General features: G+C 37.8%; 2 protein-coding genes across 5 annotated transcripts; both read left to right on the top strand.

The window, feature by feature from the left end:
- Positions 1 to 7,589: 7,589 nt before the first annotated feature.
- On the top strand, positions 7,590 to 49,713 carry NR2C1 (nuclear receptor subfamily 2 group C member 1). 3 transcript variants are annotated; one of them, XM_083366386.1, is made up of 17 exons: positions 7,590 to 9,025; positions 15,822 to 15,919; positions 23,848 to 23,903; positions 25,718 to 25,793; positions 26,364 to 26,471; positions 27,434 to 27,661; positions 28,230 to 28,311; positions 28,811 to 28,990; positions 32,439 to 32,586; positions 32,675 to 32,765; positions 37,534 to 37,718; positions 39,620 to 39,785; positions 41,146 to 41,267; positions 42,782 to 42,921; positions 43,730 to 43,867; positions 44,874 to 44,979; positions 47,541 to 49,713. In XM_083366386.1, the coding sequence occupies exons 4-17, from the start codon at positions 25,740 to 25,742 to the stop codon at positions 47,713 to 47,715; spliced, it is 1,923 nt and encodes a 640-aa protein (XP_083222512.1). In that variant the 5' UTR covers positions 7,590 to 9,025; positions 15,822 to 15,919; positions 23,848 to 23,903; positions 25,718 to 25,739; the 3' UTR covers positions 47,716 to 49,713. The 3 variants fall into 3 exon arrangements, with proteins under 3 accessions (XP_083222512.1, XP_083222511.1, XP_083222513.1); XM_083366385.1 differs by lacking the exon at positions 15,822 to 15,919; XM_083366387.1 differs by lacking the exons at positions 15,822 to 15,919; positions 47,541 to 49,713 and having other exon boundaries at positions 44,863 to 44,951.
- A 504-nt stretch (positions 49,714 to 50,217) lies between these two features.
- NDUFA12 (NADH:ubiquinone oxidoreductase subunit A12) lies at positions 50,218 to 56,465 on the top strand. Of its 2 annotated transcripts, XM_083365750.1 has the most exons (5): positions 50,268 to 50,475; positions 50,619 to 50,651; positions 51,536 to 51,618; positions 52,962 to 53,049; positions 56,217 to 56,465. In XM_083365750.1, exons 1-5 carry the CDS (start codon positions 50,462 to 50,464, stop codon positions 56,395 to 56,397), a joined length of 399 nt encoding a protein of 132 aa, XP_083221876.1. In that variant the 5' UTR covers positions 50,268 to 50,461; the 3' UTR covers positions 56,398 to 56,465. The 2 variants fall into 2 exon arrangements, with proteins under 2 accessions (XP_083221875.1, XP_083221876.1); XM_083365749.1 differs by lacking the exon at positions 50,619 to 50,651 and having other exon boundaries at positions 50,218 to 50,361.
- Positions 56,466 to 61,677: the final 5,212 nt, after the last annotated feature.

Here is a 61,677-nt window from a genome sequence, read left to right as displayed (position 1 = left end):
GAAGCTAGCAATCAAAACTAGCCACCAGCTTTCCTGGCCACCAAAAACACTGTAATTTCCAAGGATTGAAAAGAACCCTTGAGCTATGCACAATGGGAGTGCTATGTTGTCTAACACTGGCTACCACTTTATTGCCAGATTTGGCAATAATATAACCATCATCTGGACTGAGCTTCAGATTTTTAGCCATTATCCACTTCATCACAACCTCAAGACATCTGTCATGCACCAGCTTTCCTGATGACAATTTTACATTTCTGAATCACTATTTTCAACAGGCCACCACTTTGTGTTCCGGAAGAACAGAACCTTCTTGAGCCTCGTAATTCAAATGTAATGGGGACAAATAAACAGTGGCGTAGCGTGGGGGGTGCAGGGGGGGCCGGCCGCACCAGGCGCAACATCTGGGGGGGCGCCCATTAAGCTCGCCGGAGGGTGACGATTCTGCTTCACCAAGGGTCGGAGGAGCGAGCGAGTGGGCGGAGCATAGAAAGCAACCGCATTCGCTGCGCCCAGCCAGAGCGGGATCCCGTCCTCTCGCGGCTGCGGATCGCCTCCTTTCTCGGGTGGGGGTGGGGAGGCTTGGCGCCGTCTTGCCTCCCTCTCTTTCTCCCGCCGCGGCTCTCCTCCGCTTGACTCTCAACCTGCAAGCCTGCCCCCCCGACCCAGCTCCCGCCCCGTCTCCTCCTTTCCCGGAGGTAAAGGTAACAACTGCAGCCGCCGCACCTGAGGCTGCTTGCTGCTCCTCCTCCTCCTCCTTCTCCTCCTCCTGCCATATTGACTCTCTGTGGCCACTCGGTTCCCCCTGCAGGAGGCGATCAGGACGCCCCCCCCGACACACGTCGCCAGCAGCGAGAGTTTCCAGCCAGTCCGGCGAATCTTTGGGGCGAGGTGCTAAAGAGAAGGAGGCGGCTTGGCTTGGATAAGCAGCGTCTGGGCAGAAAATAGGTCGGGCGCTGCAGCAAGTATGAACTCTTGGGGTTCAGCCTAAGCAGGCAAAGCTGCAGGGTGGGTTGGTTGGCTTTTCCGGCTTTGGAATAACCTTGGGAAGCTGAGGCATTGTAAGTTGGAAGTCATTGTTTGTTGCCTAACATGTTGGGTCACCCCACACCACATGCTAAGCCATAAACCGTGGTTGGTATCCAGGGTTTAGGACAAGATGGAGAAAACTAGCCAATTGTGGGATCATAAATCTTGATGAAGCCCATCATCGCTCCATGTGATGTATGCACTCAATCTACAAACGTAGTCCAAGCCTATTCACATCTGTTGTAAGGTCATTCTCTCGTGGGGTTTATCTTGACATCCACTAAGAGTGGAACAAACATGCCCCATTAACCATTTTCAACGCCATGTCCTCTCTTTGTCTCATCCTAAATCACAGCTGAGGCACCTTAAAGTTGCCTTGTTTCAGTTTTAAACGAGCTCCATGGTTCTCCGCGGAGCTCCGGGAGATGAAGCGTCGGAAACGGGGCCTAGAGAGCTGCTGGAGGTCCAGCCGATCTGAACCCGACCGATTGCGGTTAAGAACCTACATTAGGTCTTATCTCGCTGCAATGAGGGAGGCGAGGTGTAATTACTTCTCCACCCTCATCGCGTCCGCAGATAATCGCCCGGCCGCCTTGTTTAGGGTGACTCGCTCCCTTCTTAATCAGGAGGTGAGGGAGGATCCCTTGCAGGGTCGTGCCGAGGAGTTTAGTCAACATCTGTCGGATAAAATCGCTCGGATTCGGACCGGTTTGGACTCCAGCTGGGCAGAGTCTGGCGATCAGGACACGGGCGGTCTTGTCAATGTTATCTGGGAGGAGTTTGATTCTGTGACCCCTGATGAAGTGGACAGGATTATGGGGAAGCTGAGTTCCACCACATGTTTATTGGATCCGTGCCCTTCTTGGCTGGTTTATGCAGCTAGGGAGAGGACACGAGGCTGGCTCCAGGCGGTTATATCTGCTTCTTTGAGCGAGGGTTATTTCCCCACCATCTTGAAGGAGGCGGTGGTGAGACCTCTCCTCAAGAAGCCTGCCTTGGACCCAGCTGTATTGAACAACTTTCGTCCAGTCTCCAACCTTCGCTTTCTTGCGAAGGTTGTCGAGAGTGTGGTGGCGCATCAGCTCCCTCTGGTCCTGGATGAAGCGGATTATCTGGACCCTTACCAATCGGGTTTCAGGCCCGGGCACAGCACGGAGACGGCATTGGTCGCTCTGGTGAATGATCTCTGGAGGGCTCGGGATAGGGGATATTCCTCTGTCCTAGTCCTATTAGACCTCTTGGCGGCTTTCGATACCATCGACCATGGTATCCTGCTGCGGCGTCTCAGGGGACTGGGAGTGGGAGGCACGGTTTTTCAGTGGTTCTCCTATCTCCTGGGACGCTCGCAGTCGGTGTTGGCAGGGGGGCAGAGGTCGACCCCTAGGACTCTCGCTTGTGGAGTTCCTCAGGGGTCGGTCCTCTCGCCTCTCCTGTTCAACATCTATATGAAGCCGCTGGGTGAGATCATTCGTGGTTTTGGAGTTGGGTATCATCAATATGCTGATGATACCCAACTTTTCATTTCGACCCCAAACCACCCCAGTGATGCCCTCGCTGTGATGTCCCATTGCCTGGAGGCGGTTCGGGTCTGGATGGGGAGGAACAGACTTCAACTCAACCCTGACAAGACTGAGTGGCTGTACATTCCGGCTTCCCGGGACACCTGGGATGTTCCATCTCTTTCTATGGGGGGTGAGCTTTTACCCCCTGTGGATAGGGCTCGCAACTTGGGAGTCCTCCTAGATTCACGACTCACTTTGGAGGATCATATAGTGGCCGTGACTAGGGGGGCTTTTGCCCAGGTTCGCCTGGTGCGCCAGTTGCGGCCCTATCTGGACCGGGAGGCCTTATGTACGGTCACTCATGCGCTCGTGACCTCTCGCCTAGACTACTGTAATGCTCTCTACATGGGCCTTCCCTTGAAGACTACTCGGAGGCTCCAACTGGTACAGAATGCGGCCGCGAGAGTTGTCTTGGGAGTTTCCCGGTACTCCCATGTTACACCTTTGCTCCGTGAGCTGCATTGGTTACCAGTTGTCTTCCGGGTAAGGTTCAAGGTTTTGGTTATGATCTTTAAGTCCCTACATGGCATGGGTCCGCGATACCTCGAGGACCACCTGCTGCCGGCGTCGACTCCCCTCCGCCCTGTGCGCGCCCACAGAGAGGGCCTCCTCAGGGTGCCACCTGTCAAGGAATGTCGACTGGTGGCCCCCAGGGGGAGGGCCTTCTCTGTGGGTGCTCCGGCATTATGGAACCAACTGCCGGTTGAGCTCCGGATGGCATCAGACCTCCAATCCTTCCGTCGCGGGTTGAAGACCCATTTATTTGAACTAGCGGGTCTGGCCTGATGGGGGTACATGGGTTTTTTATAGGCTTGTTTTATTATTCTTGTTTTAACTTGGCCATTGATTTAATTGTCTTTTAATTTTTGTATTGTCATTTATATTTATGCCCTGTGAACCGCCCTGAGTCCCTTTGGGAGAAGGGCGGTATAGAAATCTCAATAAATTAAATTAATTAAATTTTCCCTCTTCTCCAGAGACCCTTTTTTGCCTTGAACCTAACTCAAGGGTAGGCAACCTTGGCTCTTTTATGACTCATGGACTTCAACTCCCAGAATTCCTGAGCTAGTGGAAGAGACTCGAGTGCTAAAATCCACGGGTTAGGGGGCGCAAATTACTTGCCTTGCCCCGGGTGCTGACAACCCACGCTACGCCACTGCAAATAAATCTCCAGTTGCAACTTTCTAGCAAATACTCAACCCATTCCAGCAATATCCCAAGATCAGTTCGTTAGTATTATTAAAAGTGGCATACAGATACAAGAATCTGAGCACAGTGGTATGGATTTTCTGTGCTATGTACTGTTGAAACCACAGTATAAAAGATCTAAATAATCTTTCAATCATACTTGTAGTTGAATGGCTGAAATCTTTCCCAAGACATTATTTTTGCGTGCTTATTGTTTAGAATCTATGGGTTTAGTTTTTTCAAGGCAATCAATGTCCTCAATAAAGCGGCACTGACCACTAACTGGATTTACCTTTTAGATTCTATCTGAAAACTACTGAGAAGCTATACCTGATCCATAATATGGCTGTACAGGCAATAATGGCGATATGTGCCTGTGTAATAACTCTGCTATATGAATTGTACCAGTTGTCAATGAGTTTCCAGATAACAAAGTGCTGAGTATGACCTGTAGAGCCTGTGTTTACAAAGGCCTGGGTATTTGAGACTTTGAGACTTTCTGTTCATTCAATAAGATGTCACACAACCGGAATGCTTCAGATTTCAATTTTAAAACATTGCCAGTTGATAAGATGTACGCTGCGTGTCTCCTCTTAAAGCACCTGACTTCTGGAATAGTATATCCCAAAGTTCAATAGGCATGTAAACTTGGTTCTTCAACCAGCTGCTGGGTGAGAACTATGCAGTTTTGGGAAATTTTTATTTGTTATTTTCTTAGTTTATTGCCCCTTTCATTTGTATATTGTATTGGCGATATGATTGTACACCCTCCACCATCACCCTATCAAGGTGCTTATAATTTTTATGACCCTATAGTCACTTAGGGGTAGAGTTGGGACAACTGAGTGGAGCTGGCTGGATGTCCTTCCTGACACCTATGTGGAGTGTGCAGCAGATATTTTTTCTTTGTGCCCTAAGAAAGAAACATCTGCTGCTACCTAGGATTGAACTCTTAAACTTCTAAGTGTGAAGCAAGTATCTTCACCACTAGGTCACCATGCCACTCAAATGTGATTTATAAATAAAAATACATAAAAATATAGATCTGAATAGGCATCATGAAATGAGTCCCATATCAATATCTTATTGAATTCTAGGTCACAATAACTGAAGCTGACCTCTTAAATTCTGATCAGATGGCAATCTCTTAAGCTCAGTAAAATTGGCAAAAACTGTGGCATGTCATTTGCAGCAGGTGTATCCTCCAACATATTGCAACCTTTTACAAGGGATACTGAGTCAGATTAGCCTTGAACAGTCCAGCCACCATCTGAATTTTTTTACAGAGCATTTCACTAAGAGGATATTGAGAAGTAAGTTCTCTGTGCAATCATTTGGAGTGGTACTTTGCCAGGTAGAGAGAGACATGAGATCTGAGTCCTTGCTAGGTCAGAGTGATGTAAAACCAGATAGCCTTTTTCCTCAGTGATGAGGACTGTTCATGTTCCAAATTAAACTGCACTGATTAACACTCAAACTGGAGAGGAGGAGATCTCTATGCTCCCCCAAGACCATTGGGAAACCAGCAGAGAGTAGGAGAGTCACTAATCATCTTCTGACTTCTCGATCTCTTCACCTTTCCTTCCTACTGATGACACTGATCTTTATTTCCCTTTACCCAAGCAAATATGGTCCTTAAAACCAACAACCTAACAAAACAAAATAAATCGACTTCCGCTGGCGGCGCGGCGCCGAAGACAGCCTCCCCTGGCTGCCCGCGGCTCAGCTGTTTGTTTTTTCGCCCGAAACAGCGCCGATCAGCTGTTCGGGCGAAATTGAAGCCCCCTCCTCGGGAGAAGAGGAGGGGGTGAGGCCCCAGGTAGGGGTAGAGTTCTCCGAGGCCGCCTGAGCTTTGAGCTTGGGCGGCTGAAGGATCGAACTCCCCCGAAGCCTGGGTTGCTCCCAGCTGGCCGTCGTCTCTGCTCCGAACTTCCTGGAGCAGAGCCAGGCGTCTGCGAACCATCCGTGCCTGAAGAAAGGACTATGATTTAAAGGAGCAGGCAGAGCGGTACAAGAGGAAAAGGTGGAGAGATGAAGAGGATTATTTTATTTTACTCTCAAGCTTGATGGACTATGCTTAAAACTTAAAGTGAAAGTGCGTCACAATTGTAAGTAAAAGATGGCGGCTAAACCTCCCCCTAGAACTTTTCGGAGTGCTGGAAATTCTCCGGTGCAACAACAATCATTACTGCAGGCGTTGCATTCTCCTGATGTATTGACATCGAAGGATCTTGAAAAACATACCCAGTTAATTTTGGAGTCAATGGGTGTTAAATTTGCACAGATGGAGGAGAAATTGGAGAAATTGGAGCAGAGAATGGAAGAAAGGATGGAGCAGAAACTTAGAGAGATGAAGGTAGACATTTTGTCCTCAGTGCATAAAGTAGCTAAATGTGTGGAGGTGCTGGATGATCAAGTGGAAGACTTGACTCAAAAGAATGCTATATTAGAAGCAAAAGTATTGGAAATTGAAGATTTAAAAGACAAAATGGATAGCGAACAGAGTTTGGCTCAATTTTACCAGATGCAGTTTGCTGTTAGAATTAGAGGCCTAAAAGAGAATATTAAGGAAGATTTAAAGCAGCTGGTTTCTGAGGCTTTTGAGGGGGTATTGAACCATCCAGCATCTGAAATAAAACAAGGCATGGACAAAGTGTTTCGTGTGAATTCGTGGATTGCTAAGCAGAGAAAGTTGCCTAGAGATGTGGTGGTTTATTTTGTAAAAAGGGAAATTAGAGATGAAGTTATACAAGCTGCCTATGATACTAAAGTTGTGATTGCTGGTCAAGAAGTTTTGGTTCTAAAAGAAATTCCTCCAAAGATTTTAAAGAGAAGGAAGGACTTTATATTTCTTGTGCAAGAGCTCAAGCAAAGAGATATAAGGTTCAGATGGGAGATCCCAGCTGGGTTGAGCTTCATGTATGATGGCAAAAGGTACTGTTTGGGTACTGTGAAGCAAGCGCATGATTTTTACAACAATGTTTTAAAAGCAACCCCATCAACACTTCTGGAAGCTGCAGAGGGATCTGGAGAAGGAGAACATCAAGAGGATGAAGATGGACAGATAGACGAGAAGGGTACAGGAGGAGATCAAGCTGCAACTCTTTTGGATGATCCTAGAGAACAGAGGGTGACGCGTGCTGCCTTAAAACGCTCAAAAAAGATTAAAAAATAAGACCAGTAGAAATCTATGGAACTTCCACAATATACTTATAGTCAAGTGGTAGTTGTGTTTTTAAGAGTTTTGGGATGATATGTATGGTAACAGAATGTTCAATTTGGAATTAATGGACAATTTACTACAGAGGAAGAGGAAGAAAGTTTTGTGGGTTAATGTGGGTTAATTTGTGTAAGAACTATCTATTATAGCCTATTTTGGCTAGAGAGGTTAATAGGGATAGGTGCTTGTGATGTGTAAGTGAGAATATGTCTAGGTAATAGTGAATTGTGGAAGAACATAGATGGGAATGATGCTAGTTTTCTTTTATTTTAGTTCTTTATACATATTTAGTATTGTTAAGGATTGGTTTACTCTATATAAGCTAGAGAGTGATGGATTTTAGAGTTTATAATTGTTAGTATATGATTGTTTATGATTGCTTTTTAGATATATACCTTGTATTTTGCTCTGGGAAGTGGGGGGGGAGGGGGGGAGGAGGGGAAGTAGAGGGGTGGGAGGCAGGGGAGGGAGGAGGGAGAGGGGGAGGGGGGGAGATAGGGGGGAGGTAGGGAGGGGAGGAGGGAGGGGGAAGGGGGGTTTTTCAAAGGAAAATTGTATTTTAAAACTTTTCAATAAAAAAAAAAAACAAAACAAAATAAATCATATTCTTAACCTTCCAATTAAAGGAAAAAAGGTGGGTTCAAGCCTTTTCACAAGGGGTAAGCAAAAAGAAACAGCCCCCTTTAGTGATAACGCGGTGCCAATAGTAAGCTCTGATAGTTTCTAACTTTGACAGCAAACAGATTTTGAGGAAGTATCTGGAAAATTTGCCTGCAGTTTTTTCTATTCTGGTATCTCAAGTTTAAACAAGTAAAAACGGGTCGCTCATAAAGGACAAAAACGACTTTCTAAACTAAAGACTGCTAAATAACGTGTCAGATAAAGATGCTTTCCAATCTTGACTCCCAAGGACTTCTACGGATCCAAGTGTACAGTTTCTTGGCAACGCAGGAAAGTGCTTCCTCGATTTCCCAGTAAAGCCTACAGTAATGGTGGCCTCCCATCCGATCAAATCCTTCTTAAGTGTCCAAGCCTAGACTAAATCCTCCAGGGGCTTCCAAGTGATAAAAAGTCTTCCTAATATGACCTGGCTCTTCGAGCTCTCTGGCCCAGGCTGAGGATTAATCTTATTTTAATTGGGGTTTTATTTATACAGGGACAAATATAATTTTTTTTAAATTTGTTTTTAACTTTTGTATCTTGGTTTTTAATTACCCTGTAAACTGCCCTGAGTCCTTCGGGAAAGGGCGGTATATAAATGTAATAAAATAAAATAAAATAAAATAAAATAAAATAAAATAATAAAATAAAATAAAATAATAAAATAAAATAATAAAATAAAATAATAAAATAAAATAAAAAAAATAAAATAAAATAAATAAATAAAATAAAATAATAAAATAAAATAAAATAATAAAATAAAATAATAAAATAAAATAAAATAAATAAATAAATGTGTCTCTGAAAATTGCACGTAATACTGAATAGACATTCCAACAGCTCTCTCCACTCGCCTGCTTCATAAACCTGATCGACAGGAAAAACCGCGAGAAAATGCTTAGCTGGTTCTCACACAGTTTCTCCGCCCCCCTCCCTTCATTGTTACGGCTAACCCAGGGGTAGGCAACCTCGGCTCTTTTAGGACTCATGGACTTCAACTCCCAGAATTCCTGAGCCAGCTATGCTGGCTCAGGAATTCTGGGAGTTGAAGTCCATGAGTCCTAAAAGAGCCGAGGTTGCCTACCCCTGGGCTAACCAAAGGCAAAACGCTTCCTTCCTTCCTTCCCTTTCCTCGCCGGCACGGTGACGTTCGTTCTTCCCTCGCGATGGGCTTCCTTTGCGCATGCGCAGCCGTTCTGCGGGCGGCGGAGGCTACTGCGGAAGGGGGAGGGGAAGCAGAGCGTTACGCCACGCCACACGACGGGACAGGACCGAACGTAGGCGGCGGGGTCACGAACTCTGACCTCCCAGGTCCGGAGCCGCCACCGACAAATAAAGCCTAAAGAGCTGCAGCTGCGCCTGACAGGTAAGAGGAGGAGAGGGCGGGCATAGAGAAGCGAAGCGCCGCCGGTGGTATCCCAGGCCAGAGAGGCCTTCCCTTCCTTCGGAGGTTTGGCTGGCCAGGCGGCTTCGTCGTGTTTCCTAATTGCGGCCTCTTCCGTGCCCTGTCGTGGCAGGATGCCGTTATGCTTGTGCTGGGCGGTAGAAGTAGTAGTAGTAGTAGTAGTAGTTCCTCCTGGTGCCGCCGCCGCCGCCCCTCTGACCTTTCACCCACAGGAAAGGCTTGTATCTCCCCTCCCCGGATCCTAGCCGCGCCCCGGGACCTTTTTCTTGTGGACCTTCTGGGAATTTGAACGCGATGGAGTTAGCCCGGTCGTCACTTAGGCTGCCGCTTAGCTTTGTGGAAAGGCTTCGGAACGTTGCGGTCTTGCCCCGCAGCAGCCATTTTGTGTCCGCGGGTGACAGCGGGCTGGTTCCTCCCTCCGACTGGTTGATGGACGGGGCCTCCTGCTGGGCTAAATACTTGAGGCCTGTTCACTCCAAACTGCAGAGGAAGTGGGTTGACTAGGCCAGGGGTAGGCAACCTTGGCTCTTTTATGACTCGTGGACTTCAACTCCCAGAATTCCTGAGCCAGCTGTGCTGGCTCAGGAATTCTGGGAGTTGAAGTCCACGAGTCATAAAAGAGCCAAGGTTGCCTACCCCTGGACTAGGCTAATTCCTTCCTGTATCATTGAACGTTGGTAGATACAACAGCAACAACTCCCACCAACAACGTGCCTTCAGTGACAACTTTAGATGTTACCGAAAGGGATTCCTTTCATGATTTTTTCCCCTGATCACGTTGATTTTACACGTAGTTATGTAGCTCTCTGTGAGCGCATTCAAATGCAAGAATTACTCTCGGTCTGTAGGTGTGGTAAACTCTGTTCTTAATTTTAAAAGATGAAGCTTAATTTTCTACTTCTTTTGTCCCATAATTTTGAATAATAGCAGGGCTTTTTTTCTCATAGAACGCTCAGAACGGAGTTCCGGCACCTTTTTTGGATGGAACCTTGTAGGGTAGGCAAGGCAAGTTGTATGACGTGTGAGTTCCGGCACCTTTTTCTTTTACAAAAAAAAAGCACTGAATAATAGTGTGAAAGATTACTTTCTGATTCGTTCCTCCTATGTGTCTATTTTTATGCACAGTGTGGGTCGTAATTATAGCAAAACGCTTTCAGTATGATTTAATTCTCAGGCAGATGAGAATTTACTGTGGGCTAATCTTTGGTAAGGATTTTAAGCTGTCATCAGTAACTGATCTAACAATGTTACCTGTTTCTGCTCTAGAAAATATTGCACTGTAATTATTTTACATTTCTTTTTAGCGTGGTATATACAGTCCACTTTTTCTTAAGCTTCAGACCAGAGACACTGCAGATGTTACATTATATCATGCCCTCTAATGACTCTACATATCCCTCCCTGCAATAGCATTGACCACTGGGACTGAATATTTCCTAAAGCTAATGAATGGTATAGCTCTCTGGCCCAGGCTGAGAATTTTTTAATTTTTAATTTTAACTGGGTTTTTATTTTTTCTCAGGGTTTTATTTACGTAATCTTTTTTAATTTGTTTTCACTTTTGTATTGATTTTCTTTTAAATATCCTGTAAACCGCCCTGAGTCCTTCGGGAAAGGGCGGTATATAAATCTAAATAATAAATAAATAAATAAATAAATAAATAAATAAATAATAAACAAACAAACAAACTTGTAGAAGGATCATATTGATAATTTAAAAATAATTACTAGTTGCAAAGCAATACCTGTCGTGCTGGTCAGCTGTTTGGAGCTAGCACAGTGCCAGCAGAACTGGAGTTGATAGGCCTGGAGATGTTGGAGGCAATCGAGAATATATTTTTGGAGGCAGTTATAGTAGTAATGGGGCATTTATTTTGTTTTTTAAAATGTTGCTGAACTGCTGTTTTGCTGACTTCATTTTGAGGAATAATCTTATAAATGCAATTGCCCACAAATTCAATTCCTGATAAACCCAATGGAAAAGATCTGTAATTAGATATACTTGATGAGTCCCAACCCTGATGAAACCAGACACATACTGCCTCCTGGTGCTCAGAATACTTTTCATTAATGACATCTAAAAGTATCTGGCTTTGAAGTCTGGGATGTAGCATTTTGATTCAATAAAAGGGATAGAAGTAGGGTTTTCTTCGAAAATAATTAAAAGTGTTCCCTTGCCCATTCCCTTACTTATTCTTAACATGCATTTATTAGATTGCATTGGTTGACTGGAACTATTTCTCTTCCTTGCCCTGTATAAAACTCTTTGTTTCTGCTTCTATTTGCTTATTCTCTATGTTCTTTTAATTGTATTAAAGCAGCCATTGAGTTTTCTTGAAAATTGTGGTCTAGAAAATTGTTCGCATATTTCAACTGATATAGTAATTAGAATTAGAATATTTTCACTATGTAATGTGCCTACAATTGTATATCGTACAGATTACTCAGAGATACCCTTTCTGTTCTGTTCTTTTTGAAATTGGCTTTGTGGTGTTAGGTAATAATTGCCATGTATTTAAAAACTATTATTAGAAATCAGAAACAATACGTACTGCTCTTTTCTATTTTCCCAGAATTTGGTTTCAATATTTGAAAAATAATGTAATTCTTAAAATGTACAAGATATAAGTACATTTGGTAATTCTGTATGTAAGCAAGTATTACTATATAAAACCTTCCAATCCAGTTTGATAGTTTTGTTACTTTAAATCCATTATGGGGAAGTGTGCAAAATGATGCACAAATATCTCTCAATCTAAAATCTACTTATTGAACATATGGTTAGACTAAAATTGTAGCCATTTTTCCATTTTTTATGAGTAATCTTATGTTCAAAATATCCTTATGTATAGATTTAGCATTACATACTTTTAGTGTGAATATTATAGTTCTGGTATAAATTTTAAAATTCAATTTTGTTAGTTTCAAAAATGATAGTGAAGTAATTGATTTCTGGGATTTCTGAAACTTCTACTACTTAGCTCAGACATGTCAAACACAAGGCCCGGGGGCCAGATCCGGCCCGCGAAGTGGTTTCATGCGGCCCGCGAAGCCATCCTGGAAACAGTGAGGGAATGGCCCCCACTGCCTTGGCCCTGGCCCAGAGACCCTCCTTCTGCCAGAGACCCTCAGATCTGTCCCACTCCTGCCCAGGCCCCCATAGGCACCCTTGATGCGAACGATGTAGAGCTGGCCACGCCCACCCAGTAGGCCATACGCACTCTAGCCACGCCCACCCAGTAGGCCACACCCAACCAGGCCACACCCACCCGGCCCCCTGAGGGCAACTGCAATGCTGATGCGGCCCTCAATGAAATTGAGTTTGACACCCCTGACTTAGCTGAACTTGCAGTAATATTGTCTCTAAATTTAAAAAGTGAATAGTTATCTCAAAAAGGAAATTCTGTTGGATTGGATCAATTATACTGTTGCAAAGAACTTACTGAAGCATTGAAGATTAATAGATTGGGTTTTTAAAAAAAATATATATAGGTGTTAATTTTTGCTGTTCTTATTATCAAAAAAAGTGAGGGTGGGTCAAATACCCATAGAAAACTTTAGGCTTCAAGCAGCTATCAATTAGCCCTTTCAACTGAACATTGCAGAAAGTAAAGTTGTGATTATTTTATTCTGCTATAGGCTTTTTCCAAATAATTGTCATGATCTTAATTATTTCAGATTAATTAAAAGTATCACTTATATTTTTCTTGATTGTTTAGAGGATCTATAAAATTAGAATGCATAAGCATCTAGTGACTTAATCATCTTCACAGTTCTTTGTTTCAGAACAGACTGTAGTTATAAACAAATTAATCTGGAAACCTAGATGACAATACTGTAATATATGCTGCTGTAATTTGTTATTTACTGTACAGCAGTACATAAATTGTTGCAAGATATACATAACTTAAAATCTTAAAAAAATATTTTTATTGTAATGAAGTAAATGTGAAGTTGCTATTTAAAATAATTCATCCAGTTTGTGGTCTTTCTAGGTAGCATTTGCAACAGGTTAGAGCAGTGGCCCCCAACCTTTTGGGCACCAGTGACCAGTTCCATGGAGAAAGGTTTTTCTACAGACCAGAGGGTGCGTGGTTTTGTTTGCTGCCTAAATCTCACAAATGGGGCTTCACTTATTTGAGTGGACCAGTTTCTGGCATGCCGTGGACCGGGGGTTGAAGACCCCTGGGTTAGAGTCTATCTTCTGCAGTTACATCTGAGTCATGGATAAGTAACTTACAGTCTATAATTTTAACGGTAGGTTTATTTTAACAGTGGGAGACAGAATAACACAAAAAAAATCAGAAATCCAAAAAAACGCATTTCAAAAAAGTTATAAATTGATTTGCATTTTAATGAATGAAATAAGTATTTGATCCCCTATCAGTAAGATTTTTGGCTCCCAGGTGTCTTTTAACAGATAACGAGCTGAGATTAGGAGCACTCTCTTAAAGGAAGTGCTCCTAATTTCAGTTTGTTATCTGTATAAAAGACACCTGTCCACAGAAACAATCAGATTCCAAACTCTCCACCATGGCCAGGACCAAAGAGCTGTCCAAGGAGGTCAGAGACAAGTGGGAATGGGCTACAAGACTATCGCCAAGCAGCTTGGTGAGAAGGTGACAACGGTGCGATTATTTGCAAATGGAAGACACACAAAATAACTGTTAAACTCCCTCGGTCTGGGGCTCCATGCAAGATCTCACCTTGTGGAGTTTCAATGATCATAGGAACGGTGAGGAATCAGCCCGGAACTACACAGGAGGATCTTTTCAATGATCTCAAGGCAGCTGGGACCATAGTCATCAAGAAAACAATTGGTAACACATTATGCCATGAAGGACTAAAATCCTGCAGCGCCCGCAAGGTCCCACTGCTCAAAAAAGCACATATAAAGGCCCATCTGAAGTTTGCCAGTGAACAACCAAATGATTCAGGAGAACTGGGTGAAAGTGTGGTCAGATGAGACCAAAATCAAGCTCTTTGGCATCAATTCAACTCACCATGTTTGGAGGAGGAGAAATGCTGCCTATGACCCCAAGAATACCCCCCATACCATCAAACATGGAGATGGAAACATGCTTTGAGGGTATTTTTCTGCTAAGGGGACAGGACAACTTCACCGCATCAAAGGGACAATGAACGGGGCCATGTACCATTAAATCTTGGGTGAGAACCTCCTTCCCTCAGTCGGCATTGAAAATAGATTGTGGATGGGTATTCCAGCATGTCAATGACCCAGAACACACGGCCAAGGCAACAAAGGAGTGGCTCAAGAAGAAGCACATTAAAATCCTGAGTGGCCTAGCCAGTCTCCAGACCTTAATCCCATGGAAAATCTGTGGAGGGAGCTGAAGGTTCGAGCTGCCAAACGTCAGCCTTGAAACCTTAATGACTTGGAGAGGATCTGCAAAGATCCTGAGATGTGTGCAAACCTGGTAGCCAACTACAAGAAACATCTGACCTCTGTAATTGCCAACAAGGGTTTTGCCACCCAGTACTAAGTCGTGCTTTGCGGAAGGTGTCAAATACTTATTTCACTCATTAAAATGCAAATCAATTTATAACTTTTTTGAAATGCATTTTTCTGGATTTTTTTGTTGTTATTCTTTCTGTCATTGTTAAAACAAACCTACCATTAAAAGTATAGACCGATCATTTCTTTGTTAGTGGTCAAACATACAAAATCAGCAGGGGATCAAATATTTTTCCCCTCATTGTATGGTTCACCATATGTTGTATAATTCCAAATCCTGTCGGGCATAGGCTGTAAGAATAGCCAAAAAAAATCACAACTGTACTTAAATACTTCTTGGTAAGTATAGATTCCCTTTTTTCCTGATATAAATTAATTAATTAATTAATTAATTAACTTATTTATTTTTGGGACTTATATGCCGCCCTATCTCCCAAAGGACTCAGGGTGGCTAACAACAATAAAACACAATAATACAAATGTTAAAAAAGATTAAACTAACAAGCCCCAATGATAAAATGATAAAATATTAAAAATATTCTATTTAAAAATCCCTATTGTCAGTCCAGGTCAGCCTGATGGAAGAGAAATGTTAATTACTCTGATACTTTCTGTATATTTACCTGGAAATAAACAATCCAGACTTACAAGTGCTTACAAGTAATTTTTAGATGTGATTTGTACACTTGCCAAAAATAGAAACATAAGAAGCTATAACAGGATTAAGGTGTCTGTGATGCTTAGGGTGTTATGGAATAATTGTTAGCAACTTTAGTCCGCATAGCTAATGGTGAAAAAATAATTACAACAAAAATTCATTATCTGAAGATTTTTTAATACAATATGACTAGGCTATTTTTTGTAATGACAATGGTTACCCGTTTCCCATAATAAAATGAAGATACTGTCATGCCAGATTGGTAATGTGTAAAGGTCTGCCTTTTAAGACCACCAAGAAGCTGCAATTAATGCTGGCTACTGTGGGCCTGGTTTTCTATACATCAGCAAGTACAATTCAGAGTATTGGTTTTCACCTTAAAATCCTATGTGATTTGGCTTCTAGCTTTTTTTAAGATTGCCTTCTGTGTGTGAAACTGATATATGCATTCCAACACATCTCTCAATAGTGTTTCATTACCAACATCTCACTGTCAGATCAGTGCTCATACTAATGATCCTCTGAAAAATAGTAAAAATAATTTTTTTGGAAAGCATTTGGAGGATGATGAGTGTTAGCTACCTATACTATTATAATATATTATTACTGTATTGTTACATTAGTTTTTGGACCATGAGAAAACTATTAAAGGAGGAAAATCAACTTGTTTGAGCTGTGGAGTTGGAGAAGGCTCCTGTGTATTGCTTGGACAACAAAGATGGCAAGTACAAGAGTGTATACAACCAGACATTTTACCGGAAGGCAAAAATCATAAAATTCTGCCTTACTGATTTTGGCCATGTCATGTGATTAAACTAACTGGAAAAGGCAGATATACTCAGAATGGATGGTGATAAAAGAAACTGAGGCTGCCAAAAATCATGTTGGCTAAGCCAACCCCAGCCAGAGCATAAAACCACTGAAAAAAACCATACAAGATAAGAAAATATGGAGAGAGGTCTATACAATCATTGAGAATCTGACACAGCTGAACAGATAGCATCATCATCATCTTAGTTTTAATATTTATTTCCAGTATTTATATTCTCCCTCGGTCCTAAAAGATTCTGGGCATATAACAGCATGATAAAACATAACACAAAAATCCAAGCATAATGGAAATGAATAACAAGGTACTGTAAAACACTAAGGTCTAAAAGCATGCTCAAGAAGATGGTTTTAGTTGGGATCTGGTTTTCTCCTTGGTAGTTCCTTGATTAATGTATTTGATTGCCTGCTTCATTGTTAGCCTGCTTTCTATTTGAATTTTTATTGATTGATTGATTGATTGGATTTGTATGCCGCCCTATCCCAAAGGACTCAGGGTGTCTAACAACGATAACACAAAATACAAACATTAAAAGGTATTAAATCAAATTATCCCATAAATAGTCCAATTAAAAACACAATAAAACAAAATTAAGAAAACCTCCCTTCCATCAGTCCAGGTCGGCCTGTTGAAAAAGCCATGTTTTAAGGTCGCGACAAAAGGAACAGAGATCCGGGGCCATCCGGAGCTCCAAGGGGAGTTGATTCCAAAGGGCAGGTGCCCCCACAGAGAAGGCCCTCCCCCTGGGGGTCACCAGTCAACATTGTCTGGCCAACGGCACCCTGAGGAGGCCCTCCCTGTGTGAGCGCACAGGGCGATGGGCAGTCGTTCCTGGCAGCAGACGGTCCTGCAAATATCCCAGACCTAAGCCATGTAGGGCTATATAGGTAAGAACCAGCACCTTAAATCTCACCCGACGGACAACCGGTAACCAATGCAGCTCACTCAGGAGGAGTGTAATATGGGAGTATCGGGACGCTCCCATCACAACCCGCGCAGCCACATTCTGCACCAGTTGAAGCCTTCGGGTGGTCTTCAAAAGCAGCCCCATGTAGAGAGCATTGCAGTAGTCTATACAGGAGGTAACGAGCGCATGAGTGACCGTACGTAGGGCATCTCAGTCCAGATAGGGGCGCAACTGGCGCACCAGACGAACCTGGGCAAATGCCCCCCTGGCCACGACTCCTATATGATCTTCTAAACTGAGTCGTGCATCCAGGAGGACGCCTAAGTTGTGCGCCCTTTCAATGGGGGGTAACTCCTCTCCCCCCATAACCAAAGATGGAATATTCTGGATTACCCGAGATGCCGGTACATATAGCCACTCGGTCTTCTGCTTTTTCCCAAATAACTTTATTGAAGAGTATAAGTAGGAGAAAATGTACACAAACTACAAAATATAAAAAAGAAAAATGTGAAGAAAAACAAGTAACTTATTTACTTACATATCAAATTTTTATGGCCATCCATCTCACAATTGTGACTTTTCATTCCAATTCCCCTCTTCATCCCAACAAGTGCAAACAATTTAAATTTATCACCTTACTTAAGAAGTTCCAAGAAGGTTCTACATCCATTTGTGCTACTCAGGAGACCTTGAGGACACAGACAAACCTCCAAGGGGCCTCAACGGCTCCCCAAAAGAATGCAAATGACCAGCTGTCTGCAAGGAATATAAGTCCTTCCATTCCCCACCATCCAGTCAGAGCTGAAGCAGCTTTTTGGATGAGAAGCAAAACGTCTTCAAAGAAAAACAAAGTCCAGTTGCCTCTTGAAAATGCACCTTTGGGACAACCATGACCTGGATGACTGAGAATCTCTATAGACACCTCTCTTAAGATACAGGGTGTATTCTCTTCACCTCTTATCTGTGTTTCTTCCTTATCAGCAAAAGCCCACTGAGGGATGCCAGATATAACTAATTATCTTTCTTAACCTTGATTAAATAAGCCAATTTGTATTCATTCCCTATAATTTTAGCATTCTTAATTCTTAACTCCTTGCAATAGTGTCCCAGAACTTAATTTCTTGTCATCTTTTTTGTCCTTTCCCAAAAAAATATTCAAAACTTTTGTAGGTGTTTTTTGTGCATCCAGTAAGAGGACATTTTTTTTTGTCACTTTGCAAAAAATCGTTCAAAACTTTAACAGATCATCTCTTTTCTGGGTTATTGCTTGGATGAAGCATCATCCTGTTTCATTTGTAAGTCAACTAAATTCTTTTCTGTATACTGTTTGCTTGCTACATTTATATCTACACTCAAGATTAATTTCAAATTTATCCAGAGTAATTTGTCTGAAAATTTCAAGACCATTTTTCATAATTTTTTATTAGAAAACTGTTAAAATATTTTTCCATTCTTTATTCAATTGTCTTCTTTCTTATCCTCCAGCTACCTCTAGTGTCCATTATCTTGTTTGACCTAAGAAAACGCAAGAAGTCCCACTTTCCCATGGGGTTATTCTAATAATTTAAAATTACAGTTCCATCTGAATCCTAAATCTGTTGCTAATTTTCTACAATCAATAGTCTGAGCATTCTTTTTGCTTTTGTTTTATCCAAAAACTTACATTTTAAAAAGTTTAAAATTGAATTTAAAAATTATTTCTAAGGAAAAGGCAATTCACCAGCTAAATAATGTATAACTTGCTCTTTCTTCCAAAAGGTCTCAAACATCCCAGGTTATGTGATAACCACTTGTAACTTTTCCACTCAACTTCCAGTTATCTTTAGTGAAGCATCTGCATTTCCTGCCTCGGATGAGGAGAGCAATCTTTCTCCTTCTGTCCTGGACTCTTTTTATAGAGGCACAATTAAAAGCATTTTAACAAATTGCATCAGTGTTTGGTTTGGTGGTAGCAGAGCCTCAGATAGAAGGTGCATACGGAGAGTGATAAGGACAGCTGAGAAGATTATAGGAAGCTCGCTTCCCGTTATTCAGGATACTGCCTATAAGTGCTATGTGCTTACAGGTCGAAGCATTGTTAGAGACCCCACACACCCACTTCACAGTCTATTTCTGTTGCTCCTTTCTGGGAGGAGGTTTTGAAGTATTTCTAGCAGGACTACTAGATTCTGCAACAGCTTTGTTCCTTATGCCATAGAAATACTTCAAAACCTCCTCCCAGAGGGGAGCAACAGAAATAGACTGTGAAGTGGGTGTGTGGGGTTTCTAACAATGCATTTCTATTGCATTATATATCCGAATCAGACTGTGTTGTTTCTCTGTGTCATAGATGTGTGTGTATGTGGGTATATGCATAGTTTTTTGCATGTTTATGTGGAGTATATTGGAGGTGGTTACCCTTTGAGAGCTGAATGCAACAAAATTTCATTTTAATGTATGCTAATTAAAGTGACAGTAAAGTTATTCTATTCAAACAAAATCAATGGGGGAAGCTGGACTCGCTTATTGACTGCATGATGCAGTTTACAAGTGCAGTAATTCACCTGCCAACCATACAAAAAGGTCATAAAATTGGCTGCGACTCAATAACCACCTTGCTCAGCAATGGCAATTTTGATTCCAATTTTGTTTATAAATTGAGGATTATCTGTACAAAATTAGCATGTTGTGCAAATTTAGTATGTATTTATGAAATCGCATAAGTCCAAAGCCTATATAGAAATGCAAGCCCAGGATATGGGGTTAATGAATAACCTTATGTAAATGATATAGGTAGTCCTCGACTTACGACACGAGTCCAAAATTTCTGTTGCTAAGCAAGAAAGTTAAGTGAGTTTTGCCTCTTTTTATGACCATTCTTGCCACATTTGTTAAGTGAATCTTGAGTTCCTCATTGGCTTTGCTTGTTAGAAGGTTGCAAAAAGTGATCACATGACACTGGGACACTGCAACTGTCATAAATATGAGTCAGTTGCCAAGTGTTTCAATTTTGATTATGTGACCAGAGGATGCTGCAATGGTTGTAACTGTGAAAAGCAGTCATACAGTAAGTCACCTTTTTCAATGCCATTATAATTTTGAACATTCACTAAATAAACTGTTGTAAGTTGATGACTACCTGTATATGCAGAGACATAACATTCTCAAGAAAGTTAGAATAATATTGTCAAGATCATAGTTTTCTGAGTTGTAAAATATGTCTTTGAAAACATCATTCACAAAGGCTTGAATGAAGAAAAATTGATACTTTTGAATTTTGGTACTCAAGAAATTCACTGACAGCTTTATAGAGTGTAAGAGTAAAGCAGTCAATACTACATGGAGAAAAAATAGTCTGAAAATGCTAATGAAAAAATTAAGCTTAAATATTTTGCACATATAGTTTGCAAGTAAGGATCACCCAAGAAGATCATCTTGCTTGGAAAAATCAAAGGCAATTGAAGACCAACAGACAATATGGTAGTAGAAGTATCATTAATGACTTAACGTGAATCTATAAAATCTCCAGGAAGCAAGATTCCAACAAAATGATGTCCATTCAGTCACACAAAAAAATCAAACAAGTTTAACTATGGCATAACATATGCCTCAACAGTTTAAACTCTAATCTCCAGAATTTGTGAAGAATACCCTTTTTAGCTATACAAATTATGATCGTTTCAAATACTTCATGGATAGAAAACTGTTTTTATGAAGCTTAAATTTTCAATCTACTCATAGTGAACTAGAACTCTCTCTAAATAGATACAGTAAGGAATTGAGAATATGTGGTACGTAGAGAACCAGTTTGGGGTAGTGGTTAAGGCATCAGGCTAGAAACTGGGAGATCATTAGTTCTGGAGCTGTCATAGTCATGAAGCCAGTTTGGATGATCTTATGCCAGTCACTCTCGGGCATAAGGCAATAACAAACCACTTCCAAAAACCCTCGCTAAGAACACTGCAGGGACTTCTCCAGGCAGTCATCAGGAGCCAACAAACTGACGACACAAAAAAGAAAAAGTGGCATTAACAAAGAATTGGTTATAGAATGTAGTTTCTAATACATCTAGCTTTTTCTCAAGGTTGGAAAATAATGGCTAGAAGTGTCCATTGTGAGGAAGCAAAAAAATACTTGATAAGATAGAAAAATGTGGGTTAGATAGCATCACCACCAGATGGATTCGTAGCTGGGTGACAGGCCGTACTCAGCGTGTGGTCCTCAATGGAACCGCATCTACATGGAAGGAAGTGTGTAGTGGGGTGCCTCAGGGCTCTGTTCTGGGCCCAGTGCTCTTCAATATCTTCATTAATGATTTGGATGAGGGGATAGATGGGGAACTCATCAAATTTGCAGACGACACCAAGCTGGCAGGAATAGCCAATACTCCAGAAGATAGGCTTAAGATACAGAAGGATCTGGACAAACTTGAACACTGGGCACTATCTAACAAAATGAAATTCAATGGTGAAAAAAGTAAGTTTCTACACTTAGGCAGGAAAAATCAAATGAATAGGTATACTATAGGTGGTACCTTGCTCAATAGTAGTAACTGTGAGAGGGATCTCGGAGTCTTAGTAGACAATCACTTCAATATGAGCCAGCAGTGTGCTGCAGCTGCCAAAAAAGCCAACACAGTGCTAGGCTGCATTAACAGAAGGATAGAATCAAGATCAAGTGAAGTACTAATACCACTTTACAATGCTTTGGTAATGCCACACCTGGAATACTGCATCCAGTTTTGGTCACCATGATGTAAAAAAGATGTCGAGACTCTAGAAAGGGTACAGAGAAGAGCAACAAAGATGATTAGGGGGCTAGAGGCTAAAACATATAGGTAGGGAACGGTTGCTGGAATTGGGTATGTGTAGTTTAATGAAGAGAAGGGTGAGGGGTGACATGATAGCAGTGTTCCAATATCTCAGGGGCTACCACAAAGAAGAGGGAGTCAAGCTATTCTCCAAAGCACCTGAAAGCAGGACAAGAACCAACAGATGGAAACTAGTCAAGGAGAGAAGCAACCTAGAACTAAGGAGAAACTTCCTGACAGTTAGAACAATTAACCAGTGGAACAATCTGCCTCCAGAGGTGGTGAATGCTCCAACACTGGAGGTTTTTAAGAAGAGACTGGACAGCCATTTGCCTGAAATGGTATAAGGTTTCCTGCCTGAGCAGGGGGTTGGACTAGATGACCTCCAAGGTCCCTTCCAACTTTATATTGTTGTTGTTGTTGTTATTGTTATTATTATTATCAATGTGCTATTTATTATAGTAAGAAAACAATATTAATTGCCATTAAAAAGTATCTCATAAAAGTGTGTGTAGGTATGTTAGGTTTAGGCAGTGATAAAGTTTCAAATGAGCAAAGTTTAGAGAATAATGTATGTAAGGCACTAGTGGTAGTACCGTAGCTTTATTATGATTAGTAACTACAAATAAACGCTATGTTAAAAGAAAAAGGTAAATTCAAGTAAAATTATGTAGGCCATTATAAATAAGAGTTGAAAAAAAATCTATAAAACTAACAGTATAAATATTCAGAGCTAATTTACTAAATTACTAAAACTATTAAATTATCCATCACAAAAAACTTCAAAATATCTAATTTTTAAGTTAGTTGTAATTAGAACATTTAACTTCTTAAGTGATAACTCATATTAACATAAATGAAGTAATATACATTTGTTAGCTTAACTTTGATTGTTGCATAACATTATAAAATCATGCGATGAATTTTAAAATATATTGACCAGAAGATTATAAGATTGTATAGGGAAAGCTAAACTATCTTGTCACAAATGCCACTTTCTTGGAGGTCCTATCCAAAGTATTAGCTGTAAAGGGGATAATAAGATTAGCACCTGCATTTTTCTTATCTCTTGTTAAAAGAAGTCTAATCGGAGTCTTTAATGCCAATTTGAATAAAAGGAGTAACATAAACATGGTATTCATTCAATTTCTTCTATGTGCATAGATGTTCTTGTATTGGTATGCCATTTCATATCCTTTTGGAAAAGGTGAAGATAAAACATTGAGTTTAGCTAATGTACAGACTCTAGGCAAAAAAATGTTGGTAAGGTATCTGACCTCTGATGCCTTCTTAGCATGCCTACGTTTCAGATTTTTTAAGTAAAGCTTAGATCTTTTTGTAAATCTAGGTCAAGAAAGTTATGTTTATTTTTCCAATAGACTTTTATCATAGCCAATTAAGAAGGGCCAAGAATTCTTTATTGTCCATTGTAGGTGGGTGGTGTTTCTTTTTTGATAGTTGGGACAAATGTACCGGTACATCCCTGTTTCACCATCTTCTTAGTGGATATTGTTGGAGAGAAGACAGATGGTCTCAATAGCTGATGGGACTTGCATGATGTTATACTGTATAATTAATATGGGAACATGGTAATCAGGAGATGAAACTTGGTTTCTTCCATATCTTGCTTCTTGAGATCAAATTAATGCTGTCTAATGAATTTACCATGGAGTCATGCAGTGTACTTTTCAATCAAAAGTTAGAGGTAACTAGATGGTAGTCTAACATTGAACAACCCTTGCTCTTCCTCTGTATAAGCACTCATCTTGCATTATCAGCAGTTCCTTTTCTGATTTACACAACTGTTTCACAAATTTGATGAAAATGCATGTACTTTAAGGAGGTGCTGACAGGTATGATGTATGCATTGCAAATCATCTTTCCTTTTAGAATTCAGATCTCGATACAATCTATGAGTGAGTGTGTGTGTGTGTGTGTGTATTAATCATAATCAAAACATTAAAAAGTCACTGACAATCTTCATTTCAAACAAATAAAGTTTAATAAAATATTTGTGCTTAGTATTTTGCTAATTCTTGCATTGATTAAGAATCCTTCTATAAATCCATTTTTGGATTTCGTAATGCTTTATAATGAATTATTTTTCTTTCTATAAACTCACAGGAGTCTCCAAATAATGATTATGCATACAGGAACTGAAGTATAACATTATACCTATGGTAAGAATAAGGCATGATTTCTGTTTGTATTTCATCATTCAATTCAACTGGAACAATTAACAAAAGAGAAAATCGAAAAATAATACAAACAAGAAAAATTAAACACACGACATCAGTGTATTCATAAATAACATTTAGGTATTTATTTAAATACGTAAAGCCTGCCTTCTAGTGTGGATGAGATTAAGGATGGATATAATTTTAAGAATTAAATCTAATATAAAAATTAGAATTATATCAAAGAAAAATGAAAAGAAATAGTTTTTTTTAAAAAAAGAATTATATACAGGTAGTCCTCAACTTACAACTGGTTATAATAGCCTTAGAAAGGGTGCTTTATGGCCCATTAAATACTTACTGCTCTCTTAAAACATCACCCTCATGGTCACCATGCTTTTTGGGCACTTGGCAATCTGTTTGCACTTAAAACCGGTTGCCAAGTGCCTTGCAATTATGTGATCACCATTTGCAATCTTCTCTGCTGGCCTCTCTGGAAAGTCAATGGGGAAGCCAAGAGGGAAGGTCGCATGCTGCAGCTGTCTGCCAAGAATTCTTATTGTCTCTGGGGCTGGTCAAAAGAGCTGCCTGCCAAGGGAAGCTTCAATGGGCTCCAGAAATGGATCCTGGATGCTAGAAATCCAACTTCTGTTCCTGCAGCCTGACAAACAAGTTTTCTTTGTGCACAGAGGGGAGTTAACTCCACCAGCCTATAGAAACGGAGCTCAGATCCCAAAGAAGAGTTCTGTTCCATGTACTGAGGGGAGCCAAAATCATTTGGCAGGCAGCTTTTTCACTCTATCCACTTAACCATCTTGGAGATCACTTAATGACCGCAACCAGGAGTGCCAGCGTTATGGTTATTGAGTGAATCAAACCTGTGGGCATCTCTCTTAACGACCACTTCATTCAGCAACCAAGATTTAGATCCCAAATGTAGTCGTAAGTCAAAGACTACGTGTAGTAAAATCAGGCAGACAGTTCAGATAAAATTTATATTGCCTCTATAAGTGAATGCCAAAATAAGATCTGAATCTTGCCTTTTATGGCTTCAGTTTAGATGAGGGGGAAAAAACTATTTTTCTGTTTGCCTGGATTTATTATTATTATTATGATTGGTATTTAAATATTTCTTATAAAAACATTTACTTCCAAAAACATCCTAGATTAGGTATGTACTTTGTAGAAATTATCCTGGCTTTGAAATTAGTACTTAATTCTTAAGGAATTATAAACATCTATAATTGATAGATATTTATTCAAAATGAACTTTTAAAAGATGCCTTAAATAAAACAGTCAAGTCCATTTTTAAAAATATAGCCATAATTCAAATTAGAAATAGGCAAACATGGTCTTTTCCTTATCTGTTAAGCAACTAGGAATTTAGACCAATAGAAGTAATCCTCGTTTAGTGACTGCTCTGACTGCAATTATACCTTGTTTAGCAACTGTTTGCAGTTATGATGGTGATGAAAAATAACTTTACGTCCAATCCTTGCATTTAAGACTTTCAGCAAAAGAAAACTGAAATAAGATCATAAAGACTGTTGTGGTTTCACTCAGTGACTGCTTCACTTTATGACCAAGTTGCTGGTACCAATTGTGATTGCCAGAAGAAGACTATTTATACTTTTTTTTGCATAAGCAGGAAATGCTAATGCCATGAACCTGGAATACTGTAGATCTTGAAAGGGGTACTCATTTTTCTCTGCAAAAAAGCAAGGAATTAAAGTAACATGAGGTCAGCTGCTTCTCTTATCCAAATTGTTCATTATTTGTATTGTCATTTTTTAAAAGGAAAATATCTCTTTTACAGAGAATACTGATGATTCAGAATCATGGCAACTATTGAGGAATTGGCCCATCAAATTATGGAACAAGAAATGGGGGAGGTATTTACATTTTTTTTCTAAAGTTTTATAATAATAATAATAAGGAATGTATAGAAATTTTTTAAGGGACGCGGTGGCTTAGTGGGTTAGGACGCTGAGCTTGTTGATCAGAAGGTCAGCAGTTTGGTGGGTCAAATCCCGAGTGCCGCGTAACAGAGTGAGCACCTGTTACTCATCCCAGCTTCTGCCAACATAGCAGTTCGAAAGCACGTAAAAAATGCAAGTAGAAAAATAGGGACCACTACGGTGGGAAGGTAACAGCGTTCCGTGCGTCTTTGGCGTCTAGTCATGCCGGCCACATGACCACGGAGACGTCCTCGGGCAAGCGCTGGCTCTTCGGCTTTGAAACGGAGATGAGCACCAGCCCCTAGAGTCGGAAACGACTAGCACACATGTGCGGGGGAACCTTTACCTTTACCTATAGACATTTTTTACTAGGTCATTATCCAACACTTTGGAATTTTGTGGGCAACTTGAATGCAAAGCAAAAAACTTTATCCTGTGCTAGAGGAGTTTACTTCCAATAAACAATGCAGCTTTCAGTGTTTTCTTCTTCTTTTTTTTTTGTAGATAACACACTCCCAAGGGTCTGTTACACAGACATTAATGGACGGAACAGCACAAAGAATTCAGATTGTTCCTGCTGATGCAGGACTTTCCTTACCACAGCGGATACAGGTAAAAGCTATTTTGTCTCTTTTTGTACTCCATTAAATAATTGAAAAATATTTTGATATCTAAACATGATTTTTAAAGCCCTAGAAAAACATGCAGAAATATAATAAAATGGAAATATATAGAATACATCATATTTATTACGTTTTAAAAGAAGTATTCTGTAAAAAGAAAGCTGCCAATATTTTCAGTATTAGAAAGAGGGTCAGTTGCAAACGGTTGCACTCTGTTCTTCAGATTTTTTTTATCTCTTAATTCTTCAAGCCATGGAGAAAAATCATAAGAAAACAGTCAGAATATTGATTTCTTTTATTTCCAGATAAAAGTGTTTTCCAGAAAAATGCAAGCAACCAGGAAGGCTCTCCCATGTGCTCTTATGGAGAAGAGAGCATCTTCTCAGTGCAGAAATAGATGATAGATTTGAGGAAAGGGATGCGCTTTATACTACTTACATAGTATAAAAGGAACGATCTCTCATTAATGCATTAGATTAGCCCTTCCCATCTAATGCTGTTCAGATGTGTTTGATAATTTTTAACGAACATGTTGACTGAGAAATATGGATAGCTGTCTAGAATTCTTCCTATAGTACATTTTCAGGAATAAATTCTTATCTCAAAAAGAATTGAATGTATTCCAATAAGTGCATATTTTTAGGGTTTTGATTTCTATTGTTTCTTTAATAAAAATTATAAAAATCTTTCCAGGACAGCAAGTATAGATTTTTTTAAATTGTTGATAAATTCGAGAACTAGACTATAAAATGTATTCCACTGAGTAATTTTCCACAGATAATGATTCTGGTATAAAATGTTTAAGGCTGAAATATTGTTGCTCTTAGTGTTAATGCATGGAATACTCTGAAAACAGATTCAGTTTGTGATCGCAGCTGTCTTAGATCACATCTTTTAAAAACTTTTTTTATAGTAAATTACAATAATAAGTTGAAGCAAATATGTTACCAGATTGTTACAGATCAACAGACAGGGCAAAAAATTCAAATTGTGACAGCACTGGATCAGACAACAACAAGCAAACAGTTCATTTTAACAAATCATGATGGTTCTACCCCAAGTAAAGTGATCCTTGCAAGACAAGATGCTACACCAGGAAAGGTTTTTCTGACAACTCCCGATGCTGCAGGAGGCCAGCTGTTTTTTACATCCCCAGATATATCTGCACAGCACATTCAGGTATGGTGTCCTATTTTATGATGGTTTATTCATACAACTTTTAAAAATGAAAGCCGCCTCAGTAGTTATGATAGGCAGTTTTATGCTATCAAAATATAGCAACTTTATATCTGAGGAATATGCAGGTGCTAAGTTCTTTGATATAAATTAGATAACAATGTAGTCCAGCGAATAGTTTTATTGTTTATGATGCTTATGAAATTAGAAAAAGTATAGTGGAATAAAACTATATTTCTAACCATTCTAGACATTCTGCATCTTAAATTAAATCTTAATATTCTAAAGTAAATACAGTTTAATTTTGATTAGATTCAATTTGAAATACAGTAAAATAGAAAAAGGGTGAAAATCAAATTAAAGAATGACTCATAAGCCCTTAATCATAATTATGTTTATTCTTTCCTGTTTAGTTTATCAAGTGCAGGATTAATACAATAATTTCTGAGGTATTACCAAATGCATACTTCTTTGAAATATGCTTCCTCTCTTCATTTTTTGGAATCTATAGATATGACTTTAAACAAACGTTAGTGAAAACAAGAAGTATTACATTGTATTTTTTTTCCAGATTTTGACAGACAATTGTTCAACAGAGCAAACCTTAAATAAAGTATTTGATCTCTGTGTTGTTTGTGGTGACAAGGCTTCAGGTAAATCACTATGTACTTTGCAGAATGAATTTTAAGAATCTAACTTTTTTCATCTTATCAAGTATTAACTTCATTTTCTTTTTCTTTTATGGGTAATATACTTAAAATTGCATAAATATGATTGCATTGAAGCTAAGAGCTGTTAAAAACATCAGAAAGGAAAAATCAAATTCTTAAAAGTATGAAATAATTCTGCTTATAATGAGACATTTTGAATAGTACTTATATGTGATAAATAGCATAGTTCTTTGAGCATGTTAATTTCTATTTCCATGCAGTTGATATGAGTATCTCTGATGAGCATGTGACATAAATATAGAAATGTCTATATTCCATAAGCCTGCATTCTTTTTTCAATGGCAACATTTATCTCAGTTTAAGCATAAAACATTTTGCATTTTGAGCAGTCAGCAGTTCTGAGAACAATACATTTGTTAACATGTATCTGATAAAACAGAAGCAAATAGAGTAAAGTTAATACATTTTGTTATGAAATCAGGACGCCATTATGGAGCAGTGACTTGTGAAGGTTGCAAAGGATTCTTTAAAAGAAGTATACGGAAGAATTTGGTATATTCATGTCGGGGAACAAGAGATTGTGTGATTAACAAGCATCATAGAAACAGATGTCAGTACTGTAGGTTGCAAAGATGTATTGCATTTGGAATGAAACAAGACTGTAAGTTTAAAAGTCATAAGTAACGTAATGCTGTATTGTTTTTTGCACCATTCTTGCATGTTACATTTAGCTAGATAAATAATAAATTAAAAGTTTAGAAAGACTACCTGTATGTTAGAATTCTTTTTTAAAATATATTTTATTGATTTTCAACAATAACAATCTTTACTGCTTAGCAACTAGCGTGTTGTCTGGGTTCATATATTTAAAAACAATAGTTTATTAATTAATAATTCCATAGTCAATATATTAGTTAACGATATGTATCCTTGATCTTCTCTTCTTCCAGTAGTCTCCTTTTGTCAACATTAAACCAATATAATTCTTAATACTCTCAATACATACAAGGTTAAATATAAACATTTTTCTTGTGTTTGTACAAATAACAATAACATCAACATATAACATCTTTTCTAATTGGCTTATGTATTTATAAAGGTCACCTTATTGAGTCACTATGTGTCTTGTTTTCAAGATTCTTATTTAAGCTTAGTTTCCCCTCCGTGTTCAAACCATTCTTATAAGTCATGATTTTCTCAAAGTTAATTACCTTTAAATATCCAAACTGTTCATTCATATACACCATCCCAATATTTTTACATTTCATATATTATAAAAGATACTATGCTACTTGTATATCTTATCCCTCTTACTGTAGGGCCTCTATATCCAAAGTTTATATATTCTTTTAACCATATTCAAACAAGTGTTTAATCATATAGTACTCCATCTGGTAAATCGAGTCAAATCTCTTGAATCTAACTCTAGCCTTTTTCTTTTGCGAGGAAGCTTTCCAAGTCAGTATGTTCAGCTTGCCAGGGGGATTCTTCCTGTATTTTTGTGAATGTTGTTGGGAATAGGAAAGACAAATTAGGTAGGATGTACATTTTTTGTCTCCCAAACAGTAATGATTCTCCTGGCAGCAATATAATCCATTTTGTTAGATCTTCTTTCTTATCCTCAAGTTTGACTTGGAATCCTGAAAGATAAAATATCTTCCATTTTCATTGTTGTAGCAAAATCTTGCGGATATTCTTTTGTTTGTAATAAGTTGTAGTTCTCTTCATTTGCAGCTGCCTTATTTAGGTCACTTCTAGTTTGTGTTCTGTTATCTGATTTGTTTGCTCATTCTTTATCGTCGTTTTCTGAGAGTTTTTTAATTGTAAGTTTAGATTAAGGATCTGCTCATTTATGTCATCAAAGTTGTTTTTAATCTCATCATAATTTGAAACAATTGTCATTTGAATCTGTTGCAACATTCCTCCTGGAATGTATTTGTCTTGTCTTGGAGTATTGTATATAGTCGTTCACCAGTACCATAGTTTCTGTAATTAGCCGCCTCAAGCCAGCCAATCTTAAAATCCAAACAACCAAATCTTGTATAGTTCTTATCTTTATATATGTTTTTTTACAATCCAATGTGTTTCCAATTGTCAAAGCATCACTAAAAGCAGTATTTTGTAACAGTTCTTCTGTTCATGGGTCTTACAGTTGTCATCCAGCCAAAAATTCAGTCCAGGGTGTTTTAACCACCTAAGAGCTTTCCAGTAAACTCTCCCCTAGAAAACTAGCCAAAAGTCAAGGTTTTTTTTTCTCTGCAAACAATTCTTGAACTTAGAAATCACAGCTCAGTAAGTATTTATAATCCCAGAAGGTCAACAGTGTTTAAAGCGAATGTAGTTCTATATAGTAGATAGCTCAATGTATTTTCTTTCCTTTGTTCCCAGCTGTTCTCTATTTGGGTAGAAGTCACTAAGGTTCAAAGGAACAAGTTGTTCTCTATTTCTGGGCGTTTTGCCAATTTCTGAGTCAATGCAGCTGTAGTTTTATATTCTAATCCTCCACTAGATGTCAGTAACTATTCATGTTCCAACTTTTAAAACAAATTATTTTCTTATATTTTCATCAATACTCTTTCCTATGTAAAATCTTAACAGGTTTAATAATTTTCAGATTTATTCAGACTGTAGTATTACTTCCATTTCAATATATTTCTGTCCCCCATAAAAATTAATTCGACACTTCCGTCTATAGAAGGGTGGGGGTGCGTTCCCCTCCCTTCTCATTTTCAGAGGGTTTTTTTGCTTCTTCAGGATCTTTTCCAGGAAATCAGTTACAAAATAGGAGAGAGAAGATCGATATTCTCACCCAGTTCCAAGCACGCTGTTCACAGTTGTTCTGGTTAGTGCTTTTGGACTTTGCCGGTAGCTTGGGCTAGTCACCGAGGTGTAGCTAGCCTTTCTCCTGTCAGGTTGGAGGGCTTCCCCCGGATCAAACGGATCAACCACCATCATTCCACAATCATTGGAGGGAACCCTCCATCGCCTCTCCGGGGTGACTGTAGACCCATTTAGGGTGCCCTAGCAGGGCACAACCAGCTGTGGGGTGTGGAGCCCTACAATCCCTTGGCCGTGTCGCTATGTTGCAAGACCGGAAGTCTGCATGTTAGAATTCTTATATGTGTGCATATATAATGCTGATAAAGTATATCTTAAAGATGTAAGATATTTTAGATTTTGCAAGTCCCTTTCTTTCCCCCCACCCATTATAAAATAGAGAATTATAACCTATTGACATCTATGGAAAACTTCTCATTTGTTTACTTGGGTTGAAAGAGACCTATCTCTGATGCTCAGATCAGTGGCAGCAATCACTTCCAAATTCTGTTTGAACAAACCACAAGATTCCTTAGCAGCTTTCTAGAGATTCTCAATAAAATAAGTAGCTATTTCCTTGAAAGTTTATCAAATATTTATTTTAATTCCTTTAAAACTTACAAGCAAGTGAGAGAATTGAGTTTGCTATGCAAACACACAATTATACAATAAATAAACCTGTTATTAGTATTTGCTAAGCCCTTGGGCTCACTATTTTTCCAGAGACAACAGGTACAGACTTGAGGCAAAAGAGTTGAATGAATATCTTTAAACACTCCTGAGACAATATAAGATTGGAAATTACTGTTGTTAAATGTTAACAAACTAATATTTTCTTATGAAAATATACAGTTATGTACAATAATGTGTATTTAAGTTTTGCATAACTATAAATTGATAGGAATACAACACTAGAAAAGTTTCAGTAATAAAAAGTGATTATAAAACTGCAATGAAGTTAAGATTGTTTTATTCCTACCCCCTGACTCCTTTGCATGAATATGATCTTATAATTAACATTGATAAATTTTATAATTTATATAAATTGATACTACTGCTATTTCTATTAGAATTTGAAAGAAATGATGTATACTATTCTGTATACCAAATTTCAAACCAATTGATAATATCTGAAGTTGTTTTATAAGAAATTGGTTAGATTTAATATAAGAAGCAATTACATTTAAAACTACCAAGTTGGCCAAGTAACTAAAAATCCAAAACTGGTTTATAAAAGCTAAAGCTAAATGTGGTTGAATATTGAATTGATTTTGATAATTCCACCTTTGTAGCTGTACAGTGTGAAAGAAAACCTGTTGAAGCATCACGAGAAAAATCTTCAAATTGTGCAGCTTCTACAGAAAAGATTTATATTCGAAAAGATTTACGAAGTCCTCTTACAGCAACTCCCACTTTTGTAACAGATAGCGAAACAGCAAGGTATGCAAATATTTTTCTAGTTTTGATCTCTTTTACATTTAGGCCATTCTGAAAAGCATGAAGTAATCTTTGTGTTCTTTCATTTCAGATCAACAGGAATGTTGGAGTCTGGAATGTTTGTTAATATTCATCAGTCTGGATTAAAGAATGAACCTGCTGTACTGATGGCTGCAGATAAGGTATTGAATAAAATAGATGATTTTTATAATATTTTTATAATATTAAAGAAGTGGCTCCCAACTTTCATCACATCAACCATAAGCTAATATAAATAGTATTCTATCCTCTTTTAAAGTACAAATTTAAAAAATCTCTTCGCCCCTTAACCTAACTTTTATCTATAAGCAATTAGGGAATTGTCATCTTTTCAGTCCTTGTTTAGCAAAAAGTCATTAGGAGTTATCAGAAATATAAAACAATTATTTTTTCCCTGATCAAATAATCCAAATTTATATTCCTTCTTTTTTGTTCTTCACAATTGTAATCTTTAAATTATTCCAATGGCATCATAGATTTTGATCTTTCATCAAACTTTGGCAAAAGGAGTCTTCTGTGTTTTTTGTAATAATAAAATGGTATTCTCCAGAATTTGTTCTCATAGCTATTCTGACCTTTTTTTTATTTTTCTTTTATATTCCCATTTTGGTGATCTCAATTTTGTTGTCTTCCATGCCTTCAAATTCTATAATGTCAGGTTAAAGTTTTTTCCATTTTTTCCTCATTTTCTAAAAATGAATCCACTAAAATCTGAATCTTTTCTGAAATTTTAGCAATATTAGTCCATTTATCAAAAACATTTTAAGGTAAAAAAGATTGTAGCAGGTTTAGCCATTTTAACTCTTTTCTGACTAGTCCTTTAGTTCCCTCTAATGTCCATTTGCAATTTTCATCAAATCTCATTCCTAATACAGATTTAGATCCATTTCAGTTGTTTCCCACAAACATATTACTTAATTATATTCTTATTTTTCATATTTTACAGAAAAAATATTTCAAAATCTCTTTGGTCTCCCAGTCTGTTTAAAACTTTCTTAAATTAAATTCATTTTCATTTTTTGCTTTTTGCTAATTTTGTAATTATTTTAAATTCTTTAGTCTCTGTTTAAAATTTCTTAAATCCAAAGAAAGTAAAACTCACTACCATGTTTCCTTGAAAATAAGACCGAGTCTTATTTATTTATTTTTTCCTCCAAAAGAGGCACCAGGTCTTATTTTCAGGGTTGTCTTTTCCACTCACTTCCAGCACTTACAGCCCCATCCAACCAGCCCATTTCTTCTGCGGCCGAAGGAGCTACTTCATTTTGCAGCTGAGAATGGAACTCAGGTCTTACAGTAAAAGGCCTTTCCAGAAGGCCACTGCAACCAAGAACTGAGCTATGGATTAAATCCATAGGTCGGTTCTCAGTCGTAGTGGCCTTCCGGAAAGGACTCTTGGCTGTGAAATGCAGGCCTGGGGATGCTGCAGAACAAGTGGGCCAGCAAGGAGAGGCCTGGTTGCAAGGTAAGTGGGTGCAAGGTGCATGGGGCAGCTCCACATCCCCACCCCAACCCTAGCTTGATTTTTAGGCGTGCGCTTCGCTCCAAAACTGAGGCTTATTTTGGGGGTAGGGCTTATATTAGGCCCATCCCCCAAAATCAAACTAGGGTGAATTTTTGGGGGGTAGGTCTTACTTTCAGAGAAACATGGTAGGTGTCAAACTACTCACAGTTTTGAAGGTTTTAATATCCATAAACTTAAATTGAACATTTCTGAATGTGATTAGAAAGTGAGTTCAGTTTACTGAGTGTCCTTTTAAAGGCTTGTTCCTTTTCTGTCAGCTAAAATGCATCTTTTGTACATTGTTTTAAAATATTTTATTTTTGCCTACTCTTCAGTATCATCACCACAGTGTCTATGCTAATCTTTGGGTAGTTTGATTGAATCTTTGCTCACCACAAAAATATTAAAATTACCTCAGAATTCAGTTGAAAACAAAAGTAGTTCCTGAATAATCTTTACCAAAGGAAGTTGTCATAAAGAGGAGATTTGCAAGAATCCTCTTTTCATATTCAAAACCCACATGACTTCTTTTTTATATTTGACAGAGAATGTGTTAACAACATCATGCTAAGCCTCTTAAATGGATATCTAATGGCAAGATTTATTGGGATTCTTGTTTCTGCAAGTAAGAGAGTTGATAGTCATTATTAGTTGTGTACCATCTAATATTTCAGTGGTTATTAACATGACAATTGCAGCTAATTCTATCAGCTTAGTTTCTACAAAACTCTATCAAAAACATTGCTAAGCAATAAGTTTTAGCTAAAATGTATAATGACTTGGCTGTTTTAGTACTTTGATTTTTGTGTATTACTCAAACACCTTGTAAAACTACCAACAAAGGGGCTTCCGGTTCCGGATCTTGGTGTGGCCAGACGAACGAGGGAATCGTTCCTTGCTTCGCCTGGATTTCTTCGGGGGGGGGCCTGTAAAGGGGTCAAAAGTTGCAAGGGAGGGGTGACGAGTGGGGGAGAGGTCTCTCCAGTCGGCGGTAGAAGGGCGGCGGCCCTCCCGTCAGCTTGGAGCTACTCTCTGAACTGAAGAAGAATGGATCGGCCACTCCCATGGCCCATCGTTTAGCTATTTCCTGCCGAAGCCAAAAGCACAACAAAGCATTTAAAAGCACTTGAAAACTGGGTGAGAATTGCCTTCTTTTCCTAATTTTCTACTTTTCCTATCAAAAGCTTTCCGAATTTGCTTCCCCTTGCAAGGAAAGAGAGAAGGGATTCTTGTTCTTTTCCCCACCCTCCTTAATAGCGGCCTTTGTCTACATTGGGAGAGAAAAGAAAAAGTCCTGTACTAAAGGATACTGATTAATTGGACTTAGTGCCTTTTTACTTTCGGCCCAAAGTTCCTATATTTACAGAAATGGACTATTCTACCTATTAGTCTAAAAAAAGGGAATAATAATAATAAAAAAGAAATAAATAAAAAGACTCAGTCTGAAAAGGATTTGAAATACTCTGGGGACATCCAGTGGCTAAGTCTGTTACAGCAAGTGAATACTAACTGGCAAACATGCTTGCTTACATTTTGGACTAACCTTGATATTGAGATAAAAACCTGAAACATCTGGAGATGAATTTGGCTTAGACTTGTGGAGGTAGACACTTACTGATTTTTGTTTGAAAGATAGCCTCCACTAAGGACTATTTATAAATACTACAAAATGGAGAAGGATCAGCCACAAATCTCGCTTGACTATAACCTTATACTTGAAACAATCTATAGTGTCACTGAGATGTCTATCTCCAGATTTAATAATTTACATGCCAACCTTAAGTCACAAACTGAAATCCAGACTGCAACTAAAGAATTTACACTTCAGAATATAACAAAATTGGAAGATACTACTATTGAGACAGAGGAATATAAGCAACAACAACAAAGTACTGAAAAAACTAATATCCAAAACCTGACTTTACTTAAACAACCTACAATTTTTAAAGTACAAGGAACTACTACTATGACAGACAATCTTAAAGACCAACAACAAACTAGGGAAAAACAAGAAGAAGAAGAAGTAGAAGAAGAAGGAGGAGGAGGAGGAGGAGGAGGAGGAGGAAAGTTGGAAGGGACCTTGGAGGTCATCTAGTCCAACCCCCTGCTCAGGCAGGAAACCCTATACCATTTCAGGCAAATGGCTGCCCAGTCTTCTCTTAAAAACTTACAGTGTTGGAGCATTCACCACTTCTGGAGGCAGGTTGTTCCACTGGTTAATTGTTCTAACTGTCAGGAAGTTTCTCCTCTAAACTCAACTCTCTAAAGAGCCTACAATTTCAGAAATACACTACATGCAAGATAGTGTTGCCAACATAGAGGACGCCGAAGACCAACAAAGACAACCTGTGGAAAGGTTGGACAGTCAGCTACTAACTATAAAACTGGATAAGATTTTCTACTCAAAACAAATCAACCCAGATGGAAGAAGAATCCAGACTGAACTGCAGACAGAGATGTCAGAGCAAATAGAGTGGAATTTACATGGCAACAATATAATGACTATAAATGGTTCAACTTTTATATATTGCTGATGGTTGGATGGCCTCCTCTGGTGCAAACAATATGCATGCAAGCAAAGAAAGACCTACTTGGCAATTTAAAGCCCTGGGTCTGGAAACCCAACTGGCAAAAAAAGAAACCTAGAGTTAGATTTAAAAAATGAATTCCTAGAGAATTATTGTAGGTCATTTTGTTAGTAATTAGTGACTTATCAGGATCTGAAATAGAAAATATTTGTGAGATAGAATTAAAATGTGTTTAAGTATTTATTAAGCTTATTCCAAATATTATAAATTTATATATTGATATAATGGAAATTTGGCTTAATGGATCCTATGTTTGATGTCAACATTTTGGTTATGTATAAGTAGATTGATAAATATAGACTCTCCGATTGGTAACTTGTGATGTATTAGGATATGAAATAAATAATGTTTATTTGGTAGAAGCTAGCTATTTAACTATTGGGTGTATGTTAGATGATACAATCTTTGGTGTAATAAGGGATCTTTGGGTTGTAAATACTATTTGGGATGTTAAAGGTTAAACTTGGATACTATAATTAACATCAAAATTAGATAAAATTTAATAACAGGATATCTTCACTAATTGACCATGCTATTCCTAGAAATTTGTAAGTTTAAATATGTTGTATTGAATGTTGAGGGAACTAGAGAAGGATGTTATGATAATGTAACCCGAACTATGTATTGAAAACTCTGTTACTTAATTGATGACTACCCAGGTATCATGATGCTTTCTAAAAATATAGGTTGTAAATTGAAAAACTAAGAAAACTTGGTTTTTTTTAAAAAAAACTACCAAGAAATATTCTGCAATAGAAATACTAATGTCAGGAATGTTACTTATCAATAATTACAAAGTTACTTTTCCCCAATCTTTAGGTTGAAACGTGTCAAGGAGATTTAAGTACTTTAGCAAATGTTGTAACTTCATTAGCAAATCTAAATAAGTCCAAAGATATATCTCAAAACAGTGATGATCTGTCAATCATAGAAAACTTAAGCAATGGAGATACATCACTGTCAGACCTTCAGCAAGATGAACATGCAAGTGCTGATGTTACAAGGTAAGGAGTAATAGTATCCAAATGTTATGACGCAACTTAAGAAATGTAGTAGAATCTTGAAGAAATATGAAAGAATAATGTTGAATCTTCAACTGTATCTTAGTAAGCAGCATGGATTAGCCAGCTATGTGTTTAACAAAATTTAATAGAGATGCCTAATTAGAATACATGTATTTTGTGTTTTTTTAATGAGATTATTTATTAAACATTTGGCAACTGACTCATATGTATGACAATTGCAGTGTCCCGGGGTCAGATGATCACCTTTTGTAACCTTCTGACAAGCAAAGTCAATAGGGAAGTCTGATTTACTTAACAACTGAATTACTAATTTAACAACTGCAGTGATTTGCTTAACAACTGTGGCAAGAAAAGTGGTAAAACAGGGCAAAACTTGGCAACAAAAATTTTGGGCTCAATTTTGGTTGTAATTTGGGGACTACCTGTAAAAAGAAAGAAATGAAAGGAGTGTAAACAAAACAGATGTAAAATAATAAAACAAAAAAAAAACAATGAAGGAGGATATTTGTAGCTCAGGGTTGAAATGAGGGGTCCTTGGTGCTCTCTGAGCTTGCTTGTTTTCTTGCAGACATTTCATCAGTGCTAGTAAGGAGTGCCAACCAAAGAATCCCTAAGACCACCCCCACCCACACAGACAGACAAGATACCAGAATATAAACCCACAGCAAACAGCACTCCTTACTAGCACTGATGATGTTACCTATTTAGGGTAACGAAACATCTGCAAGAAAACAAGCAAGCTCAGAGGGTACCAAGGCCCCCTCAATAAAAAAAAACCAGTGAGAATATATCACTGGCAGACTCCTTGGAAGGATAGGAGGGTGGGGGCAGATACTACCCTAAAGATTAAAAGGGCGGGCGCTGCTGCAGAGAAGGGTCTTCTTCTGGATCCTGATAGTTGGAGTTCTCTAACCAATAGGACCTGTAATAGGCCTTTCTGCCAGCATGAGTAGAAGCCTGGACCTATGCCATTAAGGGCTTTAAAGGTCATAACTAACACCTTGAACAGACCTCAGAAGCAGATTGATAAGCACTGATGTTTGCGGAGCAGAGGTGCAATATGGACCATCCTAGGGGCCCCAAAGACTGCTCTCGGCGTTGCACTTTGCACCAGGTGAAGCTTCTGAACGAATTTCAACCCACGTAGAGTACATTGCAGTAGTCCAAATGAGAGATAACTAGGGCTTGAGTAACTGAGCCTAAGGGGTCATAAACCAGGAGAGATTGCAGCTGGTGCACAAACCAGAGCTGTGCAAAAACTCTCCTAGTCATGTCTACCACCTGCTTTTTAAGCAGGAGATATATGCATGAGTATTATGCCCACTTGCTCCATTATTTTGGCATTCTTATCTTTTTAGAGTGCTTCAAATCATTATTTTATGGGTTAATTAACAATAGTTTCAATTTATATCTGTATTAAGAAACTATACTTAACTAGGATTAAAAAAATCAGAACCTTGCATCATAGATTGAAGTTGAGTTATAATTCTGATAACTAATTTCCTGGAGGTATGACCCAGAATTTCTTAGAGTATCTTAAATGTAGGCTGATACTCAAACTTATATAATAGCTTTCTTCTTAATATTGAGTGAGTGAGCGAGCTTTGAGACTGTAAGCATGTCAGATAGTAAGAATGAACTCTTTGAATCAGCATCCTAGTGCTTGTGGCTCACGCCTCAGTATTTTGTAGTAAAAGTAAATTGCATCTTCAGGTTCTGCCTGTTTGGTCTTCAAAATTCAGGATCTGGGAACTCATTTCTGATTATTCCTTTCCTCTTAAAACTTAATTTAATTGGTATTCTTTGAATCAATAACTTTTTTAAAGTATTTTTTGCCTTTCATACTTGATTAATCTTAGTGTCCAATGTATTGTTTATAGGGCATTTGATACTCTTGCAAAAGCATTAAAACCAGGAGAAAGTACATCATGTCCGAGTTCTGCAGAAAGTATGGAAGCAAGTGCACATCTAGCTGGAGAAGAAGCAAGCATGAATATTGTTGAAATAGAAGGCCCACTACTTACCGATGCCCATGTAGCTTTCCGGGTACTAAAAATATGCATTTATTTATAACTTGGCTATTTAACTTCTGCAAGGTTTATTTTAAAGTTTGAGGTTATATACATTTAATATTTGAGGAATGTATTTGAGTACAATTTGAATGGCTGACAGCTCTAGAGTATATATATAATTGCTTAATTGTGCAATATAGATGGTCCTCATTTAACAATCAAAGTGGAATCAGCAACGTGGTCATTAAGCTAAGCAGTCACTAAGTAAAATTGTTACTGTGCTTGTGATCTTACTTCATCTTTTGTTTGCTTTACAGACCTGCAAAGGTCATAAATGGCAGAATTGTCACAAAGTTACTTTTTTATCACTACTGTAACTATGAATGGTTGTTGTACAAGGCAGTCATTAAACAAGGAGTACCAATAGAGAACATTTAGCAGTAAGGAGAATTGATGTTTTTGCAGGAAATGAACATAATAGTATGAACATAATAGAAATTCTAATAGATATGGATACTAAATATCCACCATGAGGGACCTGTAGACTAATATTACTAGATGTGAAATTAAGTAAAACAGTGTAGTTTATATAGGATGTAACTATTTTGATTTTTCCAACCAAGTTTAATGATGCATTTTAATAATATGCTGCTAAAGAATGATTTCACATATCTCAGTAAATAAATTTCAGGTTTTTTTATAGAATTTAATAAGTATGGGCTTTTTTAATGTAAAACATGTCTCCCATTATTATGTGACTTAATTTGGGGTACTTGTAATCTCTCAGCCTAGTACTTGAGGGAAAAGCCAGGTCATAACAGCTTTTCAGAAAACCTGGAGGTTGAGACCTCCCAAATCTGTTGTGCCAGGTATCACAACAGAGAATTTAGGGAAATAAGCATGGGTTAGAACACGGGTGTCAAACTCGCTGCGTCATGTGACGTCACAACACATTGTGACTTTTTTGCATTGCCGGAACTGGTGTGGGCGCAGCCTCCATATGATGCAACTGGCCCACAGGCCGGCAGTTTGACACCTTTGGATTAGAAGGAAAAAGAATTTTTTATCTTTGCTAAGTTAACAGTGATATTGAAATGGGAGAGATTACATGGACAGTACTTGCTTATTCTATAAACTGTTTTGAATACGCTATTCTTTATTCCCTCTTAATATAGTTTTATTGAAGGAAATTTAAATATTTACATTAAGTTTTTATAATAATTCATTTCTCTGAGACAGATTATTGAGAATGCTGGTATTACTTACATAGCATTCAAATTCTGATTGTTGATACTATACTAGGCTTTGAAATACACACACACACATATAATTTGTTCTTGTTAATATACAAATTATATCACACAAGTTCATTTTTTTTAAAAAATTTCTGACAGCTCACCATGCCTTCACCTATGCCTGAATATTTGAATGTTCATTATATTTGTGAATCAGCATCCAGATTGCTTTTCTTATCGATGCACTGGGCCCGTTCTATTCCTTCCTTTCAAGCTTTAGGGTAAGTACTGGAAAAGTTGAATTAGATCAGCGTGTCAAACTCGCAACGTCACGTGATGTGTTGCGACGTTTTGTGACTTTTTTTTGCCATTGCTGGCAATGGAATGGGGGTGGTTTCACTATAATGCATACAGCCCACAGGCTGGCAGTTTGACACCCCTGAATTAGATAATCAAGTTTCTAAGCAATATTTCTCTTGGAAATATGTCAAAATATTTAGCTTGAATCATTCTAATATAATTGCATTAATGTTGTTGTTATGGTGTATGGATAATTACAAATCTATAATTTTTAGCTGGCTAAGTCAAGCATTTTTGGCCAAATATTTTATGCAAGATCCTACCTTTTTCTGTTGTGAGGACAGCATGCAAGCGTCAGTGGCATTGCTTAAAGTCATCCTAAGCATTTTCCAATAGCTTCCAACCTCTCCTTCAAGTTTATTCTAGATACTTTGCTTATTTTACACAACTGTCATAATTACATCTTATTGGTCATGCTTGGCAGACAATGATGATGCACTTGCCGTGACCAAATAAAATCCCTGAAGCTTGATTGTAATTTTTGTTCTTATACCTTACACATGAGAAAAAAGGCATAGTGCTATAGTTTGTTTTTCTGGCCTTTATTTTAGAAACAAAAAGTAAGAGCAGAATTTTTCCAATTGTGCTTGCTTTATAACACAGAATTATATTACATTTTGTAGATACACTTTATATTACACTTTATAAAACATCAGCTTTTCTCAGCATTTCATTTTCATTTTCTATCATGTCAGATACCTCCAACTGAACACAGCTGAGTAACATCTTAAATATAATTCCATGGAGAAGAATTTTATCATATTACTGGTTGGATGGATTTAAATGCATTGATACTGAACTATAATGTTATTTGGTTTGATTGTATGAATCCAAACATTGTAGTTTATAAAGCATTGTTTATGGCATTGTATGATGTATATCAGACATGTCAAACACAAGGCCCGGGGGCCGGATCCGGCCCGCGAAGTGGTTTCATGCGGCCCGCGAAGCCATCCTGGAAATAGTGAGGGAACGGCCCCCACTGCCTTGGCCCTGGCCCAGAGACCCTCCTTCTGCCAGAGACCCTCAGATCTCTCCCACTCCTGCCCGGGTCCCCATAGGCACCCTTGATGCGAACGATGTAGAGCTGGCCACGCCCACCCAGTAGGCCATACGCACTCTAGCCACGCCCATCCAGTAGGCCATACGCACTCTAGCCACGCCCATCCAGTAGGCCACACCCACCCTGGCCACACCCACCCGGCCCCTTGAGGGCAACCGCAATGCTGATGTGGCCCTCAATGAAATTGAGTTTGACACCCCTGATGTATATGAACCAACCAATAACCAAACTGCCACCATCTCTTTTCCGCTGCCTGATTCCTACACTAAATTTATGGATGATGAGAAAGACTGCATAACAGGGTTATACACGTGTTGAATTGAAGCAGATATTTTCATTAAATAATTCTGGGTTTTGTTTGTCTTTAAATAGGCAGGATAATAGCATATCATTAGTAAAAGCCTGCTGGAATGAACTTTTTACACTTGGTCTGGCACAGTGTTCACAAGTAATGAATGTAGCAACAATCTTAACAGCATTTGTTAATCATCTTCACAATAGTTTACAGCAAGGTAAATATATTCCTACCAGGGTCGTACATAGATATGGGTGGTCTTAGTAACTGATGTTATTTGTTTTGCTATTGAAATCTTAAGGCCTATTTGCATCTAATTGTATTTCTTACATTTGTTTTTGCCTCATATATCTTTTCCTTCTTTTTCTTTCTTCTATTTAAATCTGTTTAGTTTTGAAACTTCATCTTTAATAGCATCTTTAATATCTTTTAAAAGCTATTTTTTATGATTTTCATCTGGGCAGGCTGGTAATTTTCCCCCTCCCCAAATATAATAGTGTAGAAAAAACATTATAAAAAAAATAAATAATAAATAATATAAGGATGTGTTGTTATTTAGAAATACTTGAATGTATGCAAAAAGGAGATGAATAAAAGATGGCAATTGAAAGAAAAAGAATAAATGTACAAACAATTATAATTCCATTATTTTTATATCACTTTCCTATCACACTAACCTTGTCTATGATTTCATACATTCATTCATTATTTCTGTTCATCTGTTATTTATTTGTTTATTTGTTTATTTATTCCATTTCTATAGCTGCCCATCTCAATCTAATTGATATTAGTATAACAATGAATTAGCTGAGACTTTGGTTAATTCTAACAGAATATATATGTAAATTATGTATTATTTTTGCAGACAGAATATTAAACATTATTGTTACATAGGTTGTGAAAAGTGTACTTAACTATTTTCTGACTGTGTAACAGTGGTTATCTGGTTTTAAATTTATTTCAATTTAAAATAATTTAAAGTTCTAAGTTAGTAAGAATCTTTTTATTGCTTTGTATTAATGTAGATAAGTTGTCAGCAGATAGAGGAAAGCTAGTGATGGAACATATCTTCAAACTTCAGGAGTTCTGCAACAGCATGGTGAAACTTTGTCTTGATGGTTATGAATATGCTTATTTGAAAGCAATTATCCTCTTCAGTCCTGGTATGTAAACAGATGACTTTAAAGCATTTGTCCTTGTTCTTTGTGAAAATATGGCCTACAGAAAAGCTGCCTTCTTATATATAAATTCTTGCGCATGACTGCTTTAACTAAATTTATCTTAGCATCCAGTATTCTTATGCTTATGCTTATACCTTTGTTAAAACATTAAAAATTACTGTCCTTAGCTATTTTACCTGAAATTACACTAATTCCAAATAAATCTGATCCAGACATATTTGAATATATTTTGGTTGGAAACATTCTCTTCTTGGGGAAAATAATTTGTGGCATAGTTAACATTTCTATAAATATGTTGACTGAGATCATCCATTTTTGTTAATATTTCATTTTATCAATACATAGATATAATCTAATAATTAACATTAATATATGGATGTGTCAGTCATCTTTAAATCAGTATGTGGGCTGTGAATGTGATCCAAGACTGATGCTGAGTTCTTACATGAATATGATGCTGAAGTAGAGCAATTTGAGGAATCTTGACAATATGTATGTCCCAGTAACATGTTTTTGGAGTCATCTTTAAACTGGAATTGGCCGTTCAAATAAAAACTTACAAAATTTCATACTAAATTGTCAAAATCTCACAAAATGTTTATTTAATTTTTATTGGGAAGGCAGGGTCTCTCTTGGAAATTTGCCATGAAGGCTAAGTTAATGTAGAGTGTTGTCCTCTATTCTGGATGGATCTTGGAAGGAATGTACCAATTTTGTAATATAATTGTTATCACACAAGGACTATGATCTTCCCCATATGTGGGTCAGAAAGCATTTTTCACTTCAGTAGATTTGGAGTTCTGATAATTTTCTCTACCTGTTCAAATAAAATGTTATTATTCCAGCAAAGTTACTATAAATGTTATAGTGCTAATTCTCAACATGGGATGAACAATTTTAAAATCAAAATATTTATCAAGATATGCTTAGCTGCACCCTTCTTACAGCTGTGTTATTTGAAGTAAATATAACTGTAGATTTATTTTAGATCATCCAGGCTTAGAAAATGTGGTACAGATTGAAAAATTTCAAGAAAAGGCATATATGGAATTCCAGGATTATGTAATGAAAGTATATCCAGATGATACCTACAGGTGTGTAGAATCTGAACAAGTATTTGTTTCCAATTTTCTTAAATGCTTCTTTTAAAATTTGTTTAAGAAACTTAAAGCTTTTTTTAATCTTCACTGTGGGGTGATATTGCTATAGTGTTATCCTGTTGCATTTTCTTGCAGGAATAACATTAAATGAATAGTAGATATAAATTTAAATTCATATTTGATTTCCCTTAAAATAATAGGGTGTAAAGACTATATATAGTCTAGTAAAAAATTAATACTGTAGGGCTGGATACACATTTTAAATGTTTATTAGTATAAAAAACTATATGCTGCCATTGAAATGTACACAAATCAAGAACTTGTCAGATACTTTGTGCAAGTAAATATTTCAAATTTAGTACTACTTGTTCCAGGCAATATTGTGTTCACCTCAACACTGAACTCTTTTTCCTACAGCACAAAAATATTTTAACCAACAAAGGTTTAAAACATAGCATATCCTTTAATCAATTACTATTAATATCAAAAGATCTTATAAAGTTAAGATTTGGACTAGTTAGATTTTTTCCCCCTAGTAAATAATCCCTGAAGGAAGTCCAAATCTCCATACTGCTACCAGTGTGGCATTCCTCTAAGCATCTTGCTTTTCTGCATGATACAGTTAGTAAGTACAGCTACTAACTATATTGCAAAACAGATCCCTCTGTTGCTACAAAGAAAACATAAAAAACATCTTCCATGGTTTTATTCTGTCTCAAGCTGTTTAAGCTTACTTACTTACGGTACTTATTTATTAGCTATCCATCACCCGTATAAGGTGACTTTGGGAAGCTTACAAGTTATAAAATAAGTTAAAAAAATAATTAGAGTATGAAAACATTAAAACTACACAGATTATGATTTTAAAACTATAATGAAATCGGAACCAAGAGACTTCTTACCCCATCATCCACCTCCAATGGTGAACATCCTTCTTGTTCCAACTGGCAAAGCCATGTTTTAATACCCAGAAGGCCAAAAGACTGGGAGTAGTTCTCACCTCCAGTAGTAGTCTTCTCCAGCAATGGGACCACAGTGGATAAGGCTCTTCTTGAACCCACCTGCTTGAATTCCTTAGCTGATGGGATCCATACCAGGCTTCTTCCACTGGCATGAGTGGGGTAGTCCTATTTGGGAGACATAGCTCCTCAGATATCCTGTACCCGTGCCATGTAGGGATTTAAAAGTAACAGCCAACACCTGGAATTGGATCCTGAAGCAAACTGGTAACCAATGCAGCACGTGCAGTAGTGGTGTTATATGCGCAGCCCTAGGAGCTCCCAGTATTGTGTGCTACTACATTCTGCATCAGCTTCAGCTTCCAAATACTTAAGGGCAGTTCCATGTAGAACGTGTTGCAGTAATCCAGCCAAGAGATGACTAAAGCATGAGAAACCATGCTCAGATCCAGGTAAGGATCAACTGGTGCACAACACAGTTGGCGCAAAGACCCTCTTGGCCACAACTGCCACCTGCTCTTTGAACAGGAGTCATGAGTCCAGAGGATCCTTAATCTGTAAATCCTTAATACTGTAAACCTTGGTACACTATCTAGTGTGTAAGTGAACTAGTCAGTGGCATCTAACTGCTTCCTATTGGAGGAAGACTGATGGGATAAAAAGTCACTTGGCTTAATCCTTGTATGATCTTGTACAGCTTTTAGGGCTGAATCACTTACAAAAGTTAGTGCAAAATTACATGAATGAAATGTAGTAATTCAAGATCAGAATTTCCTAGCAAGTGGGGTAGCTTACTTGTCTCTTGCCATGTAGGATAGCAAGGATAAGCTATTGGGCCTGAAAGATATACAATTGCGGAGCTTTATTATGCATAACGTAGCAAAATTTCACACAGCAGCTCTGAAATTGTGCAAACAATTGAGTTCTAGTCTATTTGAAAAATACCTTCATGTTTATTCTCTCAAACATTATCAAATATGAATAAATTATTTTAGATTTTATAGTTGGACATTGTTTTAAATAACATTTTACTGCACTATAAACCAAGCATCTAGTTTTAGAATTCACTTAAAACTTTTACTCTTTCTTTTAAAATCTAACCTAATCTTAAATGTTAGTTTTAGCTTCTAATTTAAGTGTTAATAAAATGCAGCTCCATGTTATTTCACTTAAACACTAATATAAATTATACATGCATAGCTGGATTCTATTACATCGTGTTTTAAGATGGTCACTGACAAAAGTGAAGTTATCCAACTTTTGCTTCTTCTAAAGCTAATCCATAGATAAATTTCCAATGAAGCTTACCCAGACAGAATATTCAATTTTAATTACAGTTGTAGTGTTGCTAATCTAAAGCAAAAAAGGTGCTTTAGATTAGAATATGTGGGGAGGGAGGAGATCTGTCAACAATTCCAGAAATGAGGTATTTAGCTGGAGTTGCCAACAGGATTGTATTATAAAAAATACGAATAATGTTTGATTTAGCATTTATTGCTGAAAAACTATACTTTTTGCTAATCCTTGAAGGTACTAAAAATCAATCTCGTCTGTACCTGTAAAAGTGTGCCACTGTTTGTCAAATCTGTCTTCCAGGCTCTCTAGGCTACTTCTCAGATTGCCGGCCTTAAGACTGATGAGTGCAGCTATCACAGAAGAACTGTTTTTTGCAGGATTAATTGGAAATGTTCAGATTGACAGTATCATACCATATATTCTACGAATGGAGACTGCAGACTACAACTCTCAAATAATTGGTCATACTATATAAAAAAACAACATTTAACCAGTTTCTAATCTATACCATGGCAATCGTGGTGATTTAAATGTGCATTATCTCCAAGAGATAAAAAAAGGTTTTCCTGTGAAGGCAGAGGACAAACAATAAAGGAAGGTGCTAATTCTTCTTTAGCAATTCATTTGGAAAACACAACGGAATATCTTCAGTGGTACAGGATGACTTTCCTTTTATCTGATTTTCAAGAACTTTGTACATTTCTGATAATTAGTGAAAATCAAGAAGTGTAGTTCATCCTATTTTTGTAGCTTAGCTATACATGGAACTTGTGAACTTCAAGCAAATACACATAAGTTAACCTTTGATAAAGATAAGTTTCATAAAAACATTTCAACCTGATACTAGGTTAAATAAACTTGGTTTTCAAATGTTCTGGATTCAGTATCTTGTTTCTACAAGTTTATTCTTGTCAGTTTTATGTCTGCTTTCATTTCTGATGAGACAAAATTTTAGTTCTGGATAACTTTCAGCTGCTTTTTTCAGAAGTTAATTTTTTGTTTAGCAGCAGGTGATTTTCGAGTTATTTAAAACAAGGCTTTATTCTCATGCTAGTTTCCCAAATCAGTCATTACATCTTTTGCATACTTAGATTAATTTGAAGTACAAATGTTCAGAGTTTTATCAGTTGTCAATAAGATTTCAGTGTAAAAAAAACCTAGATATTTTAATTACATCAAGAATTATTTCCTAACTCCTGTTATTTATAAATGCAAAATAATTTGCCATTGCAATTATGCTTTAATAATGTTTATCCACATGTATCTAGGTAAATTTGGAGAAGTTATTGAATTTCATTGTATGCAACTCTGAAACAAGACATTCAGCCACATCCAGTGTTATGTGAGCAATAATGCTTGCAAAGTGTAATTTCTCCTTTTCTATATCCTTGTGTAGCCCAGGTTTGTTCCCTTATCTTAAACCTGGAACAAATTTGGGAAGAACATAGAGAAAGTGAAAGATGGGAGAATTTTTCCACAGTACACTACTGAATAAAATTACCACTTTTATTAGAAATGAATTTATTAAATTCTGGATCCTTCAAGATTTAAGTTCCAGGCTTTCATTAAAAAATCAGATAAAATTAGAAAAAATACTGAAAAAGCAATAAATGAATAAACAAGTAAACCTTGATTAAATATATGTATTGCATACTATATTATATGTTCCTAAATAGCAGTGATTGCACTAGAATCCTAATTGTTTCATATTTTGTTTCCATGTTTGAGTATGCTGCTTTGCATTTTCAGCTTTTAAAAACTTTTCCAAATGCACTTTTCAGATTTATTAAGTGTGGTTTTTCTTTAGTTATTGTTTAGTAAAGATAGTTCAGTATTATTACAATAGATTACTTTATCAGGGATATACTGATACAGTCGTGTTCTGTCAAATCACCCTTACTTTAGATATTCTTAATCAGCAATAGAACCACCTCTATCAAATTATGGGATCTACTAATTAATAAAAAGGGGTTTATGAAATGTAACAGGTAAGATTATTTACTTCAAGGTTTTAAAAATTATTTGAATACAAAGGGATATCTTTTATATATTTCATAATGAAACACCTAATAATGAACTAAGCAGTTAATTTTTTATGCACACAAAATATATACATAAACTAGGGAACATCCAGAAATTAATCATATCTACAGTTGTGGTAGCTTTTTGATGTACTTTGCCAACATCTTACGTATATAACCTGACCTGTTTCAAAACATATTTAAAAATCATTTGAATTGCACATCTCCTTGAATGGCGTCTGTAAATGTGTTCTGCAGTCAGTAGAAATTGTTTCTGAATTCCATTCGTTTTTCATTCGTTTTAGTGATTCACTTGTAGTGTACACATCATAATGTCCCAATTACTACCTTATTGTGTAATATACTGTTGTAAATGTCTTTAAACTCTAAAGAAGTGTAAATTCTATTTTGGCTGTATTTTTTAAAAATAAATTTTAACTTTTATTATAGAATCCTGTTAATCTCGTGTTTTTTAAAAAAAAAACAGTTCAGGCAAACTATTACAGTTCAATATACAGTAATTCATATTTATAATTAACATTTTGCTGAAATTTAGTATGTGATCACTGGCTCTTTAGGCTTTTTTTCCACCTATTTATTGCTCACTACTTTACATCAGTTTACTTTCCCCATTTCTATACAATTTAGTTTGGTTTCCTGTTTTGAGATATACAGTACCAAGTTTGAAAGCACAACAGAAATAATAATCTGAGTTTGATGCACATTGAGTAATACTGGAGCTGAAAATGTTATAAAACGGAGAGATAAAAGTTATATATCTCGATGGTTTAAATTTCATTCTTTTCATATTCAATTTTGTCAAGGAAATTAATTGCTTTGGTCTAAATTGTGCATTACAACAAGAGAATATCGCCTTTGGCACACACAGCCGACTGAGTAACGCGCGCGAGACGGAAGTTTTCCTTCCCTTTGCATGCAAAATCGAGAAGGAACAGCGGCGCGTGCGCAGAAAAGAATAAGGAAGGGCGGAGCTCCGTGAGCTTAGGGAAAATGGCGGAATACGTCCAGGTGTTCAAGAGGGCGCTGCAACAGCTCGGTGGACATGGCGGCATTCGTGGCGCTATGTGGCAGCTGCTCAGGTGAAATGTGCTGGTAGCGCCAACGTGAGGAACGAGGGCGGGCAGTCCTTTCCAGCTGGGAGCTCCTTGCTCGAGACTGCGGCTCGCAGGGTTGAATGACATGACCCTCAAGAGCAGGGGTCGGCAACCTCGGCTCTTTTATGACTCGTGGACTTCAACTCCCAGAATTCCTGAGCCAGCTATGCTGGCTCAGGAATTCTGGGAGTTGAAGTCCACGAGTCATAAAAGAGCCGAGGTTGCCGACCCCTGCTCAAGAGTATCGTTAGAGGAAAGAATATTTCCAGAAATTCGTGAGTTAAGCAGAAAAGGGCCGAGGGGAAGCTGGCTTTTGATGTCCGGAGCGGGCTTTCCTCGAGGATGGGAACTAGGGCGACCTTATAATGACTGCAAAGCCTGTTGGGAAGGTCACTTTTGGGAAGCTTTCTCTAACTTTGGGCTCCTCTTGACTGGGCGTAATCCCAGAAAAGACAGGGTTCTGTTTATGGCGCCATGCAAGATTTGGGAGATCCAGATTTCATTCAGTCACTCAGCCCTAGCTCTGACTTTGAGCTGCTCCTTGCCTCTCGACCTTGCTTTTTAACAGGGTCACTATAACTGGACTACGAAACACATTTGCGCATGTTGTTTCATTGGTGCTGTGCTAAAGGAAGGGATAACCATAGTTTAAATAATACAGCGGAGGTGTAGAAGTGAACAGATACTTGATTAAAATTATTTGGGAATAATTTTTCAGGCTGCTGCCCAAAACGCTATTTTGACTAAATTCATTTGGCAGATAACTTGTCTAGTTGCAAGCAAGTTATGTAGAAATAATGCTGCTGCAGTGTTATTTGTAAGCTTTAAGAATGTAATAAATAATACTAATGTAATATATTTTTTTTTATTTTCATCTTCCCCTAATAGTTTTATTTATTTGGAGCAGTAACTAAAATTTTTTTTATCCATTTGATTGCCCTAATAAGATTTTGAAAGGCAAAACCAACCAAAGCTACTTTATACTGTGGTTTTCTATTATTTTTTATATAACGGTAATCTCCAGGCTTTCAGATGTAGATTTTCACAATTTATCTGAAGATGGCAGAGGTTAACTCAAGACCTTCTGCATGCAAAGCCTGTAGATTTTCACATAACTATAAACCCCTTGAAGATTTTATCTTATTTTGGATATTTACAGGGTCAATGATCTGAAGATTGGTACTCTAGTAGGGACTGATAAGTATGGAAACAAGTACTATGAAGACAAAAGATACTTTTTTGGTAAGTAAGGATAATTGGATTATTTGATTATTTGAGTTTATTCTTCTAAAGCAGACATGTCAAACTCGTGACATCATGTGACATCGCGCAACGTATCAGGACGGTTTTGCTATTGCCAGCAATGGGGTGGGCGCCGCTTACAGATGATGCATCCGGCCTGTGGGCCAGCAGTTTGACAACCCTGTTCTAAAGAATTTAGGTTAGTTAACATATTTTTCAACAATGAAAGTATTGTTTTTGCTGTGTCTTATGTGGCTTTCATTCAATTTGATGTTAAATAGAAAAAAACAATAGCAATAAGAAGTCACTGATGCCACAACAGAAACTTGGATTTTTGCTGAAATAAAGATATTTAAAAATGGGTTAAATAGTATACAGTCTTTGCTTTTCTGGCATTATTTTGGCTTGAAGAAGTAATGTTACTTAAAAAAAAAGTTCATGCATGGAAAAATAAACAATGTTAGTGTTTTAAACATTTGTTTATTCATTGTACATGGCTGCCCATCTCACATCCTAACTCTAGACAACCTACAATTTAAAAATAAGTAAAAATATATACAATTACTAAAGTAATCCGGGGGGAGGGGGCAGGCTAAGACATTGAACCGGATCTTCAGGACTTTGCAAAAGGCCCACAGGATGAAGGTGAACCAAATCTCAAGAGGGATGATGATCCAGAGGCAGAGAGGGGTCTTGTTTGGATTCTGCCTGGTGAGACTACTTAGCCAATGGAATCTACAACATGCCTCTCCTGTGGGGTCAGATAGGAAAGGTAGAAATAATCAGGGAGACACAGGCCCGTAACTTAATTAGAAGGATAATTCATACATTATATTGATCATGGGTTCTTTAGTATTGCAAAATATTGTGCTTGTACATTTCTCATGCAAATAAAACTGCTAAGGGAAATTAAGTCTTAACCTCCAGATTTGTAAATCTGAAAATGAATAGTTTGTATCAAAATTAGTATAAACAAGTAATTTATTTTATAGAAACCAATATGTGTTTTGCTTGTAATTCCACTAGAAACTTGACTAATAGTTATCTAAATTGCTAAATTAAAATATTGATTGCTTGCTAAGATGTCATAGTAAAGATACATATGTTGTCCTGCATTCTTCTATTTTAAAAAAAAACCCTGTATATGTAATGACACTTTTGGTTTCTAAATATCCTCCTTTCCATGTCAAACTAGTCCTTCCCAAAATTGACAACAGAAATATAGATGGCCACAAAACTTGATTTTGTGTAACTAAGAGAATTTGTTTGTAATTAATAAAGTAACATACATACACATCCTTTTTAAAATTCTAATATATTTTTTAAAAATTGCAATCTTTAAGGTCGTCATAGGTGGGTCGTATATACTGCAGAAATGGATGGCAAGAACACATACTGGGATTTAGATGGAAGCATGATACCTCCTGAATGGTAAATCAGATGATTTGATACATAAATTTATTTATGTTTTTTATTAACAGGTATCTCCGAACAATTCTTTTTATAAAAGAAATAGATTTTAGCCTTTTAAACTGTATCTCAGTCTCTAACCCTTTACCAGCAGTACCAGTATTACTATGGATCTAAGAACTTTCTCAGGATTATCAGAATGTTGTGTATGTCTGACCACCTGCTTTCTGCTATCCAGGAATTAACTGGCATTTTTCCAGAAATAAATTGGAATAAGAAGTGGTTTATGCTCTATGTTATATTTTGAACTTCCTATATTTTACCAGATCTTCTATAGCACATAATTCAGCAGCTGTAGTTACATCAGCTCAGTGAAAGTGTTAGGTTCAAACATTGCTATAAATACATATTTATTACTGGAAATTGACCACTGTGTTTGGAATTTTGTTCTATGTGCCTGTAGAGGGATTAGTAGCATTCTGTGGAAAAAAGTAAATGGCCTTATTGGTATTTTATCATGATAAGATCTGAAAAAACATATTACAAAAAGTTTGCTAGAATAAAAAACAATATTACACATGAAGTTCCATTGCCTGTCTTGGCTGTTATGGAAAAGAAATATGATTCAGAAAATACTAAAATTTTGTCTTCCGTTTCCTTTAAATTAGATTTGTTTATGTGTGAGAGGGAGCGCCAATAGTCCAAACAATTACCATAATAATTGTGCAAATTTACCATAATAACACCCCGCTTACCGTATTTTCCGGCGTATAAGACGACTTTTTAACCCATGAAAATCACCTCAAAAGTTGGGGGGGTCGTCTTATACGCCCAGTCGTCTTATACGCCGGAAAATCAGTGGGTGGCGTCTGACGGGAGCCGGCAGGGCAGTCCTGCGCACGCGCGCACTCCCCGGCTGCTCCTTAGCAGCTGGAGAATGCGCGCGTGTGCAGGACTGCCCTGCCGGCTCCCGCCCAACGCTGTTCCCTCTTGAGGCAGCTGCTGCCTCAAGAGGGAAGAGCCGGCTTCCTTCTGACGCTGTTCCCTCTTGAGGCAGCAGCTGCCTCAAGAGGGAAGAGCGTCGGACGGGAGCCGGCAGGGAAGTCCTGCACACGCGCACGCACGCAGGACTTCCCTGCCGGCTCCCGTCCGACGCTCTTCCCTCTTGAGGCAGCTGCTGCCTCGAGGGAAGAGCCGGCTCCCGTCCGACGCTGTTCCCTCTTGAGGCAGCAGCTTGCCTCAAGAGGGAAGAGCGTCGGACGGGAGCCGGCAGGGAAGTCCTGCACACGTGCGCGCACGCAGGACTTCCCTGCCGGCTCCCGTCCGACGCTCTTCCCTCTTGCAGCTGCTGCCTCAAGAGGGAACAGCGTCGGACGGAAGCCGGCAGGGAAGTCCTGCTCCCGTCCGATGCTGCGCTTCCGCCGGGCGGTGCTGGCCGAGACGAGCCAGCAGGCAGCCGCCATGAGCGCGGCACTGAGGGGCAGCGGCAGGACGCCCAGCAGCCCCACGCGCAGCAGCAGCCGCCGGCTCAGCAACAGGTCCGAGCACAGGAGCCGCACCGCCAGGCTGCCCAGGAAAAGCAGCCACACCGAGAGGCTGCACGCCCAGTCCAGCTCCATGAGGGGCAGGGCAGGAAGCCGGCCGGGAAGAGGGACCGGGAGCCCGGGCCGAGCGCGCCTTGGCCGGCGGTGAGAGGGAAGCGGCACATGAAAAAGAGGCTGCAGGTGGAGCTGCCCCGCCCTGCGCCGAATGGGAGAAGTTCAAGGCCTGGGGGGAAGCAGGAGGGGCGCCGGCTGTGGCGGGGTGGCGGCTGCCCTCCGGCGCTGCCTGCCGCCCGGGAAACGCTGCACCTCGGGGGCCAGCGGGAGGGCCGGCGGGGCCAGTCGGGCCTTCGCTTCCTCTGCGACGGACAGGGAGGGCAGGGCATGTAAGTATTTTCCGGCGTATAAGACAAAAAACCTTGAAAAACTTCTTGAAAGTAGGGGGTCGTCTTATACGCCAGGTCATCTTATACGCCGGAAAATACAGTACTTCCTGTGTGTACTTTGTTTCCTCCTTCTCCATCCTGATTAGTTTCTTTTAATTGAATTTTAAATTTATGATTCTTATTTATTGTTTTAATGTTTTAGTACAGTTTTAATGTTTTAGTGTAGATTGCCTAGAATTGCTTCTGGCAAGATGGGTGGCATACAAATTAAATAAATAAATAATGCCACAAGTGCCTATCATTGTTTTTGGGGGGGCATATTCTTCATTTAATGTCTAATATATCAATTGCTAATTGCTTTGAAAACCTATGTTTATTAATACCCTCATTTTTAATCAAGGTTGCCTTCATTAAATATTCTGTAATATTGTACTGTTGGATATTTTCAATTGCATCATCATTGATAAGTTTTAAATATTACATGAATATATTAAATATTACATTTTCTCATTACTTCAGTGAGGAAAATTCTTATTTAAAAATTACCATTTTGCTGCTTTTATTTAATTTTATTCTTGTAAGAACTTATTCTAATTTTTTAAGGTTTGCTTAGCATTTATGTTACATTATGCTAATTTCTAAGGTTTGCATGTTTAAAAAGTTTGGAAGAAAAGTTTTGGTTAAAGCGGGCCTGTGTTTTTCAGTCTTTCACTGAAGCCTGGGAAAAAAGATATCTTTAATTTTTTGTTTTCATGTGGAAACAGTACTGAGAATTTAAAATTAAATTCAATAATTAAAATAAGCTCTGTCACTCTGAATCCTTGATGTAGTCAATGATATAGATACTAGTATAAATTTTTTCCCTGCTTTTCCTTGTTAGACCTTTTGTATTTTTATTTAATCAGCTTGTCACAAGCAGGTTTCTCTTGGATTACTGCATCTGTACTTCAAAACTGCTAATTACTGTTCATTGGCAACAGAAAGGTCTATAAAACTTTTACAGCCCAAATCTTGTAGCCTTAGCTTTATCAAGATAGCTGAATGATGAGACGTTGTGTTTAGTTTATTGACAACTATACTCAATTACCAGGACTTCAGATTTATTAAATGTAAAATTTAATCAATGATTTTTAAAATGTAGCTATTTTTTATGTTTTAGGTAGTATAACTGTTGCCCATAAAACCTAATTTGTTGTGAACCTATGTGTGCAAATATATGTCCCTAGGAAATCTTTATTGTTGTATTTTTTTTCTTTACAAGGCATCGTTGGATGCATTGTATGACAGAAGACCCCCCAACTACAAATCCACCAGTGAGTCGTAAATTCATTTTCCAAAATCATAAAATGAATGAAAGTGGTACTCCCAAACAGTATGTACCATACTCTACAACACGTAAGAAGATACAAGAATGGGTTCCACCATCTACACCTAGCAAGTGAAAGAAAAAGAACATAGTGATTTGCAAATAAAAGATTGTTGGTGTATATCTTTATTTAAAATAAAGACTTTAATTAAAAACATTTTGAAATCAAAATATTGTTGAGAAAGAGTTAGCTGAGTAATGAATGGGCAGAAACAGAATATATATGCTGTAAAAGTTCATGCTTGTGGAATAGTTTTGTAGAGTTGAGAGTCTGTTAGAATCCAGTGGCTTTAGTTACAAAATATTATCACATATATAATATAATAAATTTACAATAACTTTTTAAATAAATTAAATTTTGAGAGTGCCCAATTCCTCAATAACTTTGGGAAGCCTATAATTACAAGAAAACAACATAAGGTCAAACAAGAACATAGCTTATCATATCACACATGCCTGTTTTCAACAATTTACATAAAGTAATACAGATTCCTCTAAGGATGTCATTTCAAAGGATGGAGAGGGTTGCCACTGATAAGACACCCTGTTGAATTGATGGTACCTGGAACATACTCTTCCTGTCCTCACCAGATAGATGGAAACATGGATTAATGGATCTCTATTATCATTGTAAGATATATAAATTAGATGTAGAAAGGCTTCAAGTTACACAGTGCAATGGAAAAAACTAATGCTAAAAACCTTACTCAGAGACTAAATCAGAAGTGGAATGTCAACTATGGACTAAATTCAAACATCATAAAATAGTATTGAAACAAATATAAATGTGTAGAACAGTCAGTTAACCTACAAGATAGATGAACCACAGAAAATTTCTTGATTCCATCTATAACCATACAAAAAAGTAATAAAATACAGATGTCTGTTGAATGTCCAATGTTAACACTACCCAGGTGAATACAAAAAAGTGAACGTATAGTCTAATAAGAAATCAGTCATTTTATTTCTTACACTTTTGATCTGACTTTGGAAAGAATATAAATTCTATTGTTCAGTGCAGAATGTTGTGAAGTGCTACAAATTAACTTGCTTTTGAGATTTGTCTAAAGTTTTATATCTAAAAAAATCAGCAGTGTAAAAATTGAGAACATTTGTGTTTTGGTAATGTCACTAGTATATTCAAAACTTACACTAGTTACTAAATTCTGAACTAGAATGTTTACATCAAAATTGATCAAATAAATGAATGTCAAATATTATTTATTATATTTATATTATATTTAGAATATTTCCCCCTTGATAACGCATTGTGACTGAACCGTAAATAAAGAAGTCATCCAGACTTTTGCTAGGACTTTTTTCAGCTACTGTCACCTCTGCCCTGTAAAAGATCTTGAGTTAGCCCTTTTCAGTGATTTAGAAAGTCCTCCTTCCATTGCTGTCATTTTGTCTTAGAGAATTTAACACTGATTTAATTTTAACATGATGTTATAACCAGATAATACCCATTCTGTTCTATTTCATTAGATCTATTCACGCTAAATATGAAAATAATAATTTCTGTCCTATTTGTTTTTCTTGAGTACATTTAAATATTCAAATATTTTTCTGAGGATGTATCTGGTGCGTTGTTATATAAACTATTCTGCCTGGAACTGTATATACATTTTAATAAGTCTAATCTATTTTCCTAAGCATAAATCTGTATAAAAGCTGAGGACTAGTTCAGAACCTTGCCCTTTGGGTAAGTTATTAGATGTGGTATACAGTTATGCCTATCTCCATATTATTGCTTAGGGAATTAAGATTCATATTACAAGTATTCAAGTTACATACTAGTTTTGTTGAATATTAGCTGCATTTTGTCTCATTTGAATCCTAAACTGATTAATTTTAATAAGTTAGTGGAAACAGTTTAAAAGTTACGTTTCGAGTTCGGTTTTCTGACTTACCTATTAATTGCTAAAACTAACCATTGTTTGCTTCATTTCAGACAGTATAACAAAATTTGATTTATCTACACTGAATATAAAAAATTCAGAGTTCTTTCGTATCTGTGCCAGAGGAGGGAGTATATGAGTTTATTTTGACACTCAGCTCTAATTTAGATTTAGCTGAACCGGCACTTAACCCTGTATTTCATATAGTCCAGTAAAACTGATGGCTTTCCATCAAGCTCTGGTGTACCTGTCCTCTGGTAAAGGTTGTTAAGTTTTCATTCTCTTCATCCCTCCCCTCCAGTTCCTTGCAGCCTGAGAAGCAATAGGAAAAGAGATGGTCATTGATCATTTCCTAACAAAATCAGGAATTTCAAAAATAAAAGGGCACAATTCCTTTTTGAAAGAGACCAGCCAGATAAAGACATCTTTGTTATATATGATAAAAATAAACATATCACTCCAGAATATAATATATTAAACACATACATAATATACGTATTTTAAATGGTATCAACTATGGAAAAGCAAAGACATTGGCCCGGCAACCAAATGAAGGTTAATCTACACCACAGGTAGCTAATTTAACAATGCAGTCATTCACTTAACAACTGCAGAAGAAAGGTCATAAAATGGGGCAAAACTCAAAAATGTCTCCCTTAGCAACAGAAACTTTGGGCTCAATGATGGTCTTAAGGCAAGGACTATCTTGTGTTTCTTATGGCTACCTGTAGTTGTGAAAGTTGGACCATGAAAAAAGCAGATGGAAAGAAAATCTTATTTGTTTGAGCTGTGATGTTGGAGAGGGCTTGTTCCTTGGACCACAAAGATGACAAGTACTGGAGCGTATAAGCCCATGCATATTGCTGCAAGGCAAAATCACTAAATTTTGTCTTATTTCAGCCATGTCATATGCTCAAACTCACTGGAAAAGGTAATTATGCTCTGAATGGTCAGTGGTAAAAGGAAACAAGACTACCAAAAAAACATGTTGGCTAGATACAATCAAAGCCAATGAGCTAGAGCCTAAAACAATTGAAAGAAACCATACAGTATGAAATACGAGGGCAATTTGGAAATAAATCTCCGTTTGGTTATCAATGTCAGACACTCGCAGATACAGAACTTTTATTATATACATTAGAAATCTAGAACATTACTTTTCGACATAATCGCCATTCAAATTGAGGCTCTTACAACGTCTTACAAGGTTTGAAATTCCTTAGTAGTAGTCGCTTAGCACCAAATCTGGGCAATGGGGGGGGGGGGTTGATCAAAAACATCCCAACCGATCTGCTTCAAAAGTTCTTGGGTGCATCTAGCGGTGTGCGGGTGAGCATTATCATGAACCAATGCCATAGAAAATCCCGCCTAATGTGAAAATGCTAAAGGAGTACTGCTGGTGAAGTTCATGGAGCGTGGTTCAACCAGCAATTCAGAAGTCTACTGTGAAATGTTACGAAAACTCAGATGAGCCATCTATAACAAGTGGGGCATGCTGACTTCCGGTGTGTTGGTTCACGATACTACTATAAAGGCAGTCTTTGGATTATGACCACTTGTTCAGTAACTGTTCAGAGTCATGATAGTGCTGCACAAGTAGTACTTACAACCAGTCCTTGAAGTTCTAGCCATCGCAACACCCCTGAAGTCATATAATCATGATCTGGATGCTTGGCAGTCAGCTCACACAATGGTTGCAGTGTCCCAAGATCAGGATTGCCATTTGCAAAGGGCTGATTCCAAGACTACTATTTGTGATAGGCTTGTCTTTCCTCAGAAAGAGTAGGTTCCTCCTCAAAAATCAGATGGGACTATTAGCTTTTACATAGCTTAGCCAGTGTCCTAACTGCAGCCATATGGAAGGATGCACTGAAGAGGTTTACTTGTACACTTGTCATCTCTTAATAAAATTAATAAAAATAAAAGAGTAGTTCACTCTATATAGGGCTGTCCTGAAGACCAACTGAAAACCTCATCTGGTTCAGAACATAGTGGAAGTTGTGGTACAACTAAATTACACCTGTCCTACAGTACACTTCCAGTAGGTTTCTAAATGCAGATTAAGGTGCTAGTTTTTACTTATAAAGTAGCCCTATGTGGTTCAGGATATGCGTACTTTAGGGAACTGCCTTTCCCCAAATAGTGTCTGAACAACTGTCATTTCTGATTCTTCTAATTAATTTTATTTTGATCTAGTGGACAATCACTTAAATATGAACCAACAGTGTGCTGCAACTGCCAAAAAAACCTAACACAGTCCTAGGCTATATTAATAGAGGTATAGAATCAAGATCACGCAAAGTGGTAATGCCACTTTATAATACCTTGGTAAGACCACACTTGGAATATTGCATTGGTTTTATTGCCACAATATAAAAAAGATGTTGAGACTCTAGAAAGAGTGCAGACTAAAGAGCAACAAAGATGATTAAGGACTGGAGGATAAAATATACAAAGAACAGTTGCAGGAATTGGGTATGTCTATTTTACTGAATTGTAGGGACGCGGTGGCTCAGTGGGTTAGGACGCTGAGCTTGTCGATCAGAAGGTCGGCAGTTTGGCAGGTCGAATCCCAAGTGCCGCGTAACAGAGTGAGCGCCTGTTACTCGTCCCAGCTTCTGCCAACCTAGCAGTTCGAAAGCACGTAAAAATGCAAGTAGAAAAATAGGGACCACTACGGTGGGAAGGTAACAGCGTTCCGTGCGCCTTTGGCGTCTAGTCATGCCGGCCACATGACCACGGAGACGTCCTCGGACAAGCGCTGGCTCTTCGGCTTTGAAACGGAGATGAGCACCGGCCCCTAGAGTCGGAAATGACTAGCACGCGGGGGAACCTTTACCTTTTCCTTATTTTACTGAAAAGAAGGACTAGGGCTGATATGATAGCAGTATTCCAATATTTAAGGGCTGTCATAAAGAAGAGGGGGGTCAACCTCTTCTCCAAAGCACCTGAAGGCAGGACAATGGATGGAATCTGATCAAGGAGAGAACCAACATAGAACTAAGTAAAAATTTCCTGACAATGGAATCAGTGGAACGACTTGCCTGCAGAAGTTGTGGATGCTCCAACACTGGAGGTTAAGAAGAAATTGGACAACCATTTGTCTGAAATGGTATAGGATTTCCTGCTTGAGTAGAGGGTTGGATTGGAAGACCTCCAAGGTCCCTTCCAACTCTGTTATTCTGTTATTTTATTATGTAAAATTCATGAATGGATGGACCATACTATAAGTAGTCCTCAACTGACAATCACAATTTAGCCCAAAATTTATGTTGTTAAATGAGAAATTTATTAAGTGAGCCTTGCCCCATTTTACGACTTTTCTTGCCACATTTGTTAAGTGGATCACTGCAGTTATTAAATTAGTAACACGGTTGTTAAATGAATTTGGTTTCCCTATTGACTTTGCTTGTCAGAAGATTGCAATGCTGATCACATGACCTCAGGACACTGCA

The sequence above is a fragment of the Vipera ursinii genome, assembly GCF_947247035.1.
Source record: "Vipera ursinii genome assembly, chromosome: 6".
NCBI lineage: Eukaryota > Metazoa > Chordata > Lepidosauria > Squamata > Viperidae > Vipera > Vipera ursinii.
The sequence above is the reverse complement of the archived record's forward strand: the minus strand, read 5'-3'. Positions and strand labels throughout refer to the sequence as shown.

Coding starts and splice junctions, on each gene's coding strand:
- NR2C1 (XM_083366385.1), top strand. CDS start 25,740: ATGGCAACTATTGAGGAATTGGCCCATCAAATTATGGAACAAGAAATG. Junction 39,786..41,145: donor ATGCCCATGTAGCTTTCCGG/GTACTAAAAATA, acceptor AATTTCTGACAG/CTCACCATGCCTTCACCTAT. Junction 41,268..42,781: donor CCTTCCTTTCAAGCTTTAGG/GTAAGTACTGGA, acceptor GTCTTTAAATAG/GCAGGATAATAGCATATCAT.
- NDUFA12 (XM_083365749.1), top strand. CDS start 50,273: ATGGCGGAATACGTCCAGGTGTTCAAGAGGGCGCTGCAACAGCTCGGT. Junction 50,362..51,535: donor GCTATGTGGCAGCTGCTCAG/GTGAAATGTGCT, acceptor GGATATTTACAG/GGTCAATGATCTGAAGATTG. Junction 53,050..56,216: donor AGCATGATACCTCCTGAATG/GTAAATCAGATG, acceptor TTTCTTTACAAG/GCATCGTTGGATGCATTGTA.